The sequence below is a fragment of the Erinaceus europaeus genome, chromosome 2 (genome assembly GCF_950295315.1).
Source record: "Erinaceus europaeus chromosome 2, mEriEur2.1, whole genome shotgun sequence".
In the NCBI taxonomy this organism is placed as follows: Eukaryota; Metazoa; Chordata; class Mammalia; order Eulipotyphla; family Erinaceidae; genus Erinaceus; species Erinaceus europaeus.
The window spans coordinates 118,824,979-118,895,596 of NC_080163.1; the positions used below are offsets into that span (position 1 = coordinate 118,824,979).

At 51.8% G+C, this 70,618-nt stretch overlaps 2 protein-coding genes across 3 annotated transcripts in view; both read right to left on the reverse strand.

Annotated features, from left to right (window-relative positions):
• Positions 1 to 1,821, reverse strand: part of ZFPM1 (zinc finger protein, FOG family member 1) — a 55,081-nt gene extending 53,260 nt beyond the window's left edge. Inside the window, exon 1 of the mRNA XM_060185028.1 lies at positions 1,044 to 1,821. Within this exon, the coding sequence (XP_060041011.1) occupies positions 1,044 to 1,461 (418 nt within the window). The 5' untranslated portion in view covers positions 1,462 to 1,821. The remainder of the gene's footprint in view (positions 1 to 1,043) is intronic.
• Positions 1,822 to 7,670: 5,849 nt separating this feature from the next.
• On the reverse strand, positions 7,671 to 46,186 carry ZNF469 (zinc finger protein 469). 2 transcript variants are annotated; one of them, XM_060185026.1, is made up of 3 exons: positions 45,760 to 46,186; positions 21,099 to 21,159; positions 7,671 to 18,989 (listed from the first exon to the last, which is right to left on the reverse strand). In XM_060185026.1, exon 3 carries the CDS (start codon positions 18,911 to 18,913, stop codon positions 7,853 to 7,855), a length of 11,061 nt encoding a protein of 3,686 aa, XP_060041009.1. In that variant the 5' UTR covers positions 18,914 to 18,989; positions 21,099 to 21,159; positions 45,760 to 46,186; the 3' UTR covers positions 7,671 to 7,852. The 2 variants fall into 2 exon arrangements, with proteins under 2 accessions (XP_060041009.1, XP_060041010.1); XM_060185027.1 differs by lacking the exon at positions 21,099 to 21,159.
• Positions 46,187 to 70,618: the final 24,432 nt, after the last annotated feature.

Genomic DNA, 70,618 nt, shown 5'->3' on the forward strand with positions numbered 1-70,618 from the left:
GCCCCTGAGAGCCCATAGCTGGCCACCCAGGCCAAGTTATTATTGGCTGGGGCGGAGAGCGGAGCTTCCTGTGCAATCCGCTGCCGTGCTCCCAGTGCAGTATGGCCCTGAGTGTGCAAATGCAGGGCGCTCTTATCTTGGGGCCATCGGCCATGCTGGGTGCACAGCAGCAGCCTGTGCCCCCCCCCCCCCATTGCCCTGAAAGTCGTATAGGCGACAAACCTGGATGCAAGCACAGGCTATTGTGGTCCAGGGTTAAGACCCCTCCCTCCCTCCCTGACTCAGCAGCCCATCGGATGCTGGCTGAGGGGTGTCCGAAGGCATTTGAGGACACCATCTGCCGCCTGGGAGTCAGGTAGACCTCTAGGAGGGTGTCCCTTAGCGAAGAAGGCTCCACTGGGAGGTCCTGGCCACAGCTCGTGAGGGTCTGAGTGGTTGGAGCCAAGTGCGTGACGGCGGAAGCGACACCACAGCACCCGCTTCAGCCACGCTGCTGTGCAGCCGACAGAGCAGAGCAGTGGTGGGCGCCAGGCGGTCCCCGCCACTCGGTGGGGCATTTCCAGACGTCCGGGCGGGGTGGAGGTGCCCCCTCTCCCTCTCAGGTCTCTCTCCCCCCCCTTCTAGATACGAAGCCTGGGAGAGTCAACCACGCCAGATAAGATCACAATTTCTGCCCGTCCCGACAGAGCGATCTTATCAGGATAGGACTTGCAGAATGGAATATTTTAAACTTTATCAGAGCCCAGATCAGGGCCGCCTTATCGCCGCACCATCTCAGGGGCGCGGGGGAGGGGCGGCCGCGAGGTGGGCGCGCCCCCAGACACCCGGGCGCTCCAGGCGGACCCCTCCCCACCGGACGCCCCCCCCCCATCAGCTTGCAGGGCAGGACCCCGCAGCACCGGAGCCGAGACGCGGGGGCGCGGGCGGCCGACGAAGATCAGATCACGGCGCTTGGCACCGGGCGCGGGGGGAAGGTCGCGGGCGCCGGCCGAGGGGACGCAGTGTGGGCGCGGGGGGCAAGGGGCGGGCAAAGTCGGACTCACGCTTGATTTGCCGGGGGTTGCTCTGTTTCCTCCTGGACATGTCTCCGGCGCCACGCGCCTTCCCGGAGGCCGCCTCTAGCCCCTGGAGGGCGGCGGGCGGCAGGGACACGGCGGGGCCGCAGGGCGGCTCATGCCCTCGGCCCCCGGGCTCCACGGCCGCCGCAGTCCGCGCCCCCAGCCCGCCGCGTCCGGCCCGGAGCCTCCGCGCCGCCAAGGCCGAAGGCCAGGGCCCTGCGCTGCGCGCGCGCGGACCGCGGAGGCGGCGGGCTGTCGGCTCCTCAGCTCGCGGGCGGACCCCGCGGCCGCCGCTTCCTTTCCTCAGACCCCGCGGGCAGCGCGCGGCGCTCCGGCGGCCACCGCCAGGGCGCGAGCTGCGGGGCCGGGCGGGAGGAGCAGTGACGCGAGGCCACGCCCCCATTAGGCCACGCCCCACCCGCAGCGTGGACCCCGCCCCTCAATGGCCTGGGTTCCTCCCGCCCTGGCTCCGCCCCCGGCCGCCATAGCCCCGCCCCCAGTCAGCTCTTAGTTCCTGGCCGCCCGGGCCCAGCTCCGCCCCATCTCTGGCTCCGCCCCCTAGCATTGGCTCCTCTCCAATCGCCCCGACCGCCTAGAGCCAGCCCGGATCCGGAGCTCACTTAGGCCTCTGCACCTCTTCTGACCCCGCAGCTTCGTCCCCAGTCTGACTCTGTTTGGTCATCTAATCCCTCTTCTCGTCCCCGCTGCCTAGGTCAGTCCGGGTTCCAGGCCTCCCTGGGCCCGCCCCCTTAGCATCAGCTCCGCCCCCAAACCTGACCCGACCAGGTTCGGTTCCTCGGTTCCAAGGTCCCGCTCCCTGAGCCTTGGCCCCACCCCCTGATACGCAGGCTTTCCATGGCCCCGCCCCTGCGCCGCAGCTCGGCTCCAGAGGCGCTGAGATCCGGTTCTGCTAGCGGATTTTGGACGGAGCCCGCCAGATTTGGAAGAAGCACAGACTCCCTGCTTTTGCCTTGGGCTCGTTTTAGACACTGGCTGTGTGCGGACGTCTGTCTAAGACTGTCCTGAAAGTATTTTAGGGCCCGTGCCTCCAGTGGCCATGACCCCTCAAATAGTGCAGGATTTTGCCTACTGTGGGGTAGGGATTCAGATCTGGCTGGAAATCTGGTAGGACACTGTGTCCTCCCCTGCAGCAGCTCCCTGGCTGCAGTCCCAGGCCCCTTCTCAGCCACCGCGCCTCTCCAGGAAGCCCCTGCTGGAGGTTCAAAGAAGGAGGTCCTTCCTTAGCCAAGCGAACCCCAGAATTGAGGGGAGGCTATGACAATTCATAGCCTAGGACCTCCTGTCCTTTGGGATATATTCCTTGGGATCCCAGAGCCAGCCTCAGCCTTCCAGTGAGATTGATGGTCACAGCATGGGCAGCACCCCCTCACCCCGTGGAATTACTTCATTTCATTTAAATATTCTTGGCAGGCACTAAGTGCTTGCCTCACTCTTCCCAAATTCACAATAAAGAGGGAATTACCAGGCTCCAGGGCTAACTAAGCACAAGGCCTTTTCCTGAAGGTATCCGGAAGGTCAGCAATCATCCCACAGACCAGTGTAGAGACTGGCTGGTGCCTTGAGGTCTGTCCTCAAGACCCCTACTCCACATTCTGACTCCGTTACCTTTGACCCAAGGAAGATGAGAAGGATTGCCTCCAAAGTCTAGTTGTTTCACTCCCCTGCTCTGCTCTGCTCCACTGCTGCTTTAAGGGGCGATGGTGGCAATGGGTTAGGCAGGAGAGTGGTTGCAGGACAGGAGACTGAGGTCTGTCTACCAGGGATCACCCACTTGTCACTGGAAAGACGGGAACCCTGGGGCTGGGAGGTCATGAGGCTAGTCCAGGGTCCCACATTCACAGTCTTCCAGCATCTTGTGTGGGGCCAGCAGGTACAATGGGGGGGGGGTGGCAACTGGTGCTGCTTCCCCTTTCTGGGGAAGAGTGGCCATCCATATCTAGTTGGTTCACTCAATCTGCCACCCCTATCCCTCAGTGCTTGTCACCTGCATAAGAAGATGGCTTGGGATAGCCCCTCTGCTGGGTTTAGGACTCCATTCAGGTTTGTTCTGCTGAAAGTCTGGATACCTGTGTTAAGTATTCTGAGTGTCAGCTGGAGAAAGGGTCATGGTCAACCAGTGGTATCCACCTTGGATGTAGGTTTGGGAGGAGAGGGAGAGGAGAAGATGGCCCACACTCTGTCACTTCTCTACACATCTACAGATGAGAGATGTGTGGTCAAGAGGAGTGACCCACCCCCTATGTACAGACACTTAGGGTCTCTTCCCCAGGACAGCTACATCATTTTGTGGGCACGAGGTAAATGAAAATGTGGAGTTCCTTGTTCAAAAACCAAGAATTTCAGGGCACTTTCAAATGCTACACTTTATATGCCCAGTGTATGAGGGTATTATTGCCCCATCCTACAGATGAAGAAGGCTGTCCCTGAAAGGAAGCGGCAGGCGACAGAGGACCTCATAACTCACTGATATACCTTCAGGGTAGGTCTCTTGATAAGGATAATAAATTGAGGAAAGAGGAACAAGAAATAACAAGAAACAACAAGGAACAAGCAATAAATAATAAGTGGAAAGGAATCCTGGGGGAGCCTGGGATTTGAGCAACACCTCTGCATGGGAAAGTCAGGTAACATCCAGCTGGGGCTTTTAAGGAGTCCCTGACCCACTGGGAGAGGGGGTGTTTCTAAGGATGTCTAGGCTGAATCCACCAGGTCACCTCTGCCTATCCTGACCCTGCCTGTTTGGAGGGCATGAGCCTGTGTCAGTCCCTAAAAATATCCTCATCTGTAGGACTGGGGATACAACCCTCAGGAATCCTCCAGCCTTTGTGCCCCTGTGCCTTAGGGTTGGAATCCTGGTGCTTTCCTGGAGCATGCTTAGTACTGCCCTCAACCTACAAGTTGGGGGAGGGGGGTACTGTGGCACCTTCCACATGTCAGGCCCTACCCTGCTGTGGGTCTATGAATGAAGGGGAGACATACAATGTTCTAGACACCCTTGATGAATAAAGAGAGTGTTTGGAAAGAGACATTCTCAGCAGAGGGGAGAGGAGGTGCGAAGACTGGGGGTGGGGATAAATTTATTTATTTATTTGTTTTTACCACACACTACAGTATGCAAGGACCCAGGTTCAAGCCCCTGGATCCCACCTGCAGGGAGAAAGCTTCATGAGTAGTATCTCTCTCTTTCCCTCTCTATCTCTCCTCTCTCAATTTCTGTTTCTACCTAATAATAAATAAATTAAATAAAGACTAGGAGGGACAAAAGTGGGGATTCCTCATGCCTGGCACTGGAGCAAATTTAAAGGGGTCCTCTGAAGGCCAGCTATGACCCACCCCATGTCACTACCACTCCATATCCTTACCTGGTCATAGCTCAACTAGTCCCTGTGAGCAGCCCAGGTCAGGGGAACACCCCAAAGCCAATCTGCCCAAGGCTTCTGCTGTGAACTTGTATAAGGGCTCAGTGTCCCAGGACCACAAAGTCTTTTTCACAGCTGTTGCTCCCATCCACTACCTGACCCCTTGCCCTTTCCTGAGTGGCCCTTCATGTCAGCCTGTGTGGCATCTACCACTCAGGATTCCATCATTTTACAGATATTGCCTTATAATGAGTCTTCAGGGTAGACTTGGGCCATGCACCCATGCATATCAGCACATTGTTCTCTTGTGATGTTCTGATGAGGAGACTCGGAACCCCTACTTGCCTAACCCAGAAACCAAGCCTGGGAAGACTAAAGTCACTCAGGAGTCCCCACAGCAAAGATGGGCCCACAGGGAGATTCTCGCTCTCTGCTGTGGAATAGATCAGTGTCCCTACCCTGCCCGGCATAGGCCTGGCTACCCTCCACCTCCCCATTCTGACACCCATCAAGGCAGCCTCCATGAAGGCTTTAATTAACTTCCTGTCTCAATGGGGATAATGAGTTTCAAGCACCATGTGACTCTGGGAGGAGGTCAAATGGCAGCAAAGATGTCAAAATAAATTAAGTAAGGGTTGACAGGCCACAGGGGAGGGGGTTATGTGTACGGATGGGGAGGAACTGGCAGGGCAACTCACTGCTGGGAGGTGGGGCACAGGCTAGCTCTGGCTTTAGGAATGAGGCTCAGCTCAGGAAGCTCCTGTATGTTACTGGGGACCCGGTCTACCCAGCCTTTAGATATCTGAAGGGTGTCAGAGAGCCAGAAAAGTCTCAGCAGGGTCCCCAGAAAACTGACATCTCTGACTACTAGGGCACATTCAGACATTCAGTAGGTGGGGAAATGGAGGTCCAGAGGGGGGAAGTGAAGAGCCTCGGGTCTCCTGTCCCTTGGGCATCCACTCTCCTCACTGGACTCTAGAACTCATCCTCAGGTCTCTGGGCACATGTACATTGAGGTCCCTGTGTTGGGGCCCAGTCCAACACTAGAAGGCCCCTGTCTTGCCCCCTTTCTCTGCAAGGGATGCTCTGGGGACAGTAACCTTGAGTGCAGCCCACAGGCAGCTGGTGGTCAGTGAGGTAGCAGTGTTGGAAAGGGGGATAAGACTTCCCTCTAAAGCCTATGTCCTCATAGGGGCCACTTCAAAGGACACCCAAAGCCACATAAAGGACAAGGATTTGCCCTTGTCTCCTGGGAAGTAGCTGGTGGATCCTGTCCAGCCCCTTCTTCCTGCTGTGTGAGTGTAGAGTCCACATTTCTGGAGACCAGGTCCCCTGAGCCCAGGCTGGTCACCCAGCCACTTCCTGCTCCCCCCCAATGGGCCAAGTAGGGGCGGTTACTCCCAGGATCACTGCTCCTGTCATTCTCATGTGTCCAATTATTCCCTGTGCCACTGCTTGTCCCTGGGCACACACCTCCCCTGTCCCATCTCCTCCTGCTCATCTCCAGGCTGGTGTCCAGTCACGGAGTCTAATTCTGAGATCCTGTATCAGATGTAGCCACTTGTGGTTCTCTTTAAATACTTGCCATCTGCCTACCTGGGGGAAGCTAGCAGGGACCCTCCAACCAGCATGAACACACACTGGCTTCCAGCTGCTCCATAGGGCAGAGGCAGCCCTGTCGATGACACAGGGGCTGGGAGCTGTGCTGCTCTCAACTCTGCAAGCCAGGTCCCTTTTAGGTCCTGGGAAGCTAGGGATATTCTTCTTGAGTCCTACCCCCCTCCCACAGCTCTCAGCTCAAAGGATCCTCCCAGAAGTTGGCAGGACCCAAGGGTGGGTCCCTCAGTGTCAGTTGTACCCCTCTGTGGCCACTCAACGACAGGCTCCAGGACAGGCAGGTGTGTGTGTGTGTGTGTGTGTGTGTGTGTGTGTGTGTGTGTGTGTGTGTGTGCCCTATGTATCTCATGTTTGTATGTGGGGCTCTAAGACCATGTGGGAGCTGCTAGGTGGCCAAGCCAGCTGGAGGATGCTGCCACCTGGCGGCCAGGCAGGGGCCTTCCTTGAAGAGGATGTCTTGGTGCAGTGGAGTGTAGGTAGCAAGTTGGCTGTACTTGTCCCAGAAGAAAGAACAGTGAGAGTGGGTGAGGAACTCAGGGAGGACAGGGGGTGGGCTGGTGGGAGGACAGATGCCACAAGTAAGGCTTTTTGCAAAACAGTGGGAATGTATTTGACACGATGAACTCCCCGGAAACCTTGGGTAGCCACGTTTCTATTTACAGCTCTAAAAAGACAACCTTAGTGGCACATAGCACCTTCTAGAGAGGCGATCCTGGCACATTTGGTCTCTTTTCCAACATCTAAATAACAGCTTTTGGCATACACATTGTACCTAGCATGAAATTGGAAACCAGGAGACAAGCCCATGACACCTGGAGACACCTAAGGACAGAAAGACATCTCACCTGCCTGCCAGCCCACTTGAAGATGGAGTTCTGTAAAAAATGAGGTGCAGAGGACTCTGGGGTCACCTCAATGCTGGAATGCCTCCCAGGAGGGGCTGTACTACACCTGACCCCACACTGATCCTCTATCCCCATCCAGTATCCACCCTATAAAAAAAAAAATCTGGGGAAACTGTATTCACATTATAGTATGAAAATAGCACCAGAAGCTTCAAATTGCTGATACTTGCAGCCCAGAACTGCATGTAGGAGAAGGCTCTAGAAAGGGCAGCCACACAGGCATGAGCAGGGGCTACAGTTGATAGGGAGAACCCGGGGAGCTGGCAGATGAGCAGCATTCTCCACGTTCCTGATGGGAACCGGCTCCCTGGGCCAAGGTGCACTGGACACCAGCCGCAGTGACCCTGTGGTCAGAGGCCTATTGTGCACTTGAGGATAATCAGCCCACAAACGGGCCCTGATCCCACATATTTCTAAGGTCACTTCCAAGCATCAGCAGCAACAGGGCTCAGAGGGACCCCACCACCATCTGCCTCAACTCACTTCTCAGCTAGAAGACATGGGAGGGAGGGGTGCTGTGCAAACCTTAGGAAGAGAGGTTAGACAACAGGGTACATGGGCCTCAGGTGAGAGTGAGATGCTCTCTCTTCAAGTTCTTAGTATCAAGAAAATAGCTGCATGGTCTCAAAGGGGCTGCAGTGGGCTTACCTTCACACTCACTTTCTAGTTAGAAAGGCATCAGGCCCTGTCCCAAACATCACAGTCTCAGCTCTAACATAAAAATATTAGCATTTGCACAATCAGTGAATTAAAGCAGATAAGGCCACCCAGAGTCTTGTCTCAGAGGACTGGAGCCCACCAATATGGGTAAGGCCCTCATAGGACCCCCTTCCCCTCATCTGCTGCTTCCTTTCCCCAGCTCTGCTCTTAGAAAGGAGCTGTCATTTATGGATTACTCAGAAGTGTCCTTCTTTAAAGGGATCTTGAAGCCAGTCAGTCTCTGCCCAAAGAGTTGGCTGAGGAGGTGGTTCTGGGACTCGACAGTCTGACAAGCATGGGGGATGGTGGGGCTGGCACCAGGGACCACTCCGCATCTCTTGGTGGGTTTGTGCAGGGGTCTGGCCTGGGGAAAAGCCTTGCCAAGCCCTCCAGGTCTGCAGTCCCCATGGGCAAGGGCTGGCTCTCTTTTTCCTTGCTCTGAGGGCCGCAGTGGTATCCGGCTGCTATGACTATTGGGCCTGGGCTTGGGGATCACACGGCTAGGAGTGGCCTGCTTTCGAGGGGCTCGGGTGGGTTTCTCAGGGGCTGAGGAGGCTCTTCCCATGTTTCCTCCAGCCTCACTTTTTGTAGGCCCTTGTGCCCGGCCCTTTCTCTTCCCATTGGCCTCTCTGTCTTCTCTGGAGCCCAGGTTCCCCTGGTCCCCAGCTTCCCTTGGCCCCCTGGGGTAGCTCTTGGCTGGTGCTTGAGGAAGCAGCTTGTCTGGCTTCGGGTTCTGGCTTGGGCCATCAGGTTTGGCAGGGGTGGTGGCTGTTTCACTTTGCAAGGGCCCACTGGCCAGCTGGGGCTGGCTGCCACCAGCTCTCTGGGTGCCATGTTGTGGGCCTCCCCCACCCTGGGAGCTGGAACCTGGCTTGACCTTGAGGGTAGTGGGCTTCACCTGGTCCTCAGCACTGGGAGCTGGCTCTGTGGGTACAGGATTCCCTGTGCTCTTTCTGGGCTGTGCTGGGAACTTGGGGGCTTTGCTGGAGATGGGCCAGGTCCACTTGTCCTTTGACAAACTCTGGAAGCCCCCAGGCTTGGTGGCATTGCTCTTGTGGGAGGATGCCCCTGTCTCCCCCTCAGGCGCCACACGACAGGTGAACACTTGCTTCTCCTTCCGGAGCAGGGAGGGGACACCTTTGCCAGGATCACTGGGAGTCCTGCGTTTCCTCGAGGGCAGACCAGCAGATCCCCTCTCCTGTCCTCTCAGGCCTATGGTCCCTGGCTGGGGCAGGGGCTCCTCCAGAGAGGGAGCCTGTTGGAGAACAGGCTGGGGGCCTCCTGTGGAGGTCTCATTCTCTGAGCTTTCTGGAACTTCATTCAGTTGCTGATACCCTTTGCTGTCCATCGAGGTGGCTGGGAAGGGAGACAGAGGAGGGGGTAGGAGCTCCTGTAACTCAACCTGTAAGTCAGCCTTGTGGTCTGGGTTACCCATCCTATCTCTTGGCTTCTCTGGGGTTCCCAGCTGCCCTTTAGGGGTGCCAGAAACCACTTCTGGGCAGGACTGGAGAAGGGCCGCAGGGGTCCCCTCAACCACAATGGGGCCGCCGCACTGCGACAGCAATGGGGGCCCACTGGACACAGCCACCTTGCATCGTTTGCTAGGCATCGGTGGGGCCTGGTGCTGAGGACCCCTTGGCCGGTGTACCCTGCGCACCGGGCAGGGCTTATGGCCCCGCCTGCGGTGCTTGGCCATGTGCCGGTCGAATTGTTCCTTCTTGGCAAAGGTATAGTTACAGGTGCTGCAGGCAAAGGAGCGACGGCTGATGTGTGTGACGGCAGCGCAGAGCTCACAGGTGAAGAGCGGCGTCTGCGGCAGCTCCCGCTCTGTGTGGTCCCTGTGTGCTTCCCCCAGGTGTGTGCGCAGCTCGCTGAGCTCGGAGTACACACGCGGGCAGAGAGGGCACAGGTACACGCGCTGTGGGCTGTGCACCGCTAGATGGCGCTGCAGCTTGAAGGGCTTGGGGAAGCGCTTCCCGCAGTGGTGGCAGTCCCTGGAGGGGTCCCTGCAGTCCTGGTGCATCGCTACCGATGGATCCAGGGGCTCAGAGAGGCTGTCAGGGCTGGGCACAGTGGGTGGGCTGCCTTCGTGAGGAGCATCACTTGGGGCAGCTCTCTCCCCTGGGAATTCTCTCTGGGCTTCTGGTTCTGGTCCAGAGGCCTCTCCCTGACCACTGGAAGACTGATCTGGGTGGGGTCTGGGTGCTGCCCCCAGGAGACTGCTCAGGAAGTCTGTCACTGCACAGTCTCCCTCCCAACCATGGGATGAGTCCCTCAGGGACCTGCGCGCCAGTCCTCTTCGGGCAAAGCGCACTGCGTGCTCTCTCAGGTGCTCATTGTACATCCAGATGTCTGCCACCTCCTGCAGGCACATGCCGCAGGCCCAGGGCCCCTGGCGACCCTGCAGGTGTTTCTGCCGCAGGTGCTCCTGCAGCCTCTCACGTGAACCAAAGTGCCGCTGCACACACAGGTAGCAGGTGGGTGGTGGGGAAGGGCTGTGGACCAGCAGATGCACGTCTAGCTCCCCAAGGCCACCAAAGCGTCTGAAGCACACCCGGCACTTGTGGGATCCCCGCCGGGCTTGGGGGCTCCTCCTGGCTCCTGCTGCCTCCTTTGGTTCCTGAGGCCCCAGGCTACTGGCTGTGGTCTTCAGGTCCAGGAAGCTCAGGCTCGGGAGAGCTATAGGGGCATCCTCCTCACAGGCACCCAGGAAGCACAGATCCTGCATTTCCAGGGCCTGGAGATCCATAGCACCTCCAGGGAGACCTTCAGCATAGCCCTCCCGTTCCAGGTCAGGGGGCTCAGGGCTCTCATCTCTGAGAGAAGAGGGAAGTTCCTCAGTGGGGGCCCGAAGATCCAGACCCCTCCAGGCCGCTGGGACCATGTGCAGCTCTGGGATGTTTTCAGCCAGGTGGTCCTGGGTGCAGGGGGAAATGGGCCTCTCAGCCCTGGGGTTGGTCTCCAGGGCCCACAGGTTGGGACTGGGTGCCCAGGGGTCAATGCCTGGCACCTTGCTGCTGAAGAAATCATCTAGGAGGAAGGACTGGGGAAGCCCTGTGGCCTCTTCACCCCATGGGTCCTCGTGGGACAAACAGAGTGAGCCTGAGTCACTGAGATCTGTGGCTAGGTGGGTGGGGGATAGAGGGGCACTTCCCTCAACCTCAAAGAAGAGCTCTGGAGGTGGAGGGGGCTTTGGCTTTTTATGGCGTTTCCCATAGACACGAGGGTTCTTCTTCCGGGTCAGACGGGTACCCAGAGGGAAGAGCTGAGAAAACGAGGCTTCATCATCAAAGATGCTCTCACGGTCTCCAAGGTCTGAGTTGGGGGATTCTTGGGGGGTGCTCTGGAGCTTCTGAGCCTTGTCTTCTGAGCAGGAACTCCTGCGTCTGCTGCCTGGTTCAGAACTACAAGTCTCAGGAGGATCTGAGGAGTCCAAGGAGGGCTCAGGTACCCCCCAAATGCCTTGCCTTGAGCAGCTGTTCCTGGCTACTTCATTATCTCCTGCAGAAAACATCCTGACCTTCTGTGTTTGGTCTTCGGAGATGACTTTTGTCCTGGACTCTCTCTGCACCACACTCCCCTTTGCCAAGTCTGTCTTCTGTGCCTTAGGCTTTTTCTTTTGAGGTGCACCTGCTACCTTCTTTGGATGGGCCACCCAATCCCTAGGTGACTTGGGTGCCACCACCTCTGGGTCTGTTCCTACTGCTGCCTCCTCTACTGTCACCCTGGACCCTGTGTTTATGTGAGGTGGTAGTGTAACACCAGCTTCCTGCCCCAACTCCAGTGGGCCCAGGGGACAGGCCATCACGGTTGATGGATTTGAGCTGCTTCTATCTGAAATCACATCAGGAGAGACTGGAGGGCTGCTCTCCTCCTGGAACCTCCGTGCTCTCAGCTTTCTTGCTCTCGGATTTGATTTCCTCTTCAACTCTCCAGGGAAGCTTGCCTGTCCCCTGCCCTGCCTCTGGCTTCCTCTCTCTGCCTCTTTGGAACACAGCTCCTTCTTCTCCAGTCTGTCAGCTTTCCTGAGTTCTGCCGGCTTCACATCCACCCCTTGCCTGACCAGGTCTGGGGTGTGCAGTTCCTGGCTGGGCACACAGTCAGCTGTTCCCAGTATACGAGGTCTCCGTCTTGACCCTTGTGACACTTTTGGTCTCTGTGTGTCCAACAGCTCCATGGAGCTCTGCTTTGATTTCTTCACAGGTGCCCTGCGGCATTTCTTCCTGGGGGTTTCTCGAGGCTGGGAGGCGGCTCTCTGGTGGATCCTGTGCTTCCTGGCTCGGTGGCGGCTCAGGCCTGGGCTGGAGCGGAAGGAGGCAGAGCAGACCTCACAGATATTGGGCCACCTACTAGGGGCTTGCTTTTTCTGGAGGCTGTTCCCTGTGGATGCAAGCTGCTTCTTCACATCATCAGGCTTGAAGGGGTCCTCCTTATGTGTCTGGTGACTGTGCCTGAAGCTTTCAGGGGTGTTGGGGCTGGAGTCTTGGGGAGAAGTGACTCTGCCTTGGTGGAGCTCTGTGGAAGGGTCAGTGGCTGATAGGCCTCTGGGGCCAGCTTTGAGAGCTCTTGTGTCAGAGTGTCCACTCCTTGGTTTCTCCACAGTCTCCTGTCTCTGGAGGCTGGTTGCTGCCTCACCACTGGAACAAAGACAGGCATCTGGCCCCTTGGGTCCCGATGTGGAAGAATCATAGGGCACAGCAGTGACACTTGGGCCTTCTCTGTGGCCAAGACAAACATTGTTGCTTGGGGGGTCAGAAGAGGGAGCCTTGCGCATCTCATTGGGGCCACTGTGGAGTGGGGCTCCTCTGCAGTCGGGGTCTGACTGACTGGCTCCAGGGTTTCTGACAGCTTCCATGTCATCTATGGCTGGTATGCTGGGTGGAGCAGTGTCTTCCATGGTCAGGGAGCTGGTCCTTGATGGGGAAGATCTGGGTCTCTCTCTTCTGGAATCTTCTATGGCTCTGTACATGCTGTCTTCAGGGTGCTCCCCTACAAGAACGGGTTGGCATTTGGGAAGGTCTTCAAGGGGGCTGCTGTCACAGAGAAGGGGACTGGCCAGGCTTCCCTTGAGACCACCAGGGCTTGTTGTAAAAAATGGTGAGATTTCAGGGTCTCCCTCAGCTCCAGCATCTGTGGGATCTTGGGTATGACAGACCCTTTTCTGAGGTGTCCAGGCAGGAGAAGAGGCTGGAAGATGTAGTGGGCTGTCAGGGTGACCCCAGGAATGTGGATGGTCTTCTGGCAGCTGCTGTTTCAGGCTGCAGGGGATGGGGGTGACTTCAGAAGTGGGTGAGGGCAGACCACTGCCCTGGCCTAGAAGGAGGGGAGCTGAATTTGCCCATGAGAACAGCAGATGCTTCTCGAGGTTGGGGCTGGTCACCTTGTCTGGGGCTCGACCCTCGAGTCTGTCCTGGGCATGGGAGGCCCCCAAGCATGGCATGGATGATTCCCGACTGGAAGAGGTAGGGCTTGGGGTGGCCTTTTCCCCAAGACCCAAGACTGTCCTGCCTCCCTGGAGCTGCCTCTCAGGCTGGCCTGCACACTCTGCTGGCTTTGTGAGTATGGCTTCGGGGTTGGCAGTGATTGTGCTCAAGTGATCTGCACCCCCTGGGTTTACCCAGTTTTGCTGCAGCTGATTGGCTCTACCTTGACCCATGGGTTCCTCCATCTGTTCAGGCAAGTCCAGATGTCCCTCTGCCTCTGGCCTTAGCTGCTGTGTGGTCTCTGCAGAGCCAGCTGCCACCTGCACATGTCCCTGGAAGCCCTGGGCAGGACTTTCTGCCCTCTTCTCATTTTCTTCACTGTCCCTGTCCATATCCGAGAGGCTGCTGTGCTGAGAAGTCCAGGTGCTAGTGTGTGAGGAACCTTGTGGGCTTTGGGGTTCCTTCTCTTCTGCTGCTCTGGCCACCAGGAGCTGGAGCTGATGGAGGGGGCTGGCCCCTGGGTGCTGGTGCTCTCTGCCAGGACTGGAATTGTGCACACATGCAGGACTCAGCACAGATTGAATGCCCACTTCCATGCCCTGGGGAGCTGGGCTGGGGGAGACCTCTAAAAGGGCCAACTCTTCCTGACCCTCAGAACTTCCTTCTTTGGACCCACCTGCATGGCTTACAGAGGGCCCTTGGGGGACCTTATTGTGGTGAGCATCAGAAAGTGAGGGGGAATCCAGAGACAGACCCCTGACACCCTGAAATACCAAGTCAGGTGTTGGATGGACAGCAGGGCTGCTGAATGCCTCAAGTGCAGGTGAGTCTTGACAGGGCTGCGAGAAGTCTGCCTTGGCATGTTCCCTGCCCTCCTGGTTTGGGCTACACTTTGCTGAACTACTCATGTCCACTGGGGACAGAAGCAGCTTTCCAGGGATGGACAGACATATGCTTGGGCAGATCCCACAGCCCTCCTCTGCCTCAGGGTCCCTTGCTCTGGAGGCCACGCTGGGGGACAGGGCTGCTTCTGGATGTAATGGGGCCCACTGCTGCGGGCTTCCCGAGCTTTGCATGGTGACTACAGTGGTGTCTGCCCCTTCTGAGAGTGGACTCAACCCCTCAAGGTTGTTGAGGGGAACAGAAGGTGTCCTGGCAGGTGATGTGGCCTGGGCTACAGGCAGAGGGGCATCTGCTTGCTCTGCTCCACTCTGTTTGGGGACCTGGGACACATCTTTACTTGTCTGTAGCTGACTTTCTAACTCGGTGACCAATTTTTTGATCTCCAGTTCATGCTCAGACAGGCCGCTCACCAAGTTGATGTCACATGGGCTGACCCTGCCTGGCAGGGGGGATGGGCAGGAGGCTCTTGTCCTTTCACTGGGACACTTCCCATGGAGGTCCATTTCCCCTGAGGGGTTAGGAAAATGACTAGGTAGCACTGGGGACACATCCTCTAGTAAGGCCCAGCCCTTGTCAGGCAGGAACGGGGAGCATGGAGGGTCTAGATGGGGTTTCCTTGGGGGACTGCCACCTGTAAATGGGAAGTGGGTATCCCCATCTCCAGTCAGGTTAAACCCATCCTTGGGCAGCCCTGGGAAAAGGGGCATAGACTCCAAGGTCAGGGGCAAGTCCACTCTGTCTGGGTCCGTATCCACTGTGGAGGAGTTTTGAGGTGATGTTGGCTGGAAGGGTCTGGGGAGCTCACTGTCCTGGCAGAGGTGCTCATGGTTTGCTGGTGGAGGATCTGGAGTTCCAGATTGGGAGTACAGGTCTTGGTGGAAACAACCAGCCAGATCTTTGGGTCCAGAAAACAGTTTTCTGGGGGTTCTGCTGTAGGACAGGGGTTCTTTTTTAGTAACTGGAGCCCCCATGGAGCCACCACAAAAGACAGGAGGGTCACAGCCAAGATTGAGGCTCATTGAGAATAAGGTACAGGGGTCAGGGTGGGCAGTACTGGTAGCATGAACTGCTGGTACCGCCAGTTCTTCTGATGGGCACTCAGGGGTGTCCTCTCTGTGTTGGGAGACTGGGAAACTTGGCTGACTGCTTACATCTGGTGCCTCTGAGCTCCCGATGGACTCTTTGGTGTCCTCTCTGCCAGGCTGTGGTCCCATGGAGCCTGGGGGACAGGCGCTTCCTCCCACACATGTGGCTGGTGGAGAAGAACTCAAAACCTCTCTGCAGAGTTTTGGTGTGTCAGGGGGAAATTCCTCAGCAGTTTCAGGGAACACGGTCTTCTGGGGGGAGTTCCGTGGTGGATGATTTCCTTCTGGGATCTTGGTGCAGGTGGGAACCTGTTCAAGATGCTTGGAGGGCACCAAGCTGCAGTCAGCATCCTGGGGACCCCTCTCCCCAGAGTCTGCTCTGGCTTCTGGGCTTCCAGTAGGAGGCAGGGCCTCTGATCTCTGGCTGGGGCCTGGGTCAGGCCTGCTGAGTTCCTCTGGGTTCAGGGAGTCCCCGTCCTTCCTTGCTCCCTGCCTTCTGGTTTTCTGCCCCTTTTTCATCTGTGGGAGACCCAGGGGCAAACCCACTTCCTTCTTTTTCTTCTCCCCTCGGCGCCACCGCCGCCGGCAGCCCTGACGGGGGCGGCCACGGAAGCCAGGGCCCTGGGTCCAAAGGTTCTCATCCTCCTCAGACTCTGAGGCGGAGTTGTGATCCTGAGCTTGGTCTTTGGCAGGTTGCTCAGGATCCAGGGAGAGGCAGAGGCTGGGGCCATGCTGGTGCCGCTGGTTCTTCTGTTGCAGAATCTTGTGGATGAGCTCTTTGCTCCAGGTGCCACCACGTGTCCTCCTCCTGCAGGGCTCCCTCCCAGAGGCCAGGCGTCGGAGACGCTTGGAGCTTCGGGTTTCTGTGGAGGGGGTCTGGTGGCCTGGGTTTGGATGGCTCTTGGGGTTCTGGGTTCTGAGTTCCCGGGCGTGGCGCTGGGGCTGCTTGGCCTGGGGGCCCTTCCTCCGTGGCCTTAGGCGGCTGACTCTGGAACCCCTGCCTGGCATCTGGGTGGTGCGAACTGTGTCAAGCTCTTTCTGGAGTAACTTGAACCGCTTTCCTCTCCTCTGCTGTCTTTCTAGGCCCAATCCATTGATGTCTACTGGACCCAGGGAGCGGGTTTGGGGTCTGCTCCGGGCTGGGGAGACCTGGTTCTCAGGGTGGGAGGCCTGCGTGGTAGCTTCTGCATGTGGCCGGGGTGGGGCCTTGTTCTCAGGCAGTGCCCCCAGTCTAGTCTTGGGGGCTTGGCTTCTGGGGCCAGAAGGCTCCTCATCAGTGAAAACATCAATGAAGCTGCTGTCAATCTCGGGGGTGTCCGACTGGTACTCCAGGCCTTTGAGTGCCTCAGTGATGAGGCTGTCCAGTTTGGCCTCATCCTCTAGGTCCAGATCGGCAGCAGGGAGTGTGAAGGGGACAATGGCTAGGCTGGGCAATAAGCCAGGTTTCAGGGGGTCATCCTTTCCATTAGTTTGGGGGTCCCCACCCAGCAGGAGGGGTACTGTCCTGGTATGTTGGAGCAGGCTGGGGCTCCCTCTGGCTGCTGCCTTGGGGGTGGTGGGTGGCGTGGGGGGCCCTGGGGACTGTGTGGGGCCATCCCGGGGCCAGGCTAGGAGCAGGCCACAGAAATGCCGGTGCTCCAGGAAGGTAGCCAGGCTGCTGTAGTTGCGGTCACACTGCTTGCAGGTGAGCAGCACATCCAGCTGGTCCAGGCTGGCGCTGCTGAGTGGGAAGTGGTGATCAGGGTAGGGGGGTGGTTCCCGAGGGAAGCCCTCCAGTGCTCCCTGGCTTACCCTGGTGCCTGTGTCTGGGTACGGAGCCTCTTCCAGGCACTTGAAGGTGTCCTTAGCCCCCATCCCATTGGTGGAGAAAGGGAAGGCCTTGACTGGTTCTGGCTGGTGGTGGATAGGGAGACCATGCAGGTGTGGAGGTTCAGGAGATGGGAAGGAGTTACTGGCCTCCTGGTGGTGGGTAGAAGGGTGGAAGAAGGCTGGAGCCCCGAGGGGGCCGGAAAGCTGACTGTCTTCAGAGCTGGGATTGGCAGGGCTGCAGGAGGGTGGTGACAGGGAGGAGCAGGTACTGCCACCAGCTGTGTTGGTGGCAGGGGAGGGCAGTGGGGACTCACTGGGGGAGGCTGCCACCCCTTGGGGTGGGGGTAAGCCAGTGGGACCTCGTGGGGAGACCTGGGGCTGAGCCACCCCAAAGAACAAGGTCTGGGTTCCAGGGTCTTTAGATCCATTGTAGGGAAAGAGCCCAGGGGGGCTGCCATGCTGACTGGGGCTGGTTCTCAGCATCATCAACTTCTCCCCTGGCCCCGTGGTGCCCAGGGCTCCCTGGCTGCCCTCTTGCCACTCTGACACCTCTGGGGAGAAAGGCAGCTGGCTCAGCATCTCCATCGGGTGGTGGGTGCTGGGTGCAGCAGCTGGCATCCCCTGGGACCAGGGTATTGGGGGACTTTGAGGGAGGCTGAGTTGCTGGTCAGGATTGAGCTGGCTCTCAAAGAACATACCCCTTGTGGTGGCCGATGGGCCCAATGCAGGTGTGGGGTAAGGGGCTGTGGTGGAGTCCCACAGCTGGGGCAGTTGGGTAGGTAGAGGCCCAGGGGCAGCCAGTTCTGTGTCCAGAGACTTGGGGTTGGTGCCCACCCTGCTGGCTCTGGGAAAATGCCTCTGGGGTAAAGAGTTTGGAGGCCCCTGGGGGGTCCCCAGTCTGTCATGGGCAGAAGGTGGTATCTCAGGAAGTCTTTTGCTCAAGTTCTTGTGCAAACTCTCTGGGAAGGTGGGCCTACTTCCTGAGAAGTGGTTGGGGGGTGGGGGAGCAGCACCGACTTCAGGGAGAGCTCTGTTGAGGTCCCCAGGGGGATAGCAGGGTGGAAGTGGGGGAGCAGGCCATGTTCCTGGGGGCTGGTGGAAAGCAAACACTAGGGTCCCCTGGGTGTACCCATGCCTAGCTGTGTCCTTAGGGAAGGGTTTGGGGCTGGCCCCATGCAGTGCTGGGAAGGGGTACTCAAAAGAGACCACCCCAGAGTTGCTACCATCAGGAAAGGACTCAGGCTCTGCAGGGGACATCCCAAAACTAGCACCTGGAAAACTGTTTTCAGCAGTGGGGGTCCAGGAGTCAGCTCCGCTAGCCTGAAATTCCAAATAGGAGGCTGGCCTGCAGGGGCTGGTGCCCCCACTTGGGGGGGCCCTTAAGGGTGGGGGTCCAGGCGTGGTGCTTGGTGAGGTATAGTTGGTGGAGGTGAAGCTGGAGGGGGGCTCTTGAAAGCACCTCTGGAAGTTGAGCTCTTCGGGGCCAGGAGGAGCCTCAGGTCCTGGAAGATGGGGTCTGAGCTGGGTTCTGCTTCCTGGCCTCCGGGCATCCCCTGCATCTGGAAACTGGGGGTCCTCACATTGTAACCCCTCAGTGGTATTTTCCAGGACAGGCCTATCTCTGGAGCCAACGATGCTCAGACTGTACAACTGTTGGGGGCTTTCCCCAAGTCTTCCTGGCCGTCGAGTGTGGGTCTGTACCTGGCCCATCCCTGGGAGGGCCTGGGGGCTCTCACTTTTCTCAGGGGAACTCAGAGACTGAGTTCTTGGGAGCAGGGCTTTGGGTTCCACTTCTCGAGTCTTGGCAGGCTGCACTGCCTGGGCCCCGATGTCTGCCTCCCTCAAGGCCTCCACAGTCCTGCTGGTCCCCCTGTCCTCATCGGAGGGGTAGGAGGAGTCCCCCATGACATGTACTGCAGGACAGAGCTGCAGTTCTCCAGTCATGGTTGGGGGTGGTGCTCTGAGGGGCTGCTTCCCGGGCATGACCCCTCCTTTCCTGTTGCTAAGAGGATGTGCTGGTCTGATGGGGGCCATGGGGAGCAGGCTGGGTGGCCATCCTTGCCCCTTGTGGAGCCCTGGAGAAGCTGGTGGTCATGGTCCTGAGTGAAGTCTGAAAAAGAAGGACAGAAGTGGATAGGGGCAGTTGGGCTATTCCATGGTGACTGGGGTGGGCTGGAGGGGGAAAAGGGTCCTACCGACTGAGAAAGGGGGTGGTGTGGTGTGACGAGGGAAGGGTGGTGGCCTGGGAGGTGGTGCAGTGGCTTGAATGTTGGATTTAAGTCAGAGGTCCCAGGGCTGGGTGGTGCCTTACCTAGTAGTAAACACATTACTACAGGCAAGGACCTGAGTGCAAGTCTCTAGTCCCCACCTGTAAGGAACAGTGAAGTAATGATGCAGGTGTCTCATATTCTCTCTTCCTCTCTGTCCCCCTGTCTGCCTCTCTCTCTTGTTCTCTTGTTCTCCTTTGTCTCTATAATGAAAAAAAAAAAGACTCCTGGGAATAGTGGAGTTACAGTACAGACACCAAACCCCAGTGATATCCCTGGTGGCAATAAGTATATAAATGACTAAATTAAAAAATAATAAAAAATTAAAAGTATGTCATCCTAAGTTTGATCTCATGCTTCACATGTGCCAAATTGATATTCTGATTCTCACTCTCATATTAATAAAATAAATAAATCTTAAAAATAAAGTAAAAGTATGGCTTGGGAGGTATTACCGTGCTGGACTATCAAGCATGTGCTCCTAAGTTTGATCCCTGGCACCACATGTTCCAAGACCATCACAGTGTTTCTCTCTCTGTTTCTATAATTAATCAATAATAATTTTTAAATATTTTATTTGTATTATTTTAGACAGGCAGAGAGAAAATGAGAGGGAAGGGGGAGATAGAGAGGGAGAGACACACCTGCAGCACAGCTTCACTGCTCATGAAGCTTTCCCCTAGGGACTGGGGATTTGAACCAGGATCCTTGCACACTGTCATGTGTGTGCTCAATCAGGTGCGCCAGCACCTGGCCCCTATAAATAATAATTTTACGAAATAAAGACAGAAGGTTGGGTAGAGGGGAGATAGAACTGTCTGGAGCCTGAGGGTCCAAGAAGACTTCAGCCCCTTTAGAGTCCTCCTAGGCCCGTGTGACCCATAGAGGTCCCACAGTGGGATGATAGCCACCTGGTGGCCATCTGTGTGATCTGAGACAAAACCCTCGGTGTCAGGAAGGACAGGGAACATTCGCCTGCCCAGAGGAGGGACCTCAACTAGAAGATGAATTGAAGGAAATTCGTAGGTGGGCTGTGGGCAAACTGAAACTGGCCTGAGCTCCCACCTGGTCCTCTGGGCCCTGATCATCATCTGTTCCTTGCCCTGGCTCCCATGCCCTGGGTCTTCTTTCCTGTTCCTGGAGCTGGAATATGTCTCTGTGTCCCACTGAGCAGAATTATTCTGCAGGATTTTGGGGTAGGCATGTCCCAAGTGTCCTGGGTAGGTGTGGTTCTGGTGTTAGCCAGCAGAGGGCACTCTGCTACCCCATCGCAGCCACCACCCTTCTGGGTCCGGCTGGATCCTCTGGACACTGACCCACCCCATCCACCTGGCACCCTTCTCCAATGCAAAAGTCTGGACCCCTCCTCTGGAAATATAATACGGAAGCAGTTGTCAGACACCATAGAGGTCCTGAGCTAAATGTATGCCCCTCAGCCCCCCCTTCCCTGCCCTTAGTCCCCCCTAGAGTTAGTTTCTCCCTGTGACTTTAGAGCCTATATCAGAGGCTTATGGCAAAGATGAAGCAGGTGCTGACCCCTTCTGTGTCCTATGCTCAGGGGCACGAGAGCATGGAGAAGGGGTGGCAAAGGGGCCACACAGGTAGTGGGCTTGAACAGGAAGGAGATGCTCCTTTGTCAGTTGGGGGGCAGCTCTGCTACAGGCCTAGCTCTGGAAAAGGGGATCTGATCTGACCCAGTCCCCCACTTTCTGACCAAGTGGAGTGGAGTAATAAGTTGCTGTCACCTCCCCGCTTCAGACCTCCCAGGGCTAAAGCTGAAGCCCCATTTTAGCCCCTGATAACCAACTTGTGTGTCTTCCTGGGGAGGCCGTGGCAGGCCTGATTGCCATTCTGCACGGAGACGGGAGGAGACAGCCAGGAGGGGAGGTAGGGCATGAGGGCAGCTGAGTAGTCACCAGCCAGTTTACCTACTAGAGGTCCCCTTCATGTACCTGAGATCTGGGGCCTCAGCAATGTTGCTGTACAGCTTCTCGAGGAATGAGGGGTTCTTGGCTGCAATCAGAATAGAAAATGTATCAGAATTGCATGTACTACTTGGTTGTAGGCTGGGGATCTAGGGAGGAACCACCGATGCTCCAGAAAGCCTACCATGGGCCATGAGGATATGGTGGTGGTGGGGATCTGGGGTAGTGTAGTAGATGGCACTGACTGCTTTTGCTGCAGGTTTGAAGATGATCTGACATTTTGGCAAACGTGTGCATAGTCACACAGCCATGCAATTCCCTAATTCAAGGTAACGCTCAGATTCTGCCAAGAAAGACCCTTTCCCCAGGCCCACCAGATATTATGGATGCAAAGATGAATAGATATTCTCATTTCCTCATCTATAAATCTTGTCTACTCACTGTCTCCCACTCATGGTCTGAACTTAACAATGTGTTGTGGAAGTGATTCCAAAGCTCCCCACATAGAAGTTATATCCATTTCCTAACAATTAATAGTATTTCAGAGCATGAACAGAGGCCATATGTCCAGGATGGGCATGCGGAGCTCCATGCTGGGTCATATTGGGCCTTATCAGACATTTTTAGCAAATGTTCAAGGAGGGGCCCCCATGGTGACCCTAAGAAGAGGCGGCGTGGGTGAAAGGTAGATAGCATAATGGTTATGCAAAGAGATTCATGTCTGAGGCTCCAAAGGCCCAGGTTCAATCCCTAAAACCACCATAAGCCAGAGTTGAGCAGTGCTCTGGTAAAAAAAAAAAAAAAATGCAGCAGGCCCATGGTGTGTGCATGTGTGATCTGGACAGGCTGTGGCCCACCCTGCTGTGTTTATAAGCCTGCCTTCCTCCAACGCTGAGCTGACTCCCTCAATCTGTACTGGGTGACTTCTGCTAATGAATTTCACCTTGGAGATCAGTTTCCAAAGATGCTGTGGCTTCTGCTGTACTCTCTCTTGGACCATATGCTCTGGGGGAAGCCAACCCTTTGCTGTGATGACAGCCCTGTGCAGAGGCCCATGCCAGAGGAAGTGCAGCCCTGAAGCAATGTGCTAGGAACCTCCTGGGATGCAGCACCTTCAGCCTGACTGAGCCTTCAGATAAGACTGCTACCCTACTCACATTCTGAGATGGTAAGCCAGAACTACCACCTGAGATGGCTTGATTCCCTGACTCCCAGAAACTGAGAAAAATCATGGTTTATTTATTTAAGCTGCAATCTCTCACATAGCAATAGAGAACAAATCTATTAGTGTGACCCTTTGGTGTTGCTGCAATGTGTGTTCCTCCTGTTAGTGTGTAGGATCCCAAGCTAAAACGTGCATGCTGAGTCACTGCTCCCACCTGGGGCTGGGCAGATGGAACCTGGAGGGAGGAAGACCACAGAAGGTCACCTGGGAACCCTACAAGGATTTTCACTGCAACTTCTTTCTATTCATCATCCACGCATGTACCTACTGCCCACCCATCTACCTATCATCCATTTACCCATCTACCCATCCATCTACACAGACACCGGCCTGCCTATCTATTATTTATTTGCTCACTTGCCATTCACCATTTATATATCCACTCACCCATCCATCTACAACCTATTTGTATCTGATGCTCTGCTAGGCATTGGGCACATAGTGGTGAATGACTGCTTCAATCTCAGCTTCATGAAACTTATTGGAAAACATAGTAAGTCAGGTGGTAACTACTGTGGGAGATAGACAGTATGATGGTTATACAAAAAGATTGTCATGAGGCTCCGAGGTCCCAGGTTCAATTCCCCACACCACCATAAGCCAGAGCTATGCAGTGCTCTCGTGTAAAATAAATGAGTAAATAAATAAATCCTGATGGGGAAAGTGAGGTTCAGAGAGGTGGTATGGTCTGCTCAAGCTGTACAGCACATGCTGAAGTGTACATAGTGGTGAAGTTACGTACAGTGATCCTGTATGCCCCATACTGGACAGAGTGGTTCTTCATTCTTGGGTGACCCTGCCTCCACATGCCCAGTCCATGATCACATAGCCCATTGTCTTCTCCCATCTCCAGGGCAATGGCCGGTTCTACCTCACCAGGGCATGCTATGGGGCTGTCTCCCCAGGCCCCGTCCACACTGCTCAGACCTGTGGCAGGCTCAGGGGCAACGTGTGCTTGGGTCTCAGGTTCCCCCACCTGGGTTCTTGGCAAAACCCTGGTGCCCCACTGGTGTGGGTTTCAGCAGGCCCAGGCTCCTTTTGAAGTCAGGAGATCCAACCCCCTAGATTCAAGCTGCCCCAAGCACCCCCAAGAGCACAGGCATCTCCTTTTCCCTCAGAAATGCTACCTGCCCCCCCTCTGTAACCAGCTGGGCCCCAGGCTCTGGGTAACCCAAGACCAGACCTGCTCCTGGGGTGTGGAGGCAGTGCTTATACCCCACCTTGGTTCTACTCTTGCTCAGGTCTGGTCTCTGCTCTCTTCCTTCCTCCTCATTCTACCTGCCTCAATTCAGGGTTGGCTCTCTGCTGCAGACCTGAGAGCTCCTGCACTTTGCCTTGCTGAGCAGCCAGGCAACTTGGAGTAGGTTTCATGCCTCTGTGGGGGCTGGACTATGTCTTCCAAAAGAGCAGGGCGAGTCCCTAGGTGTGACCTGCTAGAGAGCCAGGTGTTGGCTCTACATGGAGATGTGGAAGGAAAGGGAAGGGACACCTGTCCCTTGTCTACTTGTGCTAGACAGAATGACATGACCTATCTTAGCTGCTATGCTGTAGCCCTGCCCAGGAGACTATAGTCAGAGCTGGATCATTTGAAGGAGGGTAGAACTTCTTACTCTGAGGCAAGTCTTCCCCCCTGGGGACGGGGGTAGTTTCCTTTGCAGGGGAGGAGGCTTCCCAATCCCACAGCCCTGCTCTGCTCTATCTGGGAGGTGTAAACATAGTGTAGCCATGTCTACACCCACCCCAAGGTCCCACTCCCAGTCCTGGACCTAAACAGGAGGCAAGACTGGGCTGCAAGGGCAGTGGAGCTCCAGTGTGAGTCAGGTGAAGATGGGAAACTGTGTGTACCCCCTTCCTATCTGGGACCCCAGCAGCAAGCCTGACCCCTGTTCCCAGCCTCAGAATGCTCTCCAGGGCCCCTCTGGCAGAATCCCCTCCCTGCTACAGGCTGACAATCTGGTGGAGTGGCACTCCCCCCCACACACACATTGCCCCCCAACTCCCTAGAGCCTATACTACCAGTGGTGGGGGGAGTATTGTGGGCAAGGCCAGAAACCCCTACTTGGGTCCTGCTGGGCAGGGGCCTCTGACCAGCTCACCAGAACAAATATAGCTGGAAAAGTGTAAGAACAGCATTTCTTGCCACCCCAGCTATGCCCTAAGGGCACTGCCACCCTCAGGGTGCCCTGTCTCAGTGCAGGTTGGGGCAGCCTCAGTGCCTGAGAGCACAGGAGAGGCTTCAGTTGGTGCTTCTGGCTTCCGCACCCGGCTCGTTTTGACATTTATTTCACAAATACCCCCCCTTTCCTTTGGCTTCAAACGCTACCGCTTTGCTTAGAAAATGCTCTGTTACCTGAGTGCTCAGATAAACTGTTGCAGGTAAAATTATATCTGTGATACAGCCCGGAGGGTACGTTTAAGAATACTGAGTGAATTATCAGCCACATTTATCTTAATTACTTTGGGGAGAGTGGAGGCTGGCGTTGGAGGGGCTGGTGGGTGTCTGTCCTGCCTTATCGGGGTGCATATTTGAGATCCTTTAACAGAAGGGAGATAAGCGCAGCACGTGGAGGAGAAAATGATGTCTTCGAAATGACAGAGTAGCGGTAGCAGGAAAGGGTGGTGCGGATTGGAACTGAAAGACAGGGCCCTGCTGCCAGCAAGAACCCCCCCCCACACACACACACACACATGGTAGTCAGGGTGCCCGGAAACCAGCAGCAACTCTTGAATCCCTGAGCCCTGACTCTCCAGGGGAGGTGGCTCCTCTGTATGCCCCAAGCCCCATCCCTGAATCTTTCACAAGCCCCCTTCCTACCGGGGACCCCACCTGCACAGTCTGACTTGCAGCAGGTTAGACTTGGAATATACCAGGTAGGGGCCAGGGATGATGTAAGGGCTGAGCAGTTTCAAGAAAGGGAGTGGGGCACAGTAGGAGAGTGGACCTGGCTCTCTGCTCCATCAGGTGGGAGGCTGCACCTGAGAGCTCCCAGGGGTCAAAGGTCAGATTCCCAGCCAGGTCAGCTGCCTGCCAGGCTGTCTCCAAAGCTGGCACCAGTAGTTGGGAGGGAAGGGTGAAGCTCTCAAGGGTCTCTGGGACACCTCTCCTGCAGTGGGTATAGGGAAGGGCCATGGAGATGTGGGACCTAAAAGCAATAGGGGTAGGACCTCAATGTTTTCTTTGGTGCTGATCTTTTTGTGCTGCCTAGGGACTTCAGGAGTCTTCGCCACTCTGGTGCCTCCTATCCTTTGTCACCCTCAAGTTGCTCCTCCTGCAGACCTTCCTTCTTTCCTACCCTAACTGCACCTCCCCACCCCCACTCTTCAGAGCCAGCATCAATATCACTTCCAGGAAGTCCTCCCTGACTCAAGCCCCACTACTTGTCCTTGCTTTACAAAGTCCATTTTCTCAAGGGACACTCATGCTGACTCCTCTCTGTCTCTTTCCATCTAGGTGTGGCAAAGACCTGAGGACCAGTCTGACTAGCCCTGTCCTGGCTGGCTGCCTTGTGTAGGCTCTGACCCCCAATACAACCTATGAGAATAAACAAAACACCAGGAGCCATGGGCCAAACCCATGGAGGGAGGTTTCAGTAACTGTCTTCCTGTGGCTCCTGGAGAGGGGCAAAGAAGCCCTGAAAAAGGGTAGTGCCCAGGCCTGTGCTTCGGGAGCAGCTGGCTAGACAAATACCTGACACCTCAAGCAAGAAGGAAGAAGAGGCCAGAGGGAGAGACACTAAGAGGACTAAGGTGGATGCTGGAAGGCTGTGAGCAGTGGGCCTTAATCTGGGTGTCCTCAGGTCTCAGGGTATATTGTATCTCTTCCTTGGCCTAAGAGATCTGGGCTACAGTGATGGTAATGGAGTCTTTCTCCCACTCCCCACTCCACCCCACCCCACCCACCCCACCCCAGGAGCCCTACAGCTCTAGCCACCCTCTCTCCCTAGACACGGGTGAAGATGGAAAAGTCCCTGAGGGTGTCCACTACTTTGCATGACTTCAAGTTTGTGGGAAATATGGTCATCCTTTCCATGTGTGTTCACCATGGAAATCAGCTCTATCCTGGCAACTCTCTGCTTGGGGTCGTGATGCCCTTTAATGCTCAGTACAGGCTGTGTCTGCAAAGAAGACTTCCTGCCCTCAGGGGTGACTGACCACCCCCTCACACCTCAGCAGCAGCAGCTGGACCAGTGCCTAGGGATCTGCTGGAGAAAGGTCAGGCCCTTTGGGTTGGAAACTCTGGACTGGCCTATATTGTGCCTCAGGGGGAATACCTGCTGTTACCCTGTCACCTGTAACTGTGGGACAGCAGGGATGTGGGACTCGAGGGGTCCTATGGTCTTTTGAGTGTTGGGTTAGGTGTGGTTCTAGCTCCTTTTGCCCCAGTAGAAGTCACCTAGACCAATCTTAACCCCCCGGGGACAGCACAAGACACTTGCTATAGGCACGGAAGCCAGGCAGTGATGTAAGATCCATGCTATAGAGGCTGAGGTGGTAAATGAGCTGGGACACATCGTGGCCCCCTCACTGAGTCTGCTGGAGAAGGCAGCGGCCTGTTGTGGTTCGGGGAAATTGGTCCTGCCTGCCCCAGGATGAGGCCCCCACAGCAACAGGGACAGATATGGCTGCAGAGAAGCTGCTGGAATTCTCCTTAGGTCCTCAGCAGAAGGGGAAAAGGAGAGGACCCAGGCTTTAATAGGCTGTCTCTTGAGTGACAAGATTAATGAGCGCCAAGGGTGGGTAGTATTAATTACGATCGTCAGGCTCAAAATCCTATCAGCCTCCCTTTTCAATTAAAAGCTATTATATTTCTCTGCTAAGGACAGGATTAGCATAGCAGTAGAGTGGGGAAACCAGTGGGGTTACGCAAGTAGGGAGGCACCCATCAGAGACCTACATGGGGAGGAGGAGCAGTTCCTGAGTCCCCATTGTGTGCAGGTGGGCACCCTGGCACCATCTGCTGGGCATGGACCGGGTGCTGGCTGCACCTGGCTCAGGGCCACCCTCCGGGGAGCAGGTGCTTGGCTCTGGCTCACAGAGACAGATACCGAGTGCTGGAGAGTGAGCATGGCTCCTGAAAGGTGGGCAAGCACCTGTGCCAGCTCCTGCCACCTCCAACTGCATCCACCCTTTGCTCACTTCTGGAGACAAGTCCCTGTCCCTAGTCCTAGGAGATGTCCAAAGAAACCCTTCCATCCCTGTGAGTCAATCTTCCCTCACTTTGGTTCCTAGTTCCCGGTGCATGGCAGGTCCTATGGGCTGAAGCGTATGGGTAGCAAGGCACTATGGGGGCTAACACTGGGAGAAACAGGTGGGGAGGAGGCAACCTGGATGCAGATTCCCCATCTGTCAGCTCAAAGATGCCCTAGAGGCACAACTGCTTCCTCTGGTCCCCCAACTCATTTAGCTACAGCTGGCATCACCTTCATTCTTTTGACAGATTATGAAATGGAGGCTACAGAGCCAGAGCAGGAGGGACAGAGTTCATACAGGCACACCACCAGCCTCCTCTGCGGGGTGCCAATCTGGATCCCACAGTCACTGTACCCCCTGACTGCTGAGGGGGAAAGCAGGGCCCCAAGGGCAGATGTGGGTGGGGCCAGTTGTCAGGGAGCAGACAACAGGCCAAAAGGACTGCCTTCTCAGTGTCTCTGCTGGGGACAGGATGCCCCTCCTGTGCCTGGCACCCCCCCTTTCACAAAGTCAGCACACACCCTTTGCCAGGCTGTCCTTTCTTGGAAGCTACTCCTGTCTGGGGTGCTGACCAATGCCTTTTGCTAGGGCCCTCCCTTCCACCCCATGGGTGCTGATGGTCTGCCTCCTGCCTTCACATGCGAGTCTAATTCCATGTAACCTCTACACCCCATTCCAGGCTGGACTTCGGGTTTGACACTTCCCTGGAAGAGGGTAGGCAGGCAAGGGGTGGAGTCGGCCTGGAACTGGCCTTCCCTGTGATGTGGGGACAGGCGTCCGCCCTCCTGACAGGCAGCTGCTCCACTGACTATGACTGCGGCTGCCAAGAAATCCAGCACAGGGCAGGCTTTCTGATTTTTCAGGAAAAGCCAGAAATCCAGGTTTTAAAGTGAAATCTCCCATTTTTTAAATGTTGGCAACAAATCCACATAAAACAAAATAACTACTGTGTGGGCTGAGGCCATGGGGCGACACAGTCTGTGGTTGGTCTTAGGTGACCTTTCTGTGGGCGTCCACATTCCAGGCTGTCCCCTCCTGGTGAGATCAGCCACTCACTATCTCACTCACTCACCCACTCTCTTATTCACTTACTCTTCCACTCACTTGTTTACTCACTCACTCCCCCAAGGTCCTGCCATGGTCCCCTTTCTTCAGGTGGAGAAATGAAGCCAGTGAAGAGGACATCCTGTTCCAGCATCTGACCTGAGCCCAGGGTACCCAGAGGACCTCCCTGGGCAGGACCTCCAGCTTCAGTCTGACTTAGACAGTCTCCATTGCATGGGTCACACCAACCACTGTCCCTGTGGGGGCCAGGGAGGAGGGCTGGAGCACCTGAATAACCTACATTCATCCCTTCATCTGTGACAAGCCCTGACTCTGTGGGCAGCAAGGGGTGGTGTTAGAGACCCTGCAGCAAGCCCCCCACACACACTTGCTGTGTGTTTTTCTTTAATCAATGGGAGGAGGGAAGAAGAGGGGTATTTTGCCAGGACTGGAGAAGGCATTGTAACCATGTTTTGATTTGATGGTGCCAGGGTGCAAGTGAGCTAAGAGTCTTCTACCTCTGGCCTTTGACAAGGATGTGGAGGGAGGGCCAGTCTGGGGCCAGGGAGGAGCTGTGGGGGTGGGGTGGGGGTAGGGGAGGAGCACAAAGCCCGAGTGAGCCAGCCAATAGGGACCAGAGTGAGCTTGGAAGAGAGACAGAGAAGAGAGAGTCTCCAGAAAGCAAACGAAGAGACAAGAACTCTGTACACACACAGAGAGCTCATTGAATGGAGTTAAGGGTGTCTGGAAAGGCCATTTTGAGCCCATGGGGTCTGTTCACTCTAACTTCTTAGGGCTGGCCCCTCCTATGGTCAGATAGCCAGTCCTTCCCTCTCAACCTTTATTTTATTTTATTTTATTCATTATTATTATTATTATTATTGCTACCAGAGCTATTGTTGTGGATCTTGGTGCCTGTAGGACCACTCTACCATTCCTGGTGTTTTTTTTTTTTCTCCAGGGTTATTGCTGGGCTTGGTGATGAATCCATGGCTCCTGATGGCCATTTTATTTGATAAGACAGAAATTGAGAAGGAATGGGGGAGATATAGAGGGAGAGAGAAAGAGAGATACCTGCAGATCTGCTTCACTGCTTGTGAAGTGACCCCTTGCAGGTGGAAAGCTGGAGGCTCAAACCCAGATCTTAGCTCAGGTCCTTGCACTTCACAAGTGTGCACTTAGCTGGGTGTGCCACTGCCTAGCCCTCCCTAGTGGTCTTTTACCACCTTTTCTTGAAAGATGCAGAGAGAAACAGAGAGGGAGGGGGCAGACAGGAAGAGAGATAACTACAGCACTGTTCCACTGAAGCTTCCCCCGCCCCAAGTCCTGCAGGTGGGGTCCGGGGAATTGAACCCAGGTCCTTGCACACACTAATATGCATGCTCTGCTAGATGTGTCACCACTTAGCCCCTCATCCTAAGTCTTTTTTCATACCAGAGGAGTGTACCTCTGGTTTCTGGTGAGACTGGGGCTTGAACCTGAAGCCCTGCTGCCTCAGGTATGAAAGCCTATGTGCAGAGCCACTACACTAGGTAAGCAATCTGCTCACATCCTAAATCTTAAACTCCCTGGACCCACTTTCTTTTTTCAAACTTCATCCCTGGTCAGAGAGATAGTTCATCAGGTAGGGTATGTACCTTGTCATGCCTATGGCCCAGCTTTGAGTCTCAATATTATATGGGAGGTGCCATGCGACTGGGGCAAGTTCTGGTGCTATGGTGTCTCTTTCCATCTCTCTCTGAATGGAAGAGCTCCCCAGAAGGCCATGTGGGAAGCCCCAGTTTTGCAAACAGACAACCCCCAAACCAAAATAAAACTTCATTCCTGCTCCAGGAAGAACTAAAGGTGGTGGTGGTGGTTGTGGGAGCTGGATGGCGGCATGCTCAATAGAGCAAACACTTTCTCATGCGCAAGGACATGGATTCAAGTCCCTGATCTCCCCTCCCCTGCATGTGGGAAGCGTCACGAGCCCCGGAGCAATGCTGCAAATATCTCCCTTTCTTCCTTTCTATCTTCCCCTCCCCTCTCAGCTCCTCTTTATCTCTTTCAAAAAATAATACCAATAAATCTTAAAACAAACAAACAAACAACAACAACAACAACAACAAAAACTAAAGGGAACCTGGGGAAATGGTGCCTTCACTACAGAAGGTTGAGAGGCCACAAGAGGTCTAAAGTGAGCCTAAATGTCCAAGGCAACAAGGGAACAAAGAATCTTGGCATATTTCCATTATCTCACCCAGGGGAGCACAGGTTAGGGCCAGTTAGGGCTCCTAACCCCACCTCACTGTGCTGAGATGAAGAAGAGATTGCGCATTAACTGCCTGCTGTGTGGTGCTCAGTGGCTGAATCTCCCCCATCCCACACCCCTATATTATAAGAAAGTAACAGGGGCTCAAAGAGGGGAGCACAGTGTACAGGTCACTGCATAGGGACCTCCACTGTGGGAGGTGGGGGGTCAGTACTCTGCCTCCACATCTTGGAAAAGAAAGTCCTCCCTCCACAGCCTGACCTGTGCCTGACCTGGCCAAGCCTTGGTGCTGCCACCAGATTTGGGGGGCTCATTCCCCACCCATACAGGAAGCCACATGGACTGAAAGCTGGGGGACCTGCTGCCCAAGTTCCTCTTGCCCCACCCAGACTACCAGCAGCTTCTCACCCCACTGGGAAGGAGCACCGAAGGCCCAGTGTGAAGAGTTAGTGAGCAGGGCCAGTATCAGGCAGGAAAGAAGGACGTGTTATCTTTCTATAGGCAGATGACAGGTGGCCCTGACCTGGGATGGTGCTGACCTGAGGTGACCCAACCATGGAGGAATTCTAGTTGGTAATGGATTAACCTTAACCTAGACTGACCATATCTTGGGGCGACCCTGACTCAGAGTGACCGTGTCCTGGAGCCAGCCTACATCGCTGACACTCTGGCAGTTTGGTAGGGGGCAGTGACACTCGTGGGCAGGTCTAGGAGATGGATGAGGAGGGGGCCAACATGTGCTATCTATACACCAAGCATGGCTTGTCCCCACTGCCCTCTGTGTCCAGGAGTCAGGAGTGAGCTCTGCTTCACACACAAGATAGCCAGATGCTGCTCCTGACCTCTGTCCTGTGGCATGCAATGCAGGGCAGGTCCCTATTGGTCCACCCTGCTATACCCTGCACTCATACTCCACCCCTGTCAGAGGGGTGGAGTATGAGTGCAGTATGAGGCAGCTGACTCAGAAAGGGGGCCTTGTTCCCTCTGAGCTGAGGCTATAGGCCAAGAGATCCCTCTTGTCAGGGTGGATTGGGAATAGAGGGTGATGGTCAGAGTACAGCTCCCTATTCCTTTGCTGTGTGACCCTAGCCCCCTGACTTAACCTCTCTGAGTCTCATATACACAACTATAAATGGATCAGACAGTCAATCCTGCCTCACTAAGTCTATAAGGTGACAACACTATGTATGTTAACATTTATTCTAGCTCCAGGAACATGATCTTTTTGGAAGCACCTACTCCTACTGCCCCAACGTGGCTAGAGGGGTCTGGAAACAGGTGGGGACTTAGAGATGGAGAAAGTGATGACATACAATTTTCTAGGCTTCTGGGGGGGTCAGGCAGTAGCACACCGGGTTAAACTCACATAGTGTTAAGCTCAAGGATCCTGGTTTGAGCCTCCCCCAATCCCCACCTGCAGGAAGGGTCGCTTCACAAGTGGTGAAGCAGGTCTGTAGGTGTCTATCTTTCTCTCCCCCTCTGTGTCTTCCCCTTCTCTCTGTTTCTCTCTGTCCCATCTAACAATGACAGCAGCAGCAACAATAACAGCAACAACACAAGAACAACAATGGAAAAAAAGACGGCAGCCAGGGGCAGTGGATTCATAGTACAGGCACCGAGCCCCAGTGATAACCCTGGAGGCAAAACCAAAACCAAAACCAAACAAACAAAAACCAAAACTCTAGGCTTCTTTCCCCCATCATAAAAGTGCATGTGATGCCACCTATTCCTGTCACCCATGCCCCTCAGGGGTTTCACAGCTGAACTATTTCTGGCAGCCTGGGAATCTGAACCAGCCCATGAGGACTTCTTCCCCCCACTCCCAACACACACACCCTTCTCCCCATCCTGTGGAACAATCAGTGCCTGTCACCAGGCATGCAACCCTCCTCTCCTCCTTCAGTCAGGTGCCATCTAGTTGGGGGATTCTAGATGTTGGTAGAGAGAGGGGAGGTAGCTGTGCAGTTCATTTTCTAAATGTCACATCCAACTGAAATGTCCATCATGGAAACAGGCCTGGGGAGGAGGAGAGGTACTTCTGCCCCATCATGCACCTGGGGAGGAGACAGTGGGTGGTGAATGGCAGGAGGGTAAACTGAGGTGCAGACTGGAGTGTGTGTGTGTGTGTGTGTGTGTATGTGTGTGTGTGATTATGAGATGTGTGTGTGTGTGTGTGTGTGTGTATGTGATTATGAGTGTATCTGTGTGAGTAAAGACAGCCCTACAGAACTCCTGCCTGCTCTCTGTCTCTGTAAAGAGCACCCTGAATTTTGGTGAGGATGTAGTGGCCCTTTCAGGCAAATGGAACAGGTGGTCACATTGCCAGGGAAGTACAGCTGAGGCGTGATTGCTTATGTTACTTGGCTTGGCCTCCACATGTTCACTTCTAAGCTCTTCACCTCTCTGCTGGATGCCTCCATTCCATGCTGTGCTCCCTGCCCTGTGCCCCTGCCCCACCGTTTCTGGGTTTGTAAGAGCTGACAAAGGCCTGATCTACACATGCCTACCTCAGAGTGGGATGCTGGTATGTGCAGGGGGTTGGAATTTAGTTTTTTTTCTTCTTGGGTGGAACTGGAATTTTGATGAGGTCTTTCTGTTCTCCTAGGCTGATCAGATCAGAGAATCAGCAGACCCTAGGGAGGGAGAGCAGTCATGAGGGCTTGGAAGAGCCCCACTGCTCTGCCCACTTGTCTTTTCACCAGACATACAACTAGATAAGGGAGATGATAGGGGTGGGTCCAACTCCAATAGGGAGGACACAGGATAGGGGGAAGATACCCTAATGCAGGCTGGGAACAAAGTGCCTCTCTGCACCCTAGCTCCTAACAGACATAGCTGGCACCTTAGGAGAATTCAGAGAGGGTGCCAGGCATGTCCTATCAGAGGGAAACCATTGACATTGGGCTTTTCAAACTTCACATGCCCATGAAGCATCCTCCATACCTTCTAGATTCCTTCACCTCTTCCCATCTCCCCCCTCATCTTGCTCCTGTGAGCAGCTGCCACAATACATGACCATTCACATTCCTCTTTCCACTTGTTCATTTGAGCTAATCTGCCCCTAGTGTTGAGGGATGGGCAGGTTCATCAGTGTGTCTGCTATGTGGTCAATGACTGCAAGCAGTAGTAATTCATCCACCCACCCACCATCTATCATTTACTATCAACTCACCACCATCCATCCACCCATTCACCTATCACCCATCATCATCCATCCACCCTCCATCACTTATCTGTCATCACCCATTCACTATCCATCCACCCACCCACCACCCATCACCCACCCATCCACAATGCCCAGAGAGAAAGGATGTAGAGGAGAAAGGTGGAGCTGAAAGAATACAGGGTTGACTGTGGGCATTGTCTGGGAATATGACTGGTTCTGGCCTGATGCCTGTCATCTGGGACCTCCCAGTCCCATGGACAGTGGTCCCTCTCTGTTTCCACCACTTACATTACCACAAGGACATGCAAAACACAGTTTCAAGGTTGAGCAAATTAGCATAATAGTTATGCAAAGAGACTTTCATGCCTGAGGGTCCCAAGTTCAATCCCACCATCCCCATAAACCAGAGTTATGCAGTGCTCTCTCTGATCTTACTCTCACTCTCTCATTATCTCTCTTATTAAAATAAATTAGCTAATTTAAAAAATACAGTTTCATAGTCTAGCTAACTGGCATTCTGAAGAAAAGGGCCTGGTGGTGGTGCCATGGATGTGCAGGGAATGATTGTGGGTTTCCTTTGGGTGTCTGCACAGATCTTCCACCCCCGCCCCCCACTTTGACTCCTACCCCACCTTGGCCTCCCTGTGGTTGGGATAACTAGCCTGGGCCATCTAGGGATAGGTGTCCACTGGGGATGGTGGACAGTCTGGATGCAAGGGTGCTCACAACTGATAGGGCCACAGCTGGGACAGATACAGATTTACAGGATGGATCAGAGTGGTAAAGAAGCAGGTGACAGATTCATACAATGGGTCCTGTATCCCCTCCTCATACCTGTGTAATCTGGGGCAAGTGATGGCAGCACTAAGCCTCAGGTGGACATGACTGTGTTACAGCATTATCTACAGAGAGCACCAGGAGACCCACCAGGCAACATGGATAGAACCCTCACACACACAGATTGTAGCCATATGCAGTGTTATTGTTACACACACAGAAACATGACTGTTATGTATTATACAGGTGGACACATAATACATGTGCATGCAAGTATGTACAGACCATGGGCATGCATGTACTTCCCTCACAGCTTTCTCACTGGCTGGCTGTGGTCAGATGAGAATCTTTCCCTTTGCCACAGTTTCCTTAAGGCCTGTCTGCAGATTCTGCCCGCAGGTAGGAGGACCCAAGAACAACTGGAAGAGTGGGAGAAAGAAAGCACCATAGTCAATCTGAGGCTGCCTAGGCCAGGGCATGGTGGTAAAACCAGGTCTCAAAGTGAAGAAACTGATGCAAGTCAAGATTAAGTGAAGTTGTGATCCAAGGGGTAAGAAGAGAGGCCTGGTTGCCTTTGGGTGGGCACAAGTGCCTGCAAGGACCATGGGATGGAGACCAAAAGAAAACCATGGTAAAGGGAGTTCCTGAGCCTCGAGTCTCCCAATCTGGTGCTCCTACTTCACTGACATAATATCTGTACATCTCAACCTCCAGGCCCCTCTGGGTTCAGAGAGCTCAATGACCATGGAAGAAGGAAGGGATACCAAGCACAGCCTCACTGCCCCAGGGCACTGTGCCCTCCTCATAGTCTTCCCTCCCCAGATTGCTCTAGTGGCCACTTGTGGTTCCTGGATATCTGTAGCAAGTGAATGAGACTAGAGTGCTTGAAATGCTGGGCCTTCTAGGACAGAGTATGAAGTAATGGAAGAATGTGAAAATTATATATATAATATTTTTTTAACCAGAGTACTGATCAGCTATGGCTTACCATGGTGCGGGGGATTGAACCTGGGACTTTAGAGCCTCAGGCAAGAGAGTCTCTTTGCATAATCATTATGCTATCTACCCTCCACCTATCACTGATATTTTTGAAAGTGCAGATTACAGGGAACTGAGAGATAGTTCACTTGGTAGACACAGGCTTTACCATGCATGAGGACCTGGGTTTGAGCCCAGGGCCAACACCTGAGAACACCAAGCATTGGGGAAGTCTTACAAACAGTAGAGAAGTGCTGTAGTCTTGCTTATCTCCCTCTCCTCTTTTCCCTCCCCATATATTTGGGGTAAAAAAAAAAAAAAAGAGTTCACTGGGAGTGTTGGAATTGTGCAGGCATGAAGCCCCAGTAAAACTCTGGCAGGAAAAAATGTGTAGAAATGCAGAGTACATGTTGAAACAGGTGTATTTGGGTTGTTGGGTTAAATAAGACATATTATAAGAGTTCTCATATCACTTGTCTCTTTTTTGAGTGTGATCACTAGAATGCCTCAGACCCTGTTACTCTGGGTGGTGGGAGAGGAGAGTGTCCTTTCCATCTGAGGCCAAATGGTTGCTGTGACTTTGGGACCTGTCAGCCCCAAGCATGTTTGAGGAAGCAGCATTTATATCACTTTCTGCCAAGTCAGCGGCACAGACTCTCCCCAGAGTGTTCATTGACTACACGGGTTCTCAGTCCCTTCCTGGAAGCAGAACATCTGGGATCCATCACAGGGGGATACTGAGGCTGGAGAGGTGCGAGCTGTGAAAAACCTGCCTAGCTGACTATCACTATCTCCTGCAGTCCTTGTGGGGCTCAGAGTCTTGGGAGTGTGTTCAGCTTCCTTTTTCAGTTACAGGCTCCTGGTGACAAGACCTGGGAGCCTGGGCCTGAACGTGCAGGCTGGGCACCTAGATCCAAGCAGCAGGCAGACCCTTCAGAGCCTTTGAGACTTTAATTACTCCTCAGGCACCAGCCCGGCATAAACACAGCATAGACAGCCAAGAAAAGCACGCTGCAGGGCCGGGAGCCTTCCCAGAGCTAAAAGCAGCCCGGGCGGGCACTGAGCAGGCGGCAAGCAAGCTGAGATGCTCAGATAACAATCAGCTGCACAGCCCCGAGCTGACCCTAGCGTGGGCACGCTCCCACTCCCCAAGAGGGGCTGCTGTAGCTAGGTTTGAGCCGCCGGCGGCCATCCTTCCGCTGGGAGGGTACTTGGGGCCAGGCGGCAGGAATGCACGTGGGCTGGTCCACGTTGAGACTGTATTTATAGATGGGACAAGCTGCCAGTCGGGTGGCACCCTCAGGGTCAGCTTCCTGCCAGGCCCCAAGGCCAGATGTTTACTGAGATTGCAGAGACGACCCACCCACACATGCCTGATGCTTTCCACAGCTGTTCTCTGGCCTGATGGACCCCCCCAAGCTCAGAGGAGGTGGTATCACGACCCTCATTCAATCTCAGTCTTCTGGGGACTCTAGGAGATTTGGGACTATGTAGCACAGGGCAGAACTAAAAGGCAGCGATGGAGAGTCTGAGAGATGGAATATCCAACAGAGCGGATATTCCTGGGGTTGGGGCCTGGCACTATATGGGAGTACCAGGGAGGCAGTGGGGAAGCTCTGTAGATGGTGGAGTGGTGCTGAGGTGTCTTTCCTCTTCCATTTCTCTCTAAAATGAACAACGGCACATGGATGGTGATACTGCACATACGCAGGCTATGCAGTGAATTAAAAAAAAAAAAAACAGCAGAGGAAAGTCAGGGTGATATCAGAGGTAAGTTTTGAAGGATGATTAGGAGTTTTCCAAACATCCCAAGGAGAGAAAAATAGTGTATCAGTGAGTGAAGAGAGGGATAACTTGGGATAGCTGTTGCCCAAGTGCTTAGAACACAGCACCTAGGGATAAAAAAGATCAGGATCGGGAGTCGGGCGGTAGCGCAGCGGGTTAAGCGCAGGTGGCGCAAAGCACAAGGACCGGTGCAAGGATCCCGGTTTGAAGCCCAGCTCCCCACCTGCAGGGGAGTCGCTTCACAGGTGGTGAAGCAGGTCTGCAGGTGTCTATCTTTCTCTCCTCCTCTCTGTCTTCCCCTCCTCTCTCCATTTCTCTCTGTCCTATCCAACAACGACAACAACAATAATAACTACAACAATAAAACAACAAGGGCAAGAAAAGGGAATAAATAAATAAAATAAATATTTTAAAAAAAAAAAAAAGATCAGGATCCAGAGGATAAAGTTGTCAAGACTTGGCAGGTCTGGGTGAAGAGGGAAGATTGGGTTTAACTGCTGGGGGCTGAGGGGGCTGATGCAGGAAACAGACTATATTCTGTCCTGGGGTTCAACCCTCATTTTTTAAAATAGAGGCATAAAGAAAAAAGAACAGTCTGGAGGGGCTTCCTGAAGGAAGCAGGCAGGAAGTGCTGGAGGGCCTGGGATGGAGGAGCACCATGTGAGTACACTCATCAGGGATTCCACAGTGAAGACAGCTCAGAAACCAAAGGTGGCTTAAGGTCAGTAGCACAAGCAGCTGGCGGAAGTGAGACACATCTCCGGGGTGAAACAAAAGGCACGCCATGAAAAATCTAAATCATCTCACAGATTTTACATTGATTACACACTAGAGTGATGATGTTTTGGCTGTACTGTGTCATATAAAATTAATTCCACCTGTTTCTTTCCATGCTTTTCAACATAGCTATTAGAACAATACAAGTGACCTGTGACCTTGCGTTATATTACATGTGGGTTACATCCCATTATACCCTGCATATAGCTCATATCCTAGTTTATATTACATGGCATTCTATGCTGTATACCACATTCACCTCAGTTTCTGTTTCTGTCAGACTGTTCTGACTTGGATGCAAATTCAGCAGCACAGGGTTTAAAATACAGTTTTAAAATCCCTGGATTCATTGTCCTGAGTCAGGCCTTCTCTAAAAGGCCTCCAAGTGGGTGTGAAGCTGCTACTCTGCAGGAAGGAGTGTGGGGGCCTCTACCACAGGTGACACTTGTCCCTCCCTTCCCACCCTGCCCCTGCAGGGTCTTGCCTTTCTTTGCTAAGAGGACAAGCCTAGCTGGGAGGACAGACTGTGAATCCTGACTGTCTACAACACTGGCTTTAACCTTGCTTTTCCCAAGGGCTTTGCCTGCCAGCTGGAACCTGAGTCCACAAATGGTTAAGTTCATATTAAACAGTGGTGTCCACCTTGCCTCTATGACTCTCCTGGTGAGGAAGAAGTGAGACATGGGGACTTTGAAAGCCCAGGTACTCACAATGCAATCACTGCTGGCCACTTTCCGTGTACCCTGAGTAGGCTCTCATGCCTCATGGTTCTACTCTGCAGTAAGGAAAGCAAGGCATGAGAGGGGTGTGGCCCATCCATGGTTACAAGGCACTAACCTGTAGCTCCCCTCCATTGCTTCCCATGCATGCAGAGGACATTCCCAAAATTTAGAGTGGCCAGGGGCTGGGGACCCCAGCCCAGTGGTCATGAGGACTCTCTAGGGGTTCATGTCACCAACTCAAGCTGTCTCTGAGCCTCTATGCCTCTACTGTTTTCTTTATCTGGAGGCTCCTTTCCTTTCTGGAGTGCTTGGTCAACCCCTAGTTAGTTGTCAAAACCCAGCTCAGAGACCCCTTACTCCAGGAAGACTTTCTAGAATCCTTGCACATGGAACTGTCTCCCTGATCTCGTCTATAGTTTCCTCAGTCCAGCAGGCCACTGGAGCATCTCCACAGGTGATTCCTGTGGCAGTGGGCAGCTTTGAGACTCAGACCTGACCAGCTTTGAGGGCATGCCTGAAGGAACTTGGGAAGTTACTCATGAGAGTGGCACATGGTTTCATTCTATAACGGAGACAACAATGACAATGATGGGTCTGTAGAAATAATTTGGGGAGCAGCTCCAGAGGCCAGAGTGATCTCCATTCCCATACCAAGGAGCCATCCCAGAAAGGCAAACACAAGCACTTTAAACTTGGACATGTGTATTCATGCAGTGCAACACACAACAGTCAGGTGTCAGAGAGAGCCAGCATCTGTTCCCAAAGAAGGTGGACAGTGGAGGCCTGGCACTTGGCAGTGTGGGGCTGCTGTGGGATGGAGTGAGGGCCTCCATCTATGCTCCCTAGCTCTGCTGTAGGAGGTCCCAGAAAGAGTTGGATAGAGGAAGGCACGGCGTGGTAGCAATTATGGAAATGTGCTGAGCAGACACACTGATGGGAACAGTGTAGAAGTCTGAAGTCACTAGTGTACCAGCATGGTTTTCCTTTTTCTTTATCTCTTCTTGTTTTTCTATTATTTATTATTATTATTATTTACCACCAGGGTTATCTCTGGGGCTCAGTACCTGCTTGATGAATTCACTACTCCTGGTAGCCATTTTTCCTTTCTTTTTAATTAATTAATTAATTAATTAATTTGCCTACAGTGTTATTACTGGGGCTCAGAGCCTGGACTACAAATCTACTACTCCAGGCAGTCATCTTTTTTGTTGTTGTTGTTATTGTTGCTATTTTTGTTGTTGTTAGAAAGGACAGAGGGAAATTGAGCGAGGATGGGAAGACAGAAAGGGGGAGAGAAACACAGACACCTGCAGACTTGCTTCACCACTAGTGAAGCTACCCTCCTGCAGGTGGGGAACTGGGGGATCGAACTGGGATCTTTGTGCAGTTCCTTGCAGTTCACATTATGTGCCCTTAACTAGTGTGCCACTGCCTGGCTCCATTTCTTTTCTTTTCTTTATTTGATAGGACAGAGAGAAATTGAGAGAGGCCAGGCACACCTGGTTGAGTACACATTTATAGTGCACAAGTATCTGGGTTCAAGCCCTTGGTCCCCAGCTACAGTAGGGGAAGCTTCACAAGTGGTGAAGCCGTGCTGCAGGTGTCTCTGTCTCTCTCCCTCTCTAGCCTTCTCTGACCTCTAAATTTCTCTTTGTCTCTATCCAATAAATTAAAAAATCTTAAAAAGAGTGAAATCGAGAGAGAAGGGGGAGGTAGGAAGGGAGAGAAACAAAGAGACACCTGTAGTGCTTGCTTCACAGCTTGTGAAGAATCCCCTCTGCAGATGGGGAGCAGGGGCTTAAACAGAGGTTGTTACACCTGGTAACATGTACACTTAACCATGTGTGACCATGCCTGACCCCCTTCTCCCTTTCTTCTTTTAAAATTATTTTAAAAAATATTTTATTGGGAGATTAATGGCTTTCAGTAAATAGAGTTATTGGTACATATGCAAGATTTCTCAGTTTTTGGCAAAACACTCTCAACCTTTTCCCTCCTTACTTTTTAAAAGAATTTATTTATTTATTCATGAGAAAGATAGGAGGAGAGAAAGAACCAGCCATCACTCTGGTACATATGCTGCTGGGGATCAAACTCAGAACCTCGTGCTTGAGAGTCTAGTGCCTTAGCTACTGCACCACCTCCGGGACCACATCCCCCCTATTTTTTGATAGGGTCAGAGACAGAGAGAGAGAGAGAGAGAGGAAAAGAGAGACACACAGAGAAAATGAGATACCTGTGACATAGTTCTAGTGATAGTGAAGTTTCCCTGCTGCAGGTGGGGGTGGGGGTGGGGGAGCTTGATCAAGGATTGTAGCACATGGTAACGTGTACTTTATTGGGTGCACCACCATTAGGTTCCCTACTTATTTACTAATATGAGAGAGAGATGGAGAGACAGAGAGAAAGAGAAGGAACCACAACATCATCCTGGCACATTTGATATGGAAGATCAAACTCAGAACCTCATGGTGCTCTACCCACTTCATAGCCTCCTGGGTCACACAGTACAGGTTTCTTTGGGGGACAGAGATGATCTAGAACTGGGTGGTGGTGGCAGTTGCACGACCTGTGACTGGACTAACCACCACTGACTACTCTTCATAAAGTTGTCTGCAGTGTGGATTGAATTTCAACAGGACTCGCAGGCTCTGTGCACAGCATGAGGGGGGATGCTGGATGCATGTCCCCAACACTGCACTTAGTCCCAGTTCCTGAGCCTCACTGTTCACAGTCCTGGCCACTCCATGCTGACCCCTGCCCACATCCCCACCCCCAACATGGCAGAGGCTCTATGCCTGTGCTTGGAGCACATTGGCCCTGTGGCCCTGGAGGAATGCGGAAATGCCACCGTCACAGTCTGCAGGGGCCATGCCCAGGCGGGGAAGCCTCGAAGGCCGCTCATGAATGCCCATTCTGTTTAGCCGCCTCCTGCCTGTGAACGGTTTGGACAGGCTGTGAGCAGGCGGCCAGGGACAGAATGTCTCCTGTCCTGCTGCTGGTTCTTTCCCGGGCACCCGAACAGGCTGGGGGCATCTCCCTCACTGTGCTTCACTTTTCTGGGGCCCAGGGGTGTGTAGCTGATAACTACTTTGACAATAGCCTCTCTGCTGATCAGACCATAAGGCAGACCCCCTAAAATCACTCCTTGTTCTGATGCCAGGTAGTCCGCAGCCTCCCACCCTAATCTGGAAGGGGGATGTATGGTGGTTGAGAGTCTCCCTTGGGCATGATGGGGGTACAGTGGTAGGTGGGGTGGGGGACTAGGATCAGACAACTGGGTTATGGCAGGTGACACCCCAGCCCCAGACAAGCCCGCCTTCCAAGCCTGCACAGTCTAACCTCAGGCTCCATGGCCACTGACCGAGCTTATATTTGGATATCTCCTCCCCAAAGCCAGCCCTGTTGAAACAGCGATGTCATTCCTAGACCACTTCAATCCCCACATGCCGGATGAGTAACCGGCAGGAACCCTGTAGTTTGACGCCAGGGTCACAGCCCCCATCACAGCTCACTCTCCCCCTCTCACAAGCCAGGACTCACAACCACAGGATGGCAGAGTGGGCAGGGCTGGAGGCGTTGAAGAACATCTGGAGGCAGGAATTGGGGCTCTGACCACAGCCAGGATCCTGGGGTAGGTTCTGTTTCTGCCCCCTCTCCAAAGTTGGCCTGCTGCCCCTGGACCCTGGGGTGTCCTCAAGAATGATGTGGACCCAGAATATAAGACCCCCAGTGCTTGGCAGCACCTGAGAAGGAAAAGGGAACCCCAAATCAGTAATGACAATGGCCTGGTTCTCAGAGAGGCAGCTTCCAGTGGATGTCAAGCAACATCCTCATGAAGAAGATAAGCATCTACAAGCACATACATCTAAAGCAGGTACCTCTGAAGTCTAGAAGACAGTGACTCCCTGGGTAGACACAGCCTCAGGGTGTGTATGGGAGGACTAGTAGATAGAATATAGGTTGAGTGCCCCTATGCAGTGACCAACTATACAGGCCCACCTTTCCTTCCACCCACATAATAGTGAGTTTGTAGATGATTTGACATGTAAATGAAGCACAAGATTGCCAGCTGTTCCCAAGGCTCATACCAATCAGCCACTCCAGCAAAGCCACCATGGTGAGTGGTGGTGATGAACTAACATGGAAAGAGGTCAAAGACACAGGCCTGGGCAACGGCAACTCCATTCCTTTAAGAGAATGAGGCAGCAGTAGAATCTTAGAAGTGTCCGACCAGCCTGTGCTCAAGTTCCTGGTACTTATGTGAGCAGGGATGGGGCTCTGAACATGTCTTGGTGGGGGGGGACAGCCTGATGTGTGATGCTGAGGGCAGAGCAGAGGGAGAAGAGAGACATAAGACCTGGTGTACAGGGCAGGAGGGCATGGGGGAGGTGAGAAGGACCCCAACCATCATGGAGAAGAAGGGGAGGGTGCACCTGGTTGTCCTAACACATGGGCCAGGAGCAAGTAATGTTCAAATCATCCTCCAATTTTTCCCACTTGAAGTTCTAGAGTGAACCATAGTGAAGGTGGGCTGACAGACCTGGGGATGAGGGTGCTGACTGGCATGACTAGACAAGGTAGCTGTCCTGACACCGTCCCTTCCATCACCATCCTGGAACTCTAGCCCTAGCCCCTTTCCCAGACTCCTTGGCACTAGCTCACAAGCTGCTCACTGGGTACACCTCAGCCCATTCCAGGGTTCCTGTGGGGCCTCCCCATTTTCCCAACAGGGAGACAGTACTCACAAACTTTGTGTCCTACCCATATAGCCCCAGCAGTCCTATTCAATTGCCCCCCTCACTTTCAGCCCCCAGTGTGACCACATCACAACTCAGTGAGAGAATCAGATCAGGGTAGCAAGCTCAGCAGGGGTGCAAACTGACAGGGAAGCACCACACTTTGATACCACTCCAGCCATCACTCGTGCCAGGACTTCAGAAGGAGGTGAGTACTGGGTTCTGTTCCAGGTCAGCTTGCATACAGGACTGATTCCCTCCAGCAAATGTGGAGACAGGCAGAGGCGCCTGGAAGGAGCAGCCTGTGCCTGACCTGGGGTGTCAAGTGAAACGTGCAGGATCTGCAGAGATTAGACCTCCAGAGACATAATCTCACTGCTAGCATTCTGCAGAGGCACCCGACATGAAGCCTAGTTTTTGTGTAAAACTTTTGAGTGCATTCCAGGGGCAAGACTTCTGGGTTAGAGGTTGAGCTCTCCATCCCTGGAGGTATTCAAGCAGAGGCAGTAACCTGGAGGCAGGGAGACAGATGGATGGTATCGATGAGGGAGCTGACAATCCTGGGACTTGCACTGTGGGGGCTGCAGCTGGCCTGGGGTCCAGGTCTGGGGAGACACACCCTCACCTGAGGCCCCTATGTGGGATGTTGCCAGATACACGGTTTCCCTCTCAAGTTGTTCAACCTCCTAGTCACCCCCTCACCCTCACCTTCACCACCCCCACTGGGCCTATGATATGATCCTGTCAGGCTACCTCCCTTCCCTTCAATGAAACTCCTCCCCAACTTCCTGAGGTTCCCTGCCCAGCACTGTCCTGGCAATTTCCTTATCTTATCTGTTATCAGGAAGGCGGGAGTAATGGCGGGTGGGCAATCTGTGCAGGACAGGCGAGGGCCTGCATCCACATCTACTCAGCCCACAGCAGCCTGCTTGGAGGCTACAGTGGGTCTGGAGGGGGTCCATGGCTCAGGGCTCACTTCCTCCACCCTCTGGTCGTCCTCTAAAATAAGGGGTGCCAACCCATCCCAGGATACGATAAAACCGTAACACGTGGCACAGCCCCTGCTTAGAAAGTGTAGGTTTAGCTTGGGTTCTGGGGGAGTTTACCTCAGCGCTGAGGGGGCCGGTGGAGATGATCAGGCACAGTGACCCCCTCGCCCCCAGCAGTGTCCACTGATCACCACAGGCTTGCCCCCATGACGCCTGTCGTCGCCCAGACCAGGGGTGCAAGGGCAGGATTCCAGTGGCTTCGGGAAGCCCCCGGGCCCCATAGGCCTACTCTTCCGGCTGCAGCCGCCGCGCGGCGCCCCATCCCCACGGGTCTGACTCCGGGGCGCTGAGTTGGCCACGGGCGCCGTCCGGGTGTGGGCGCCGCGTGGCTCCCCCGCAGGAGTGCGGCAGCATAGACCCCTCCCCCCCCCACTCCCTCTGGTGCCCTCAGACCCCACCCAGCCCAGCGCGCTGCTTCTGCGGCCCGGAGAGCGCGCTCAGTGCCCAAGCGCTGCGGTGCCATCACGCCCGGGGTGGCGGGAGGAGGGGACTACCGGGTCCACGCACCAAGGGCTCGTACCCGTAATGAATGAACAGGCTCGGGGGGTCCCAAGCGCACGGCCTGGCACTGCCCCCCAAATCTCCAGTCAAGCATCCTGCTCCCCGTTTTCTGGAGGGGCGCCCTCGATTCCCGGAGCCCCCGGTTCGGGATTCTGACGGGCATGCAGCTCCTGGCACTTGGGCTGCACTTTGCGAAGTGCCCCGCAGAGCTGGCGAGAGCCTGCAAAAGCTCCTGGCTGGGCTGAGATTGAGCCCCCACGCACGGCGTCAGCGGAGATGCACGTCCAGGCCAGGCGAGCGAGTCGCCGCAGCAAGGGCTGGGAGGGAGGGTCAGTTCGGCGGCCTCCCCGGGGCGCACCAGCGGGGCGCGGGGAGGGGGCTGGGCGCAGGCAACCAGGTGGCCCCTGAGGTTCCCAGCCAGGAGTCCCTCTACCCGAACCAGTGGCTCTGTCCTGGGAGGCGCAGGCAACGCATCCACACTCACCTCCTACTCCTACTCCTCCGGCCCCGCTCCGCTCGCCGCGCTGGCGGATACGAATGAGCTCCCGGAACCCGGCCCAAGCGCAGCCCAGCAGAGGCGCCGTCCTCATCCCTGACCGCAGGCCCGCCCGGGCCGCGCACACGGGCTGCCCGCCCGCCCGCCCGCCGGGCACCGAGCCGCCCCGCCGCCGCGCAGTGCTCTGCCCCTCCGGGGCGGGGTGGGGAGAGGAAGGGGCCACCTCCAACCGCTTCCCAGGTCGGCCGCTTGCTGGCCAAATCCTCTCAACAGCTCTGCAACCCGGTCGGTGCGCCCAGCCCCCGCGCCCCCGTGGGCCCCCAGGCACTGGGCCGGCTTGGGTTACAGGCTTAGCCCCCTGGCCCCCACCCCAGCTACTGCAGTCCCACTCTTCCTAGGTGTGGGTTTCACGGCATCCACCCTGCTGGTGGGGCCCTGGTGGGAAAGGCACCACTCTACCCTGCCCCGGCCCTCTTGCCCTACCGTTTGGGGTACTGCTCACAAGCCAACTTGGCTTTAGAGGGACTTTCATCTCTGCGGGGCGGGGAGGGGGAGGAGGAGGGGGAGGGGAGCCTAACTATCCTCCTCTACCTCCATCTCCTCTTCCAGACCTCCAGGTAACCACACTTTAACCTTGTTCCCAGGAGTCACACAACTGTCTCTTAGACCAAATTTGAGACTCATCCCCTGCACACCCCCCCCCAGAGTAGCACTACACCTAGGGGTATTCGGATCTGGGTGTGGGAGCGAATGCTTTCCTAAATCTGTCTTTGCTCTGAATTCTGAAACATGGGTGGGGGGTGGGGGGGGGAGACAGACAGATGGCTAGAAGGGGAGGGGCCTTTATGGTCACCTGGTTAATAGCTTCAGGGGACCTACTCAAGGTCATATTGAGTGTATATGTGTTTTCCTGGGGTGGAGTATGGGGGGAGCAGCAGCAGGGGGGCAGCCCATTACCCACTGTAGATGAAGCCAAGGAGGGGATGGGGGGGCTTCTAAGAGGTGAAATGTGGGTGTTTTCCTCCCATTACAAAAAGGCTTCCTTTCAGAATTGGGCCTTTGAACCACACTCCCCTGAGGCTTCTTTAGCAGCGGGAACTCCCCAAGTTCAAGTTTCATGCCCTGGAGGAACACCTTTCTTATGTAAAGCACAGTATGGGGAACCTCAGGGCGTTAGCCCAAAACACTGCAGGGACCCAGGAATGAGTGGCTCTGACCTCCCTGCCTTACTTCCCAGTTACAATGAACTGAGCAACTGCAAATCCACCTCCACTTTCCAATGACTTGGGAAGGCAGTTCCAGAACTTCCTGCCAGCTGCCTTGAGGACCTGAATGAATGAAGGGCTCAGGGCTCATATTTCTGGGCACTGTAGGGGTCTAAGATCTCCTCTCTCTCTCTCTCTCTCTCTCTCTCTCCCTCTCCGTGGGAAGAAAGCTTAGCAAGGGACTGAGCACCCTTGTGAGTTCATCCCTCTTTCAGTCAAGTAGGCTCTCTGTCATTCTCAGTGTAGGGGTCCCCTATTTCAAGTCCCAGAGTTTTTCCTTCCTTGTCTGTCCTGACAGTTCATTCTCATTCCTAAAATTCAGCTTCAGAGAGAGAGAGAGAGAAGTACACACACCAACCTTAAGGTGCATCTGAGCTCTCTCTGGGTGTGGGAAGCAAGTTCTCTCTGGAGCTCCTGGAAGCTGGGAAGCCCTTACTTTATGCAGCTGTGGCCCTGCCTGAGTTCTGGGAGCTGGGGAACAGAGACCCTCCTATCTTGCAGGAGGATTGGCTAGAACTCACTAAAGCCACACAGAGGGCCACTGTCCCACAGAGCTGGGAGCTCAGCCCTCCAGGTTCAATCCTGGCAGGTTCCAAGCACACCCTCCCCCCCCCCACACACACACATACACACACACTCCAGTCCTCCAGGCCTCTTGCTTCTAGAAACCTGGTGCTTCTCACTGGAGGAAGACTTTCTGCTCCATGGGAAATCTGGCAAAATCTGGGAACACTTTTGGTTGTCACAATTAGGGGACAGCAATGGCATGAGATGTTCCTTACCTCCTACATGCACAGGACACCCTGTGACAAAGAATCATCTGGCAAAGTCAGCAGCATCCAGGGTAAAAGCCTTGGTGTCAATTCCCTGGGGTGACCTGCAACCCAGGTGTCTAGGTTCTGTGCTAACCCAGGCAGCACCCCACTTCCCTACAGTTCCCCAATCTGACCAAGGAGTCAAGTCCATACACCCCTGCCCAGAACTGAACAGTAGCATGGCAGAGGGGGTGGAGGCTGGCTTGGGGGAGCCCCAGTTCAGACCTCTTTGCTATTGGAAATAAATGAAACCTGAAGTTGCCTGGCCTGTGTCCTTGCCCTCCCCACCCCCCATCCCCCAAGGAGATGGCTTGGCATGGGATGCACAGTGAACCTGCCCAAAGTAACTGACAGCTAAGTTCCCTCTTCCAGACCAGACCCTGTGTCATCATATTATTGTTCCCCATCCCTTCCCCTCAAAATAAAGAGGCAGAAACATGGGGAGAGAGAGAGAGACAGAGACAGAGGGAGAGGGAGAGTGGAGAGGGGAGAGGGGAGAGGGAGAGGGGAGAGGGAGAGGGGAGAGGGGAGAGGGAGAGAGAAGGAGTGAGGGAGAGAGAGAGAGAGAGAGAGAGAGAGACTATAGTACTAAAGCTTTCTTCAATTCGATGGGGTCCCAGTTCAAGCTTGGGTTGTGCATATGGCAAAGTAGCACAGTATCCAAGTTAAGCTATTTCATCAGCTCTATCACTTAATTCTTGCCCCATTCCAAGACAGAACCCTGCAGCAGAGCCTGGGTAGGGTGGAGGGTTAAGAAAGTGCCAAAGATGCCTGGGTCCTTAGGTCACATGACCACTCAGCTGGACACTGACTGGCTTTAGCCTGCAGCTATCACTGCAGATAACTGCCCAAAAGTTATGTCCCATCCCTTGCCTGCTTAATGTGCCCATGTGTACACATCTGTGTCAGACCCAGGGGGACCAAAGGATCTTTGTCCTTGGAAGACAGAACTTCTGCCCTCTGGCCCATCTGTGGCTATAATGGATGGGCTTAGGGGGTGTCCCAATCCTCCTGGATACTCTCGGCAAACTTCACATGTCATAGCCTTCTCAGACCCATTTTTGAGGCAGGGGAAACTGAAGTTGGGGAGGTAGGGAGTCATCCCAAGGAATGAGGGGACATTGCCAACCTGCCACTGTCACTGTCCATCTCCTAACAGAGTCCAGGGTAAAGGTAGTGTGGCAGCAGGGACCCAAAGACAGAGGGTTCTGGGGTACACAAGGGAAGCCCAAGGTGGAGAGGAGCATGTCTTTATCTTCACACTAGCTTTGTTGCTCCCAAAATATACCCCAGTCACAGGTCAGAGTTCTGGAGTGTATTGGGAGGCATGTGTCCTCACCTGTGCAGGGTGCTTTGGGCTCACCCAGCAGAGGGAGGTAAAGGGGAGGGAGAGGAGAGGAGGAGGAAGAGGAGGATGAGGAGAAGGAAAGTTTGGGGAATAAGGGGAGGAGGGGAAGTGGAGAGATGAGTAAACTGGGGGAGGAGGGGGGAGAGCGATAGGAAAGGAGGGAGGAGGGAGGGTGAAAGAGAGTGTCCCTGGGTGGGGCAGGGGTAGGGGCGGGTGGGGGTGGCTGTCAGGCAAGGCATTCCAAGGAGACATTCCAGCCTGACTGTGGTGACTCACTCCTCACCCCATTTGTGACCAAAAAGGGGGAGTGGAGAGGGAGGGAGGAGGGAGGAGTGTGTCTCAAAACCCTGCCATGAACACCTCCACATACTCACATGCATGAGCTGCATCCAAGTCCCCGACCTTGGGCTGGAAGCCCACCTCCTCACCTCCTCCCAGACTAGCTCTGCCACCTTCAGGAAATCCTTCCTGTCCTCACATTGCAGCTTTCCTGCCCTTTCCTAGCCTCTCTAAGCTGGCCTTCTTTGGGCATGTGGCCCATGCCCCCTGCCCTGCCAGGAAGAGAGCTGGAGGCTTGTCTACCTGGTGTGGAGAAGGCACAGGTGGGCATAGGGTTCAGGCGGGACACCGCTGTAAAGGTGGCAGGCACTTCACTGGGAAGGCCCTATGTGTAAATGAGAAGCTGGGGTTCTGGGAGGGGTGCTAGAGGCAATTGTGAAATTGGCTAGAGCTCCCACCCAGTCTGAGCCCTTCCCTTCACTAGGTTTCACCTCAACAGAGCAGAACCAGTCCTATCTCAGGGCTTCTGGCTGCCTATGGATCCTTCCAGGAGTTGGAGATTCCGCTACAGCCCAATGATCCGAGACTCAGTTTCCCTATCTGCTGTGGCCACAGACTTTTTTACAAGTGTGCTGGGGCCTACAGGCAGCTCTCAGCAGAGTATCCCAGACGCAGCTCCTGACCTTCCATAAGGGAACCTTCTAATGAAAAGAAAACAGGCAGCGGAGGCCGGCCTGCCGTAACCCAAGCCAGAGGCCTGGCGCATGAATGAGCCCATTCATGGGGTGCCTGCAGAGCCAGGGCTTGGGTGGAGATCTCTGTGCTTGGCTCAAGGAATGGCAGTGCCCAGGGCAGGCCTGGGGCAGGGACAGGGACAGCGGCTTTCAGTTCCCGCCCTGGGGCCTTGGGGCCTAGCCCCTGCGCCTCTGTGTCCGGATGCCCGACACCCAGCCTAGCTTAGGAAAGGAGCCAGTGCCCCAGTCCAAATGCCACTGTCCTTGTTCTTTCCTATAATTATGTCTCCGAGGGATAACTGCACATTTACAGTTTGCTCAGCTCGCTGCTGATGGCAGCCTGTGAGGAAGCTTCTGTCAAAGGCGCATTGATGTGTTTTCATGTTGTCGGGGTGACTGGTCGTGCTGTGCACACAGCCATCCCTTGTAGCCCAGCAGCTCTGGGAGTAGCAGCCTCACCACCTGGGCCCGTGGAGACGCTTCTGCTCTGCTCCATGAATGACTTCACTGTACCGAGGTTTGCTTTTTCCATACCTGGCTACTGAAACAGCCAACATTCTTCTAGAAAAAATGTGGCGAGGAGCCCTGGGTCGACTTCTATCCAAATTGTTTATCCGTCCCTGGCCGACCCAAACGTAAGCCAGGTCTTCTTTCCTTTAGTGACATGAAAGAAATTCATGATTTTGCTTTGCCACCTGCTGCTGTAGGCCCATGACAGGTCCCACCTGACCTGTTGGGGGGACCAGACGAGGGAATGAATATCCTTCTCCATATGGCTCTGCATGCCAAGGGCCCCTGAGTCCAGAGAGAGGGGTGTCTCTTTGTATACACTTAGAGCCATACTAGGGAGGCCTGTCCTGTCTTGGAGGTCAGTAGGTGTTCAAGTCCTCCTATCTTCCTAGGCCCTCTCCTCCCTGGGCAGAGATCACCAGGTGGGGCCTTTTCCAGGGACAGTAGGACTGGAGGGACAGTAGGACTGGAGGTGACAGCCATGGGCTGATGGTCTCACCTCAACTCTGTGTGTATGTTGAGTGAACATGTGCTGCATCCATTTAGGCCTCACCCCTTGCAGCGGAAGCAGCAGGGGGAGCAATAAATGAGCAGAGTCCAAATGTGGTCTGTGTCCACACCTACACCTAGGCCTCACTAACCAACCGGGATCCCCCCTCGCTCCCCAGTCCTCAACCATATTTCCATGTAGTCCCTCTACAGTTGGGGTGGGTGCCCAATACCTATACAGATCTGGACTACACTACTACCTGCTTGGGCTCTCAGAAGAACTGTGAATTCTTCAGGTCTATCTTGGGGAAGCAGAACACTGTCTGCTGTCACCTGCTTTTGCAGACATGAGAATGGCATGAATGCAGTGTTTCTGAGAAACTGTACAGTATGGACTTTTCATAGCCAGGTATCTACATGGAGGAACTGAGCATTTGTGTATTGTGTGAGCTTTGATGCATACTGGGCCCCTGATGGTCAGGATTTACAGCTGTGCAGGGATCCTCCTCCTGATATCTGTATTCCCTTTTTTTTTTTTTGCTGTTGTTTCAATGTGTTATTGTTTCAGTGAATTGGCATTTCTATGTGTACAGCTCCATGTATATGAGAATGTCTTTGCTGAGTCTATAAAAGGCACAGAAGGAAATGCAGGCTGCCAGAACGGGCACCTGTGGGAATTTGGTAGTGGAGTCTCTGAAACCAGAATTAAGGGCAGTTTTGGAAGGTCCCTATTAAGTTTTGCTATAGTTTCCCAATTCTGTGTGCAGAATACGATCCCCCCTTTCTTTTTTTTTTTTTATAGGAAAACAATGCAATTAAAAGTCATGGTCTTAGCCCTGGGAGACATGGACCTGGTCCTGCTTAGATGGCCAGCTGTGGCTTCAGAGAACATGATAGAAGTGGGCTGTGACAGTGTGGCTAGTCCCCCAAGAGTCTGTGGTTGAGTCTCGCACCCCTCCCCATTTGTTAGCCCATGAGCCTGCTTTGTCACATACAAGGTGCATGGGGGTAGCCACATTGTCCCATGTAAATGTGTAGGGAGCACCTGTGAATGAGCCCCACTCTGCCCAGGCCATCTTCTCCTGGGTCAGGTTCTCCCTGCTGCCACTGCTCCAAGACAGTGACGGTGCCCATTCCCAGAAAAGGAGGGCCAAATGTGTGTTAAGAAGGCTGCATGGAGGCATGGTAGAGCAGCTCTGTCACTGAGAGCTCTGTCTGCTGCTGGGTGGGCTCCTGAAGTCTCCAGAAGACCCTCACCAATGTTCCATGTATTCAGACTCTTGCCCTCCCCTCCTCAGCTCCATTAGGCTGTGACCTAGAAGCTGGGTCCTGAGACCTGAATGACATGAACCTGTACCCTCAATGCCAAGTCCCCTTTCTGGGGCAGCAGTGGGCAGGTGGGAGGGCTTGTTTGTGTTTGATATAAGTGCTGGATTGTTCTCTCTGTCCTCCCCAACTATTATGCAGAGGCAAGTCCTAGAATAATATTGCATTTCCTCTCCCATGATTTGGAGGGAGGATCCTCATCCGGAATGAAGCTGACTAGGGGTGCTTTCATGTGTGGGCACTGGGGACCAAGCTGCCTCCTGGCGTGGTGGACAAGAAAGCAGGCTCTGTGCTTCCTGGAGCTAGGCTGCTATGGGCCAGCTTTCTCATGTCTGCCGGCAAGGGGGCTGCTTTAGGAGAGGGCTGCTTTTGTTTCTTCATAAGTCTGTCTCTTGGAAAGCTGGTCTCTTCATCGGATTGTTCAGATTCCGGATGAGGCCATCAGTCCTGGGCCTCAGAGACCAGAGCCAATGACTGGCTGGCCACCAACCTGAAGTCTGGCTTTGGAAGGCACCCTGGGGAGATGGTGGTGCCTGGTGCATAGTGGGTGGTCAGTGTGTACTCTGGGTCGACCTCAGGACAAAGAACATTCACACAACCCTCTCTTTGCAACCGGATCTCTTCACTTTAATTTTTAAATGCTTGCTTTTGTTTAGCATAGCATCTGGGATGCACACTTCCTTCTGATATCCTTAAAGTCTTCTATCTTTAATATCACAGCAAGTGTCCCAGTGCCCTTAGCCTGGGGATGCAGGGGTTTATTCATTTTGGGCTTCCTCATGAGAGAGGAACTTGCTACTCAGACCTGTTTCCAAATTCCAACTCCACCACTAGTTCTGTGCCTTGATTTCCAACCTATAAAATGTGCTCAAAAGACTGACCCAGAAGTATCATTGTGATGACTGAGATGACCACCTAATTCTATTGAAGATGATAACATTATAATGAAGAAACTGGTATCCATTTGGAACTAATAGGTTAATTTCTTCCACTTACTTCAGATACTTGCTGAGCCTCCAAGCCAGGGTCTATGGTGGGTAGTTAGGGCATAAAGATAGGGAAAACAAGGATTTTATTCTCAAGTAAAACAAGGTGATGAAGGTGATGATGGTGGTGATGGTGAAGATGATGATGGTGGTGGTTATGATGACAGTGATATAGTGATGGTGGTGTTGATGGAAGACACTGGTCCTACAATCTGTATCTTCTGGGAATGAGGGGGACAGGGGCACCCCTTCTGTTGTGAAAAATCTAATTGTTTCACCCACAATATAATTATCATCATCATCTTCTCTGCTCCCTCTCTCTGCACAAACATTATGGTATTTCCCTAGTCTGACACAGTTCTTATTATTCAAGATTTCCAAAGATGTTTACAATGCACCTATCCCCAAGGCTGCCCTCCATGCCTCTCACAAAAAAACCATGGAAGTCACAAGACAGTAGAACATCTTTAAAATTTAAAAAAAATTATTAGTGGTTTATAGTTGATTTACAAAATTATGAGATAACATGTGTATAATTCCACACCATTCCCACACCAAAATTTTGTGTCACCATTCCCTCCATTGGAAACTACAATAGTTCTACCAAGGTTACATATATAGGTTGACTATTATTTCTTTTTTATTTAACTTTTTATTTATAAAAAAGAAACATTGAGTAAAACTATTATTTCCATAGCTATATATATTTGACAATTTTTTCTATGTTCCTGCCTCTATTCCTTTCTTTTCTTTTTAAAAATTTATTTATAAAACAAAAAATATAAAATATTGACAAAACCATAGAATAAGAGGGGTGAAATTCTACACATTTCCCACCACCAGAGTTCCATATCCCATCCCCTCTATTGGGAGCTTTCCTATTCTTTATCTCTCTGGGAGCGTGGACCCAGGGTCATTATGGGGTGCAGGAGGTTGGAGGTCTGGTGTCTGTAATTGCTCCTCCGATGGGCATGCGTATTGATAGGTTGAGCCATACTCCCAGCCTGTTTCTGTCTTTCCTTAGTGGGGCAGGGCTCTGGAGAGGTGGGGTTCCAGGGTACACTGGTGAGGCCATCTGTACAGGAGAGTCAGGTTGATGTCATGATAGCATCTGCAACTTGGTGTATTCGTTTGTTTCCTCCTTTCTTGTGTGACTCGGTTCAGTAGTTCTTGTAAGGTGGGGTTGATTGTGGAAAATTCCTTTAGTTATTGAATATTTGAGAAAACCTTTATTTCTCCCTCATATTTGAAGGATAACTTTGCAGGATACAATATTCATGGCTGGAATTCCTTCTCCTTTAGAACTTGGAATATGTCATTCCACTCTCTCCTTGCCTCTAGAGTTTGTGAAGAGAAATATGATGAAAGTTTTATAGCTCTGCCTTTGTATGTAACTTCTTTCCTTTCCATAGCAGCCAGCAATTTTTTTCCTTGTCATTGACTTTTGATAGTTTTACAAGAACGTGCCTTGGCATTGGTCTTTTTGTATTTATAAATCTGGGTGATCATTCTGCCTCTTGAATGAGAATGTTCTGATGGTTTCCTAAGTGAGGGAATTTCTCAGCTAAAATTGCTCTGGCTTTGGCTTTTTCCTCTTCTTCAGATATACCTATCACTCTTATATTTGATCTTTTAATGGAGTCTGCAATTTCACAGAGAGTTGCTTCAGCCTTTCTAAACCATTCCTCTCCCTCATCTTTGAATTGAAAGAGTGGGCTGGCCATATCTTCTAGATTGGAGATTATTTCTTCTGAATGTGTAGATCTACTTCCTAAGCCTTCTACCTGGGCATGCATTGCAGTTAGAATGTCTTTTACTCTCTGGAGTTATGACTGAAGCTCTTTCAAGATTTGAAGATTCTTAGTGAACTCTTTTGTGTGTTTTAATTCCACAGTAACATGCTCTTTTAATTCTTGCTTAAATTCTTGGAGAGTCCTCATAATGAACTTTCTGTAGTCTGTCTCTGAGAGTCTCTCTAAATCTATAATTCCTTGTATTTACTGTTTCATTTCTGTCTGGCTGATATGGCATAGTTGGCTGATCTGTTTCTCTGCTTGAGCATTTTTTGTTCTGTTTATTGATGGCCAGCAGGTGGTGCTGTTGTAATCTCTAGGTTTCTCTTGTTTGTATGATCTGTGGCGGGTGGGATGGGGTGGGAGGTTGCTTTGGGCTGTCTTGTGGTCACAAATGCCCTGTCTCATGTTGTATCCTTGCGTTGAATTCAAAAGGCTAAACCCCCCAAGTCAAAGATTGAGAGGGTTTAAGCTCCTGTCTCTTTTCTTCCGGCACTAGGAACAATGTTACTTGCTTGCTGTGCTTAAAGAAATTGCTAAAATGGTGTAGCTCAGCACCCATGCTGCCCAGAGCTGATTCGACTTTGCTGTTCTTCAACCCATGCCCCTTTTCACTCCAACCACACGCAAGCACCCACCTGAGGCTGCAGAAATTTCAGCTGTAGATTATGACTTTTGTTGAGTCTCCTGTTGTATTTTTTGTTGTTGTTGTTTTGGGAGGGGAGGCGATTTGGCCCAGTTATTCCATGACCATGCCTCCCAGAAGTCCACAAAAGTAGAATATCTTTAAAGTGCTAGAACTTAAGACTGTCAACTCAGAATTTCATGCCTCCCAGAAGTCCACGAAAGTAGAACATCTTTAAAGTGCTAGAACTTAAGACTGTCAACTCAGAATTTCATACCTAGCAAAACTTTCTTCAAGAATGAGAAAGTGCCACTTTTAAGTAAGAGCAAATGAAGAATTCACCAACAACCAAGTTGTGCTACAAGAAATATTATATAAAGTATTAAGACTGAAGGGAGGCAGGCAGTAGTGCACTTGGTTAAGTGCACACATTACAGTGCACAAGGACCTAGGTTTAAGCACCTAGTCCCCACCTTCAGGGGGAAAGCTCCATGAGTGGTGAAGCAGGGCTGCAGGCATCTTTCTGTTTCTTTCCTTCTTTATCTCCCTCTCCCCTCTTAATTTCTTTGTCTCTATCCAATAATAAATAAATAAATAAATAAATAAATAAATAGAATATATACAATATATACATATATTTTAAAAAAGACAGAAAGGGAAAGGGCCCAGATAGTAATTCACATCTTCTGGAATGAATAGAGAACATCATAAATATGTGGGAAAATAGTGTGTTCCTTTGTAAACACACCAGAGTGACAGAGATGGAAAATAAAACCCCAATAGTATCTTGAAAGGGAATACCAAGTTCTGCTGGGGGCAGAGGCACCAGTATGCTTCTAGATGTGGAGAAAACATCACTTGCTATAAACACTCGCAATACTGCTTGGGGCCATCTGCACAGGTGAAGCAGGTGAATATGTAAAGAGTCAGCAGTTTCACCTCCAGGGACAAATATGAGGACTGTTTGGGGGCCCAACATTCAGGGATGATCATGACAGTGTAAGTCCTAATAGCCCTCAATGGAAGCAACCCACCTCTCCACCAATGGCAGGACAGAGAGTAAGACATGATTCAGTCACACAATGGGGTGATTTTTTCAGAGTCGGATAAATTGATACTATTAAGCCACCAGGACCAAAACAAGAGTACATGAATGACCTCACATATATTATTTACAGCCATAAGCCTGCTCTCAGGTGACACAGGGCTGGGTTGAGGGTGGATTCCTTTAGGGGGGATGGGAGTCTGACAGTAGTTGGTGCATGGGGGGAGAGGTTCTTCTTTCTCTTTTGCTTCCAGGGTTAAGTTGGGGCTCAGTGCCTGCACTACAAATTCACTGCTCCTAGCAGTCATTTTTTTAATTTTAATTTTTATTATTGGATAGGACAGAGAGAAATTGAGAAGAGGGGAAGGTGTAGAGGGAGAGAGAAAGATAAGACACCTGTAGACCTGCTTTGCAGCTTGTGAAGCTTCACCCTGCAGGTGGGGAGCCTGGGGCTTGAACCTAGATTCTTGTACAGGTCCTTGCTCTTAGTATTGTGTACTCAACCAAGTGTGCCACTGCCCAGCCTCAGAAGGGGGGGGTTCCTTTTTCTGTGTGGTTGTGTGTAATACATGATGCCGTGGTGTTATAGGGAACACACCTCCAGAGTTCACTTCATGACTCTGCCTAAGGTAGATCTGGGAGATGGGCACAAAGGCCATGCATGTGGGACAAGGTGCCTTCCATCTACTGGATCCTGGGGTCAGAGTCCTTGAGTACTGGGCTTCCAGGTTGACTCTGTTTACATAGCTGGGTCTTCTCGTAACAACTGATGTCACTCCTACATTTTTGTTAAGCACAGGCTGAAGGGTAGGGTAGGGGTGCAGGCAGGACTGGGGTGCAGGGCAAGGTTGCAAGTGCAGGAAGAGTGAAATGATAGTCCTATAGGAGGAGTCCAATAGAGAAGTGACCTCAAACTGTGTGTGTGTGTGTGTGTGTGTGTGTGTGTGTGTGTGTGTGTGTGTGTACTCCCTGCTCCCCCACTCTGGACTTTAGACCTACAGGAAGTGTGCTAAGGGTACACTTTGTGCCTTGAGCCCCCAGCAAATCAGATGGAGGAGGTTCTGAGCAGACATGCTTCCTGTTTCTGCCCATCTGCTCCTAGACTCTGTCCTCACCACTGCCTGCTCCCTCCTGCTCCCTGTCTACACCTCCCAGCCTGACTCACTCACTTAATAACTAACACAGTTGGGGGAAACATTTAAAGCATGCTGCACATTTTTTTCATTGCACCAGCAACAAAAGAACTAATTGAATCACGGTCTGCCATAAATGTGGATGGGAAATGAAATAACTTTGCACGGCCTTGAAATAGACTTGGCATGCTCCTCTGGGCTGCAGCTAACTCAAACCAAACTTACTGTCTCCCCACCCTCCTGGCCCCCTATACCCATGTGGGGCACACGATGTAGGAGGGCTCAGGTCAGCCTGTCTATTCATCAGAAGCAGTCAAGGTCCAGGGATTAGACTTCAACTTCCTGATGCCTCTGGAGGCTACTGTGAAGACTCAAAAGTCAAAGCAAATGAGCTCAAAGATGGAGTGTCTCCCTGCAGGTTAGGATATACCTGTACACAGGTGGTGGCTGTGTTGCCTGTGTGCTTTTTGGTCCTACAGCTCATTTCAGAGGAGGCCAGGAGTATCTGAAGCTCCCCTCTTCTGAGGGGGGGGAACACCCTTGTGGTCCACTCTGGACACTTCCTGTGGCCCCACTGCTCTGGGCTCTGCTGGATCATTAACCCCCTGATTCAGGGGCCCAGTCTCTCTCCTCCCCTTCACACCCAAAAGTTTCTGGAAGTGCCATTTACTCTCAGCCCACTCCTCTGGGACCTGCAGCAGGCCCTCCCCCCATCAGATGCCTAGTTGTGATGTGGCTTGACACTGACCCACTTCCTGGTCATGGCTGGACAGCTGTTAGAGAGGGGACAGGGATGAGTTGCTAATGTGGTTCTTTCAGCTCCAGTTCTTTCACAGGCTGGGTACAGGGGTAGGGGAACAGAAATGAGGCAGACTCTTCCAAGAGATCATAGCATACAGGAAGGAACACTGCCCTTAAATCAGACTGGAGAGCATGCAAAGGTCCTAGTTTCAGTTTCTGCACAAGAAAACCAGGTCAGAGGTGCATGCCAGCTCTGGATTCCTGCAGAGAATAGTCTGAGTTCTAGGCCACCAGGATTCCTTCCCATCTGTACTCATTGTTGGTTCTAGCTGATAATCTGCCAGAGAGCCAAGAAATTAAAACCAAGCAGGGAGTCGGGTGGTAGTGTAGTGGGTTAAGCACAGGTGGCGCAAAGCACAAGGACCAGCCTAAGGATCCCAGTTCAAGCTCCCAGCTCCCCACCTGCAGGGGAGTTGCTTCACAAGCGGTGAAGCAGGTCTGCAGGTGTCTATCTTTCTCTCCCCTTCTCTGTCTTCCCCTCCTCTCTCCATTTCTTTCTGTCCTATCCAACAACAATAACATCAATAACAATAACAATAATAACTACAAGGGCAACAAAAGGGAATAAATAAATAAATAAAATATTTAAAAAAAAGAAACTAAAACCAAGCCAAAGGGATACTGGGTACTCTTCCAGAGGCCCATGCACTCAGCCTCATGGATAATCATCCACTCCCAGTCTCTGGAGCCCTATGTGGACCCCACAGACTGGATGCATCTCCAGCTCTTCCCTAGCTTCACCCCACTTGATTGTGGCTGCCCATTGATGCAGGATCTTTAGATGTGAGAGGCCAAGGTGGTACCAAGGTGGCTCTCCAATACACAAAAGGGAGCTTTGTTTAGTGGCCATAGGGAGAATGAGGAGTCCAGTCCCCTGGGGGCTGAGGGCTGAAAACAGAAATTAAACTCAAGGAGGGTTTAAATAAATGACAGTGTGATGGAACAGCTGTAGTCACATTTGTGTCCTAGAGTGGCCCAGTACAGACCCTTCCCAACTCACTTTCTGTTGAGTCCCAAGCATCCTACCCAGGGGCTTTCATTAGCCCAGCCCATGAGGGAAACAAAGGTGCAAGGCAGTAGAGGCTATATGGGATAGGAACTCACATCCAGGACCTGAGAAGACTCCACCTTAGGCCAGAGGGTGGTACAATTTTGGGCCACCGCCAGCCTGTCCCACCACATCCACACCACCCTCTTGACTCTGATGCAGCACCCCATCAGGTGTTGCATCAGACCCCAAGGTTGCCAGCAAGCCAGAATACCAGCTTTCAAGGCCCCACCACCAGCCTAGCTTTGTGTTGGCAGACAGACTGCCCCCAGGTTCTGGGGTACAAACCTGAGGTTCTCTCTGTCCCTGGGAGTGGAGCTAAGGACCTGGAATGGGATGTGGTCCACTTGCCCCCCTAGATGGCCCTGGGCTCCCAGATGACCCAACATTGACTTCTTCCTCAAAGAAAAGAACATTGGGTTGAAGGTGAGGGGCTTGCAGGGATCTACCTTGGTAGATTTACTTATTCAGTTCATTCATTCAAGAACTGATTCTACAAGGATTCAGTGGGCCAGATACTATTCTAGAAGTGTGCAGAAGTGTTCAGAAGGAAGGAAAGACCAAAGTCAGAGTATAAATAAATGACATAATGAATAGAAGAACATTAGAAAACATCAGTAAATCCAAAGGGTTTTTTTTTTTTTTTGAAAGCTAAATAATATTGATAAACCTTCAGATATTCTCACTAAGGACAAAAAGGAAAAGACAAAGAAAATCAGACATGAAAGGGGACATTCTAACTTCTGTCACAGAAATATAAGATTACAGGGGGGCTGGGTGTTAGGGCAGCAGGTTAAACGCACATGGTAAGGATTCCAGTTCAAGCCCCCAGCTCCCCACCTGCAGGGGGGTTGCTTTGCAAGCAGTGAAGCAGGCTTGCAGGTGTCTATATTTCTCTCACCTCTGTCTCCCCCTCCTTTCTCGATTTCTCTCTGTCCTATCTAGCGCCAACAACAGCTATAACAACAATAACAATAACAACCACAACAAGGGCAACAAAAATGGGTAAAATAGCCTCTAGGAGCAGTGGATTTGTAGCGCTGGCACCGAGCCCCAGTGATAACCCTGGAGGCAAAAAAATAAATTACATACTACAAGTTTGGCAACCTAGAAGATATAGATATATTCCCAGAAACACACAACTTACCAAGACTGAGTGCTAAAGAAATAGAAAATCTTCACAGAGGGGACAGTTGGTGGCACACCTATTAGAGTGCTCATATTACAATGCCAGGGACCTGAGATCAAGCCTCTAGTCCCCACCTGCAGGGGGAAGGCTTCATATGAGTGGTAAAGCAGTGTTGTGAGTGTCTGTCTTCCTCTCTCCCTCTCTGTCTCCCCCCTGAATTTGTCCCTGTCCTATCAAATAAATAAGTGAAAATAAATAAAATATTTAAAAAGGAAAATCTGCACACAAAGGACTCTGGGAAGGGAAGGGATAGTGGGGATTTGGAGATCAAAACAATGAAAAAGGGCCTCAGTTGAGGGCAAGAGTGTTTTTGCAATCTGCTGTGAGAAGCACAATGGCATGCTGGAGAAATTGTGCTTAAGTGTGCCTCTGCCCATCAGAGGAGTAAGCAGAGCCGGGGACTTGGTATATGGAGACTCAGGGCAAACAAATATGCAGGAAACATCTTGCCCATGTCTTTCTAAAAATTCTCTATGGAATTGTAACATGCAGCCAGGGCTACGACATCCCAATGGAGAGCCTCTCAAATTCACGATCCTTGGGTTTCCTGTGCAAAACATCATTTGAGGAGAGTATTAGAAGTGGGAATCTCAAGGCAAGATGGTTGTACACTCGGTCGAGTGCATGTGACCATGCAAAGAGACCAGGGTTCAAGGTCCAAGTCTCCATCTACAGGGGAGAAGCTTCAAGATTAGTGAGGCAATGCTGCAGGTGTCTCTTTCTCTCTCCCCCTTCCAAAAGAAAAGAAAAAGAAAAAGAAAAATAGTGTTTTTGCAGACACCTGTCACAGGGAGATGGAAAATTGCATTCATGTGTCAACAACTGTATTGTAAAAAATTAACCAAGTAACAAAGTGACTTAAAAAAATAGAGGAGGGGGTATCTGGTGGTGGCAAACACAATTAAGCTCACATATTACCAAGTATAAGGACAGGGGTTGGAGCCCCCAGCTGCCCACCCACAGGGGGTCTGCTTCATGCAATGAAGTAGGTTTACAGGTGTCTGTCTCTCTCCCTCTCTCTATCTCCCCACCCTTTCTCAATTTCTCTCTGTTTTATCTATAATAATAAAACATAGAAAGAAAGAAAAAAGGAAAAATGACTGCTGGTAGTGGTGGATTCATGATGCTGGCACTGAGCCCCCAGCAATAACTCTGGTGGCAAAGAAAGAAAGAAAGAATGAAAGAAAGAAAAAAAGAGAGAAAGAAAGAAAGGGAGAGAGAGGAAGAAAGAAAGAAAGAAAGAAAGAAAATCCGCACAGAAATTAAGCAGTAGCTAGAAATCTCCCAAAAAGACCAGAAGCAACTGGTTGCATCACTATATAAGACACAGCTATATGTAAATAGCATCAAATGACATAAATCATGGTGAGGTCTTGTATGATACAGCAAATTCTAACAATGGGATTTTCAAAATCAACCAAATTTCCAAATAACTTGGTTACAATAATAACTATCTGCTACCTTCTTAAACCCTAAGACAGCAGGAACTTTCCTTATTCTTTACAAAACCCATCTTTACCCTAGTCCTGGAACTTCTGGGGCATGGTTCGTTTTCCAGCACGCTTCTCTTGATCCATACCAATTGACACTGTATCTGCTAATCTCAACCAAATCAATGAAACCAGTACCACCTCGACATGTTTCACTTGAGATTGTGTCCAGAGGTGCCAGACCTGGGATGTCAATCATTCAGCTCCATTACTCTGGTGAGACCTTTCCTAGATCATAGGACTTTTAAATTCCATTCTAGGTGGTGCACTTCCTAACAAAGCCACAGAACCTACAAATAGACCAGGGCCCATGAGACAGAGCACATGTGCACATGTATCCATAAGTCAGGGGAAATATATACCTTAAAGGCAAAAGTGCACACTAGTTTGCAGTGAGTCAATAAGTGCAGCAAGCAAGTAGAAAGACCTAAAAAAAGACACCATAAAGTACTTAATCAAATAGCTTCTACTTAGACCTAGATACCCTCCTCACCTACTTCCTATTTCACTTCCCTAAATCACTGCAAGGCTAATCTTGTCAGACAAAGTAAGGACTACAAAAGCTGGGTAAGGGCAAGAGACTGCCACACTTTAATGATGACTCTTTAGTCACTACCAGGTTACCCAATCACTTGGGGCCCTACTCAGGGAATCCTGGGATTCCCACACAGACATGATGGGCCAAGACCTCTAACAGATCCCTATCTCCACTGTCACTGGTCACCTCCATCAGAAACAACATAATGGATTCCCTTGTGGGCCTCTAGTGGACCTTGCCCTCAATGTGGATCAGCAATGGTAGGGGACTGACCTATTCTCCCAAGGGAGGTTGGGCCAACATACTCTATCACTAGAGGAAGATGGGTTTGACATTAAGTGCAGCCTAGAATGTTCCTAGCTATGACCATAGAATGCAAGTTTAGACCTACAGGGATGCAGAGGTTATATAGGCTCCTGCACTGAATATGGGCCCCAGATCAAATCAGTGGGGTTTACAGTTAACAATATTTCTATACTTTTCCCGTATTTGGGAGCTATTCTCTTCCTTCATACAGCTTTCTAGTCCTATTTCCAACTTTAAAAAATATTTATTTATTTATTTTCCCCTTTGTTGTCCTTGTTTTTTTCTCTATTGTTGTTGTAGTTGTTATTGTTGTTGTTATTGATGTCATCGTTGTTAGGACAGAGAGAAATGGAGAGAGGAGGGGAAGACAGAGAGGGGGAGAGAAAGATAGACACCTGCAGACCTGCTTCACTGCCTGTGAAGCGACTCCCCTGCAGGTGGGGAGCCAGGGGCTTGAGCAGGGATCCTTGAGCCAGTCCTTGCACTTTGCACCACATGCACTTAACCTGCTGCACTACCACCTGACTCCCCTTATTTCCAACTATGACATCATCTCCCCAGACAATACTTTTGGTCCACCTGCACATTAGCTGTAGGGCACAGACAAAAATTAGTAAAGTCATGGGCCCCTTGGAATACCTAGAATAGGCCTGCTAGCTTTTTTTTTTTTTTCCAAAATGGAGACTCCAAATCTCATCTGCTATATTCTTGCCTTCAGGTTTTTGACTATTAAACAATTTGTTCTCCTTTATATCTTAATGCTTTTTCAGACACCAAGTTGCAGATGCTACCATGGTGCCAACCTGACTTCCCTGGGCAGATGATCTCACCAATGTGTCCTGGAACCCCATCTTCCCAGAGCTCTGCCCCACTAGGAAAAGATAGAGACACGCTGGGAGTATGGATCAACCTGCCAATGTTCAGTGGAAAATCAATTACAGAAGCCAGACTTTCCACCTTCTGCACCCCATAATGATCTTGGGTCCATACCTTCAGAGGGATAAAGAATAGGATTGCTTTCAAGAGAGGGGACAGGGTACAGACCTCTGGTAGTAGGAGTTGTGTGGAATTGTATCCCTCTTATCCTATGGTCTTGTTGATATTTTTTATTTAATAAATAAATTTTAAAAACTATCAAAAAAAGAAAGAAAGAAAGAAAGAAATCTCCTAACAAAGAAAACACCAGGACTAGATGACTTTATTAATAAATTCTACCAAACATCTCAAGAAGAGTTAGGAAGTAGGCAAGAGATAGTTCATCTGATACAGTACCTTCTTTACCATGTTTGATACTCTGGGTTGGAGCCCCAACAATACACGGGAACACCACTGATGGCACCAAATGAGTTCCATGGATGGGTGGAGGGATGCTGTGGTCTCTCTCTCTTTCTTTGCCTCTCTTTCATAATAAGAATTAGAAGTTATCCTTAGGAGGCTGCCCAGTGGTGGCACTGCATGGGTCAGGCCCTAGGTTTATTTCATGGTGCTGCTGAGAGAGAAACAGAGAAAGAGAGAAGAAGGAGAAGAGAAATAATAAGAATATATTAACCAAAAGCTAAAGAGAAGGGAATATTCCCAAACTCATTCCACAAGGTCAACAAAGACAGATAGGACACTATAAGGAAAGGAAACTATAGGCTAACATTCTTGATGAATACAGGTGCACAAATTCTAAACCAAGTGCCATCAAACCTAACTCACCAGCACATTAAAAAGAGTCGCATACCATGATCCAGTGGGACTCATGCCTGAGAGGCAAGGATGGCTCAGCATCTCTAAACCCATTACTGTGTTACACCACATAGATAGATTGAGAGCGAAAATCCTATGATCATCTCAACAGATATGGAAAGAACATTTGAAAACAACTAAATTTTTCATGGTAATACTCAAATAGTTTGTTATAGAAGAATTGATCTCAACATAATAAAAACCATATGTTATGAGACCACAGCTAACATCATATTCAGTGGTGAGAAGCTGAAAGCTTTTCCTCTAAGATCAGGAATAAGACAAGACAAGGATTCCTACTCTTTCCACTTCTAATCAGCAGAGAACTGGAAGTCCTAGCCAGAGTCATTAGGCAAGGAAGAGAAACAAAAGTCATCAAAATCAGAAAGAAAAAGTGTGTCTGTGTGCATATGACATGACCTCATAGACAGGAAATCCTAAATACTCCACCAAAGAACTGTCAGAGCTAATAAATTAATTCAGTAAGGTTGCAGATTACACAGTCAACATACAAATATCAGTTGCATTTCCATACACTATTGACAAATCATCTGAAAAAGAAATGATAAAGTCAAACCCAGTTAAAATAGCATCAAAAAGTACAAAATACTTACTTGAGAATAAATGTAGCCAAGAAGATGAACTATCTGTACACTGAAAACTAAAAAAATGATAAAAAGAAATCAAAGAAAATAAATAACTGGAAAGATATCCTATGTAAATGGATTGAAAGAATACTATTAAAGTGTCCACACTACCCAAAATCATCTATAGACTCAATGCAAAGTTCTAATGAGATTTTTTTTGTTACACAAAACAAATAAACAGTCTTATAGCATGTATGGAGGCATGGAAGACTACAAATCCAACATGGTGAAAGAACTAAGTTGGAGGCATCAAATGCATTGATTGCAAACTGTATTACAAAACTCTGGCAATCAGAACAGTGGTTTTGGCATCCAAACAGATACAGAGATGAGGAAACAGAATGGCCCCCAAATAAACCCATTCATGTATGTCACATATTCTCCGAGAAGATACTGAGGATGTACAGTGGGTAGAACCTCCCATTTGCTTCAGGTGGTCAGAGAAAGGAATGGGGACAGTGAGCGCCCAGGAAGTGGTAGGCCAGGAAGGCTCTATTCAGAATTTACAGCTGAGGCCCCAGTGAGTGAGGCCAACAGGGGAGTCTACCAGGGGCTTGGAGCAATATGGAGGGAAGCAATAGGAGGGAAGGTTAGGGAGCTGAGCTTAGCAAGGAGGCTGGTGCCAGGTGGCAGAACCTCCTAGGTAACAGTCACAAGAGGGACAAGTCATCTGCGATCCTTACAGTCTGTGCCCAGACAAGCTCCTGGCTACCTTGGGCACCTGTAGAGCTATTGAGCATGTGATAGCCTGATCCAGGAGCCCAGAGACAGAAAGGTCCCTATGCTCTGAGATCTGAGGTTTCATAGCTACCAAGTTCCTTTGTCATGTGAGGTCACATGCCCACAAGTCCTATAATTAGGATATAGGCATCCTTAGAATCATTACTCTGCTGAACACTGTCAGCCAAAACTTGAACTTGGGATAATGGTCCTCCCACAGACAGAAAACTGAGATCTGGTGGGAGTGGGAACTTGGCCAAGGTGGTACCCATTGCAGACCAGGTTTTGGTAATATATGCATGGAGTGAGACTGGGTCCTGACAGGTTATCTCCACTGAGGCAGGGATGAGGCCACATGGAGGGGATATCAGTCTGCAGGGAGGCTGCCTGGGCAGTGGTGTTTGCAGAGATGGGTTTGGAGGGGCCATGCTGGCCATCCTCTCTTTAATGTGGAAAGTATTTTTCCTTCTGTAACTGGAGCAACTCTGTGTTTATTCCATCAGGCCTCAGGTGGGGCACTGGTGGGGAAAAGTATGGGAGATGAGGTGTGGGAGGAGAGGCTGGCTGTGGAGAGACTCTGTCAGCAGACTGCTAGGATGCAGGCTGTGTAGACTATGCATAGGCATATGTGTGGTGTGTATGCTTACATAGTCTTGTGATTCGTGAGGGGTATGTGGTAGGTTCATCTGTGTAGTGCTTGTAGCTATAGTGTGTGCACATGTGTTGGTGAGCCTGTGCTTCTGTCTCAAGGTGCAGGTGGGGTGGGGCTGTGTGCAGCTCTTTGGTGGTAAAACTAGGTTCTGTTCCTCAGCCGTGGTGTCCTCATTGGCTAGGTGGTGTGTGTGTGTGTGTATGTGTGTGTGTGGGGGGGGAGGGAGGAGTAGCAAACAGAGTGGCTGATCTGTGTTTCTGGAATCAAGATATTGGCTTCCCATTTCTTTTTCCAGATTTTGGAAGCTTTCTTGTCTCCTGGCTGGGCAATCTGCCTGATTGTATGGTGTCTTTAGACCTTCCCCAGTTGAGTGATGGAAACTGGGGTCAGGAGGCTGCCAGGGAGGCCATCAGGAAGATGGGGGAACTTGCCCTGGGTCTGGCTTGTGGGTCTAATGTGTATTTGAGCATGGATGGTTGACCCCCGGAAGCTCGTCTATCAGACTCCCCTTGGCATGCCAGCCTTGTGGTTGAGCGAGATGTGACCAGAGTACATGGGGGAATTCCAACCTTCCTATCAGCCTCACCGCATCACCCCACCCCTCATCCCTCTGGTGGGCTTCGCCTTCCTTAAATTTCTATATCTCTGTTCCTGCATCACCATCCATACCTTCTAATTGCCTTGCTCTGTTTTCCCTTATAAGGAGATATTGGTCTCATTGGCCAGCTTGGCCACTTCCCCTGCACAGCTACCCCTTTATAAACTTGTAATTGTGTCAATAAAACGTCCCGTCCCCTGCCACGGTACCCTAAGGAGGTTTGTGTATCGTCCGCCGTCATAGTACGCTGGAAGACCCCTTAGCGAACTCCCTCCTGCCTCTGCTAGCCTGAGGTTCCCTGCTCTCCATCTGTCTCCTGGTGGCCAACAGGCTAGATGGGGAACTGAGAGCCGGGCTGGCTCATTCCCCCCTGGCATCTGGTACCCGAACGTGGGACACCCTGAAGAAAAGCTACACAAGGCAGAAGAGGCCCTCGGCTACCAGCTGAGTTCCTCGAGATCCAGACTCAGGATACTGGGCTCCTGAGTCCCCAGTGGCTCCTGAGCCCTCGGCAGCCCTGGTCTCTCAAGGCGCCGCAGATCTTTTATTTTTTATCCCTTTTATTTCCGAGGTAAGGGAGCTGACGAGAGGGACATGATATGAGATGCGATAATTGACAATCTCTGGCCAGGGCACTCTCTGACATGATTCGAAGGTCGAGTCCCCTCTGTCCTGTCCACAACTGCCCTTATGGGTGTCGGAACCCCCTCACCTCTCCTCTTAAATTCAGAGGTCAGGCTTGCATCTAGGGACTGTATATTGGCCAGCCCCACAGTACTTCCCACAAGCCAACGGGACCCCCAACTTAGGCACCTTTGTGCCCTCCTAGAAACCTGTGGTATTAAGCTCTCTAGAAAACAAGCCCTTTCTTTCTGGGATGTTGTCATCCAAGTTGCTTCCTGGCTATCCGCAGATAACATCTATGAATCGGACACCTGGGTCTGGTTAGCTTACTTAGCCCGCAAGGCGGAAACAGAGGGAATTCTTGAACTCCCTTTACATTTTATGACCATTGTTGTGGCTCTCCACCAATGCACCAACCCCGCTGAATCAAAGCCCCCTGCCGCAGACACCAAGCCCTCCCCCATTAGTGGAAAGGTTGAATCAGACTCTGACGAGGAGGATCACAACCCCCCCATCCATAGAGGCAGTGATAACTTAAAGATCAGATCGCTTGTCTTGCTGAGATCTACAAGGCACCTCAGATCCCTATGCCCCCCCATCCAAATAAAAATATCCTCCCCTGCCACCTTATGCTGAGCCTTCTGCCTCCTCTTGTGATCTCCCATACTTTGCCAGCCACTCCACTTTCTGACACGAAGTGCCTGTGCTGCCTCCATGATCAGAACCTTCACAATGATCCCGTTCTGACTATGCTTGTGAATTCGACTCCTATTCACCAGAAGCCCCTCCCCAGTCTGGGTCAAACTGTGCATTGTCTGCTCTTAAAGAGCTGATCCAGAAGCAACTTGCTCTGGGGCACATCCGCCATTCTCCTAACCCTTGGAATACCCTGGTATTTACCATCCAGAAAAAATCGGGAAAATGGCGATTACTTCAAGACCTCCATGTGGTCAATAAGACAATGCACATCTGGGGCTCCCCCCAGAGAGGTTTGCCTCTTGCTTTAGCCATCTGGACTGGGGTTCTGTGATTGCAAACGCTTTGCTTTCTCTATCCCAGTGCTCAACTCCAGGCTGGTGGACGGGTTCAAGTGGGTGGTCCTGCCCCAGGGCATGGCTAATAGCCCTACCATTTGCCAAGAGGCAGTGAAAGCTGCCCTACTCTCACATATAAAGAAAGGACTTTATGTTCGTGTATGGGAGGGACCTCATACCAATCCTATCTCAGTCTGCTCAAAGATGATAAGAATCCTGCCTCCCACAGGCATCTGACACACAGTGCCTCTGAAGCCCTCAGACAGGTTAATCAGGCCCTGAAGTGGCCAGATATGATCTCTCCCTGCCTCTCCTGCTGCTGGTCTTTAATACCTCCCCCATATTCCCTGGGTGGGGCCCAAACTCTTTCAGGCAAAGAAAACTGCGGCATTTAAACACCAGCTGTTTTTCTTGGCCTTCAAGGCCTCTGTTTTAAATAAGGCCCCTTCAAGATCTAAAGGGGCCTTATTTATAATAAGACTATAAATATCCAGGGCACATGAGGCTGCTTCTGGCCTCTGTTTTCCCAACAAGAATGCCCATATCAGAATTTTAAAGTGTAAGATCTAGTAAAGTTTTATATCCACCCTTACTCATAACCACTCAAAGAGTGTTACATAAGAAATAAAATACAACTAAAATATAAGAGTATGAATAAGTAATTAAACAAATGTGATAAATCTATAATAAATAAATTATTAAGATCCTAGCAGTAAACTAAGTTCTTATATTGTGCTTAAATTGCTTAAGCAGCTTTAAATCATACTAAAGAGATGATAATCATTTTTATTGTTGAAAAGGCCTTCCAAAATTATATAAAAGATATTTGAGCCAACTCTAATCATTGAGTTATCAATTCTAGTGAACTTCTAACTTGGTACAAGCTTTTTCTTCACAAGTGAACAATTACAGCTATGACAAGCCTTCACATGAAGAACCAACTGCTCATATGGTAGATCTTAATATAAGAAATTCTCCTATATGTAGTCCAATTTCAGCTTATGAGCCTTAACAACAATATTCTTATGTATTACTCATGGGTGTGTACTGACCCCTAAGGTCACTCATATCCCTAGTTTTTTTATACTCCCCCAACATACAATTAACCATAGCCTTAGCTA

What these genes read in the sequence shown, in the direction of transcription:
- ZNF469 (XM_060185027.1), bottom strand. Translation starts at nt 18,913, where the DNA reads ATGGCCCCCATCAGACCAGCACATCCTCTTAGCAACAGGAAAGGAGGG.